Below are 72089 nucleotides of genomic sequence, written 5' to 3'. Positions count from 1 at the left end.
CGAGGAACCTAAGGGATCTTCGGCTGGGGACACCCAGAGCCGATAAGGCCTTGTCAGATCCTATAGAGACGAAAGACCATGTAAGATCTGGTCGTGTAAGAGTTCTCGCCGTGCGTATTAACCAAGCCGTGAAATCGGAAATCAACTTTCCAACCTCACGGCTGGGGGCTAGGATCAGAGCTTATTTAACCAAGGCAGGTCAATCGTCCAAGAGCCTTATCATCCGAGAAAATTCCTCCGATGACAAGGCTGGGGGCTAGGGAGAGTGTACAACTCAAACGGCTGAAGTCGTTAACTGCGAACACACTCTTACACACAACATCCAGAGTAAGATACATTTTTTTAAGGAATATTTGTTTATTCACAAAATAATTCTTACAGTTTTTACATAGACCTCCCACTACATTACACTTTTTCCTAAGATATCTGTGGCAGGGCACGAGTACTACCAAGAGGGCCAATGCCAGTCCATAGACTGGAACACTTTCTCGGCCAACGGCGACATCGACCTCGTGAGGTGGTCTATCTCCGCCGGAGTCCTCCGAGAACGAGCAAAACCCTCATGGAGGAATTCGAGGTCCAGATGCGGGCTGTGATCTCGTAGCAAGCCAGCACATGTCCTCCGGCATATTGGCTTGCTCGACGACACTCTTGCTTCAAGGCCTCGTTGATACGCTTGCTGATGCCATCGAGTTGAGCACAGGCCCCGTTGAGCCACGAGATGTACCCAGCCGCCGATTCCTTAGGTTCGCCGCGGACTACTCGAAGATCCCTGCATACCCTGGCCATCGAGGTACAGCAACTTTTCAAGTACGACGCAAACCACACCTCGCGGCCTCGTAGTGTTTCCACGGCTTGCTCTTTCTTCACGACTAGCATGGTTCTCTCGAGTTCCGCCACTTCAAATTTCGTCTTCCAGTATTGGATACGACGATCTTGGGTTGCAAGGGCATCCTCGAGATCTGCTAAACGTAACGACCACTAAGACAAGCTGGAGACCCCCTAACACAACACAGGGGTAAAAAGGCTACTCACTTGAGGTAGTTGTTGCCATCTCGACCTCCGCATCAAGAGTTCGGTCCTCGACGTCATGTGAGACGTGTGGTTCAAACTCGAGTACCGGAATTATCGCCAGTGACTCGGGCTGCCTGCGCTGCTGGACATCCTCGTCATCAGCATCTCTACAATCGACAAGAAAAACTTCTGAGATCAACATTGAACAAGGATGGTAATCATACGCACGAAGGCAACTGGAGTTCAAGATTTACAAGTCATGAAACAAATACAAGAAGTCCTACTCTTCAAAGAGTGGGAGGACAGACTCCCCCAGGTCACCGACTTCTTCCATCACCTCCTTGCGCGTGTTGCTTGCCGCCCCCTGATCCAAGATCTCACGCAGATCGAGTTCAGGACGCGACAACCTTACACACGCGAGGACGTGACATGCCCCGGTGTAGATACCGTTCGATGTCTCCTCCGCGATCCTGGCTACATGCTTGGAGGGGATTTCCCCCATCGCCGTCGCCAGCTCCGCAAGAGAGGAAGTCAACGAGAACTCGTCGGGGTTCGCCGGGATTGTGGACTTGATGCCGCACTCCTCGGCGAGCTGGTGGAGGCCAGTGTAGGTGACCCGCAGCGAACCACGGATCTCGGAGAGGTTGTTCCCGAGTTCCGACATGCGGTCCTCGAGTCCCTTGCATTGGCACTCGTTGCCGGCCACCAGCTCCCTCATCTTCGTGAGGTCCTCGCGGGCCTCAGCCAGTTCCCGCACCAACCGCTCGGCACGCGTGTTTGCCGCCGCCGTCTCCGCCCTCGCCTCCGAGATCTCGCGGCCGATGCCGCGAGCACCAGCTTCGAGAAGGCGCCCCATCTCGACTTGGAGCTCCTCGCAGGTGAGGACGGCCTCTGGCAGACTACGACCCCCAGCGGGATCACTGACGGGGCCGCTGGGCGTCGCCTCCCGGCTCCCAACCACGGGCACGACATCTGTCGATGCCGAGGCAGGAGATGCGCTAGAAGTTCCCCCGGACTTGGCCCGAGCAGCCTTCGCCCGCGCCTCCCTATGAACGACCACGAATCAAAACACCATTTGAACAGAAGACACGGGAATCCAAAAATCTATTTACTTACTTCTCGCTGATCGTCACAATGCGCTGTCGTCGTGGAGGTGGAGGGGACGCGTCTGAAGCCTGCAAGACAATCAATGTGGAGTGAGAAGAAATCTTCCTTGCTACATAACCTAACGACAAGGTGAAATTACCGAGGGAGTCGCTGCCTTGCAGCGATGTCCGAGCACAGACGAGAATTTCCTTGCCTTGGTCTAGTGGTGGCAGCGCCAGACGCCTCCTTGACGACCTTCTCCTTTAGAGATGTCGCCACCTGATGATCCGCGAGCGGTCCGACGACATCAGTCAAAGGAAGGGCCTACGCTAAATCAAGTCATAAGCTGATTTCGAACAGAGAAGGCAGGACACTTATCGAGTAAACTCACATTTATCGCTTCATCGCGTTCCGTCGCTCTCCTTTCACAAAGGGGCGCGGGGATGTCGCTCGCCGTGGTCGGACCGCTGATCATCACCTGACCAACATGCCGCTCCACGGCTTGAATGCGTGTACAAGCACGTCAAAATGAATGCGAGAAAGATACCCCGAGGAGAAACCCGGGTTGTGTCGTCTGGCCCGGAATAATTATATGCCGGATGGGCCCGAGCTTGGAGCGGCTGGATTTGCCTACCGACGAAGTCTGCAACGACTTCATACCCCGATAAGCCCCGTTCTCGGAGATCATCGATGATGTCGATAAATGATTGAAGAGAGGGGGTCAAGGGAGGCTTGGCGGTCCAGACCGGAATCTTGTTCGGTTGTTCCTCAGGAACAACAAGGACCGGATTTGAGTCCTTGATTTCAAGGTAAAACCACCTGTTCCGCCATTTGCTACGAGAAGAGGGACACTGGAAGGGGACATAACGCGACTTCATGCCATCACGAAGTCGGAACCCAACGCAACCAGACACCCTATTGGGTTCCATTCAGCGCAACTCGTAATAGAAGCGGAACAGATCAAGAAAGGGCTCTACCCCAATGTAGGCCTCGCAAAGATGCACAAAGACGCTAAGGAAAGCGCGCTAAGGAAAGCGATGGAATTGGGGTTCAAATGAAGAAGAGAAAGACCATAGAAATTCAAAACCAGCAGAAGGAATTCGGAAGGTGGAGGGAGAAACCCGCAGAGAACATAATCTTCAATCGCAACCATGCGACCTAAGATGGGCTGAGGATTAGTACCTCCTGCTTCCATCTCCGTGTTTTCACGGCCAGGAAGGGCACCGTCCTCCTGGAGCTTCTTTAGGGTCGTGCTGGTGGAAGCTGACTTGCCGACATCCATCGCTGCTGGAAGATCGCCGAAAAACGGACCTAAGTTGGCGAAGCTAGGGTTCTTTACGGCAGCGGAGAAGGCGAGGAGCGCTAACAGGCGGTGTGCGTTCGACGGGGTTGGCGGACTTCAAAATGCGCACCCAAAATCCCTTTAAATAGACGCACCACCGACGGTGCGAATTCCAAGGAACAGAGAGAAATCCCCGCCGGAAATTTCTAGGTCCGTTACGCGCGGCAGTTTTTTTGGACTTCAGTTCAAAATTCACTCGTGACCGTTAGGCTTCAAACGGTGTGCTCGACTACACTTCATCTCCACGGTCCTCGCACCTGGAATGACAATGTTCTCGACACCTGAAGTCGTGAACGGTCACACGAGTTCATCTTGAGCAGAAGTCGGGGGCTACTGTCAGGGTTACGGGTCAGGCATACCCTCTACCCTTCGATATACGTTACGTATCGACATGGCATACCCACGCGTACGCGGATATTTCCTGTATATTCTAAGGAAACCTTTACGAAATCAACAGATGGGAAGAGTCCTTCTCGGACAGAACTGGGTTATCTACGTATCGTATTGGGTCTGGTATGTTCGAGTCCTACTCGGAGAGCTCCAGACTTGCGATATAAAAGGGACCCCCCGGGGAGGGCATAGATCATCGAATCTCAGAGCCAACACAACCCACACAGCCTACGAAGCCGGAGTCTGCGTGGAGCCAAGTCATCGAGAGCTAGTCGAATCCGCTCGACTACAATCTCGCCGGATCCGACAAGTTCCATCGCTCCCTTTGTAACCTGTGTTTTCCACCATATAATCCCATATCAACTGGATTAGGGCTATTACCTATCAAGGGGCCTGAACCAGTATAACTCTTGTCTTTTGATTGCTCGATGTCGTACTACGTAGATCCTTGTACCAATGTACCCCAATATCCTCTATATCCGGTCTACGGGTATCACTCGTCGACAGGTTGAACCGTTGGTTCAAACGGTTCAATAAGGTTAAATATATAACTGATTCACTCAAACACAAGCAACATCATAACTTGGTGGTTGGTGCGCCATGGCTCTATTCAACCCATCCTGGGTTCGACTCTACCGGCTTTTAAGCAGTTTTCAAAAAAAACAGGTGAGGAGGACATCCTCCACTATTACCCGTTGGCAAAGACACAAAAGTCGGGCAGCGACCGTGTGAGCCTCGGGGTCCGGACAACCTTAATTTATTGGACCTCGACCAACCCCACCTGGGCCGGTGATGAGGACATCCTCCACTATTATCCGTTGGCAAAGACGGAAAAGTCAGGCAGTGACCGTGTGAGCCTCTGAATATTTCCACCTTGCTTAGCTTGGCAGGAGGAAGCTCTTTTAGGGAGATTGGGCCTTTCACCCAGCCACCCTTCCCCTGTTGGACTAGTCTTTTAGGGAGATTGGGCCTTTCCCCGAGTGGGTGTGACTAAGAACTGTTGGGGTCCGGACAACCTTAATTTGTTGGGCCTCGGCCAACCCCACCTGGGCCGGATTATCATCAGTTGGTATCAGAGCATTGGTTACCTGGTGAGGATTTCCACCTGGGCCGAATTATCATCAGTTGGTATCAGAGCGTTGGTTACCTGGTGAGGATTTTAGTTTTACAGATTTTAATTCATCTACTCATCGTCTACTATACAGCCGCACCACTTTTATTTTTCCCATCTCCGAACCTTAGTTTTGAGCTTCAGTTTTACTTTATTGAGTTTTGGTCCACTGTCGTGTCAAAGTGCTGGTTTTAGTTCTAGTTTCCTCTTGGCTTGAGAAGAAAACATTAGATCTGATCATTTTTTTTATCATCTTGTGTTACTGCATGCATGCCGTGGAATTCTGGTACGTTACCAAGTAAAAAACACGTCAAATCAGGGACCTAATCTTGGTTATCTCGTAGTTAGTTCTTGTGTCTCTATCCGAAGTGCAAGTGCCAAAAAATAGCAATTCCCAGTATTTCTTTCTTTTGAGCTGCCACGCACAAATAGAAAGTATATAAATTATCGGTTCCCATATTCCTTGTGCCACAAAAATAGGAGGTATACATCCTTTTCTCCTCTGACCGAGGCATGCATGCAACACAATCATGTATATGTGCTTTGAGTTAATTACTTTAAAAAAAGAAGAAGAAAAGAAATAGAGAAAAGGCAGAAGGTGCAAAAAAAAAAAAAGTGCCGCACCAAAAAAAAATCATAAAAAGAAAAAAATCAGGAAAATAAAGTGTGGATTTTTTTTGGAATCTTGGAGAAAGTTGCTTGATATAGCGAGTTGTGTTTTGTCTATGTATGATCATTTGCTTGCTTAAGCTAGGATTGAGTCTAGGATAGGCCAGCAATTTTGACTTTCGTAAATCTGTTTGATTTTTGTTATTCCTTATGATATAGTTAAGCCTATCAAGATCCACATACTTCTAACCTTTACAGATCCGGCTTTGCAATCACTCAACTCATCAAGCGTGTCATTGTGCCACGAACCAGCCACGGTGATTGACCTATTTTTGCATTAGTTGGGAACATTATAATAACTTGGTATATGCTATAGTATTGAGCGACTTGCAGCCCCCACAAGCAAAAAAAAAAATGTTGTTAATTAGAAGTTACTTGCATATGTATGTTTTTCTTGTTTGCTACTGACAATTAACAAAGAGAACGGGATTGAACAAATAAAAAATTGGCTTTCACACCGAGAAGAGGTATATGACGAGGTTTGTGAAAGTAATATATCGTTGCCTTCATTTGTTGGGAGTATGACGAGGTATATGACGAGGTATATGACGAGTTATATGACGAGGTATATGACGAGTTTAATCCTAGAGACTATATTGATTGGGAGTTAGCAGTGAAAGATGAACTTGAATATTATGAATGGCCTGAGGAACAAAAGATTAGAGCAGCCACAAGTTCTTTTATTTCTTTTGCATCTCTTTGGTGGAGTGATATTTGTCTTGTCGGTAATAAACCTAATTCTTGGAATGGCTTAAAAATAATTATGAGAGCTAGATTTGTACCCGATTATTATATTCGTGATTTAAAACAGAAAATGCAAAATTTGAAACAAGGGAATAGAACCGTGAGAGAGTACCACCGGGAGTTTAAAATTTGTATGTTGTACGGTGGTATAGGGGAGTCTAGAGAAGATGCAATTACAAGATTTGTACATGGGCTTGATTTAAAAATTCAGCATGGCTTGAAGGTAAAACACATAGCCATCTTTTTCAATTACTTTTGCATGCTTGCGATATTGAAAGTCAGATTGAGAAAGAAACAAAAATCCCTATGATACATGAGAATATTCTTGTGCCTTCTATTGTATCTAACATCATGCCGGAAGGTCAAAACAGTTTTTAAGAAAAGAAGAATAAAGCACCTAAATTAGGTCAAGAGAGTGTTTCAGGTAATTTAACTGATGGTCAACTGGACCAAGGTAAGAAAGATTGCGATATGCAACAATTGTCCACTAATTATGCTATGTTAGAGCAACCTCTAGTGGAACAAATTTCTAATTTGCCTTTATCACAAGCTAAAAATTCAGATTGTGTTGATATTGATAGTGCTTGTAATGAGGAAGAGTTGTGCAATGCTTTACTTATATACATGCCACAACTAGTGAAAAAACACGTTACTTTTATTTCTGAATATTTGATTTCCACTCAAAATAAACATGTCTTTGTTATTGCTGATGACCAAGAAGAGCTGAAATTATTGTCTTCTTTATGTACTTTAGGTTATATCGAATTTGATGCTCCTTGTGATCTAAATACCTTAGAGAATAAATTTTATGATTTTCCATGTTTTTCATGGAATAATTATCATGTCATTGGTAAATATAATAATAGAGGAGATTATATGGTGCATCATGTTTATATATACTTAGATGTGAATACTCCTTTAAATATGGAAAAATGTGAGAAACTAAATGGATCGTACAATGTTGATGCTATTCGAATAAATTTACCTAACCCTGTTTTGAATATCGATGACAATATTCAAGAAGTGGAGTGTTGTGCACCATTAGATTCTATGGTCAAGTCACGCTACCATTTTAAGAAATGTTCATTAAGTGAGGTGAGTTGGTTTTCTCTTTATGTAAATTGTATTTATGAGGAACAAATGATGCTACACAATAATTTCTTGTTTGCAATTTCTTCATGTGATCTCTCCTACGACGACAATTGCAAGAAGAAACCGAGGATGGTTTCCAGACAAGAAGGGGAGGATGATGTGACCATCAAGTATATGCATACAACCAAGCATGAGAAATATAAAACATTGCCAAAGAATACATCGGATGAATGGAGGATCTACAAGATATTAAAGTCCAATGAGTTTTGGAATCCAGTTTGGCCTCCGGAGACAACACTGACTTCAAATGGACCTAGCGCCTCCATGCCAACTCTGATTTGGGTGATCTTGGACTTCGTGGAAAGCTTATTTCGCTACCTTTCAAACGCATCCGGTCTCATGTCCAAATTCATCTCGAGTCAACAGGAATCGCCAAAACAATACAGTGCTGTTGCTGAAACCGAACTTGGGCCTTGAGCCTTGTAATAGACTAGGTCCATCTCGGAAGTGCCTCGCTCCACCTCCACGAATTAGCACTTAACCCTAGCTTTATTTTCCTCTATAAATAGCCTTGTATATCCTCAAAAACGATTGGATTTTGTTTAGTTGAATTTTGCCAAGTGCCATTCACCTTGTCTCTAGTCCTCGTTCGATTAGTCAGCGATTTTAGATTCAAAGCCCGCAATAGTTGGTGTGTTGATTTGCCAGGTCGATTAGATCTACCACTTCAATCGCAACTAGTCCTTGTGCTCAATCACCTATTCACAATATTTAGATTGCATCTTATCTCGTTCTTTGCAGTGTTCTCTTATTTGCATTGCAGAGATCATCAACCGCGCATCACGGTTGGTACGACATCGTTTGTGGTGTAGCGATTGCACGGCATCCTGGACTTGTTCTGGTTGGTAGCCACGTCGCAAACGTCGCACTCGATCAAAGCAAGAGTTATCCCCTCACCAGAAGATCGGGCCACGAGAGATAGCGTTATCATTTGGTATCAGAGCTGGGCCCTTGTTTATGGGGGTGGGAATGATGAGGACATCCTCCACTATTACCTGTTGGCAAAGACGTAAAAGTCGGGCGGCGACCATGTGAGCCTCTGAATAATCCCACCTTGCTTAGCTTGGTAGGAGGAAGCCACCTTAAAAGGGAGAGCCACCCTTCCCCTATTGGACTAGTCTTTTAGGGAGATTGGGCCTTTCCCCGAGTGGGTGTGCCCAAGAACTGTTGGGGTCCGGACAACCTTAATTTGTTGGGCCTCGGCCAACCCCACTTGGGCCGGATTGTTATCAACTGGGCGGCCCAACCGATTTATACCGGGTCATTTGCACAGACGGTCTTTTTTCGGTTTTTCCCGGTCCAACCACCGGTCCGGTCCAGCCCTAATAACTATGGTTGTAGATTCTTATTATTTGATGATGCCACGTGAATCGCTAGAAATATGTGATGTATATGGCTAACCTAATAACGAAAGTTTCGTAAGGGGAGTACTGGAGCAGGCTACCATGAGACAAAATATCTTCTTTCTAAAGAGATTCGATTCGAAACTCTTATATGTCCAAGGTCAATATGGAAATTCTTTCAAGGGTTTTCCTTACTTTTTCGTGTCAAACAAAGTAAGCACACAACACACCTAAGGAACGAGTCTACTAAACGATGCATCCAAGGAGGAAACGACGCCAAAAGCACCGATGCCACCCACCCTATAGAACTAGGATGTGCTTTTCGCCTAAAGACCCCATTAGGAGAGGAGAGAAAACACAACAACGCCCCAAAGGGGAGAAACGACGCCCACAAGCGTTGTCGTTGCCGGCTCGAAGGCTAGGCCTTCGCCTGTAGTTCCTACTCTCCCGCGGCAAATAGTGCATGTCAGATTCAGAAGAACCACCAGCTAATCTCCTTCCACGTGCAGCCACCACGCCGACGCCTCGCGGCCAGTCGGCCATCAAAGAAGAGTCTCGTCCTCCGGCGCGCTTCAGCTCCATCCACGTGGTTAGGTTGGAGAGGGAGAGGTTGAGAGATAAGATTGGATCCTCTCTCCCCCGTAGTAGCCCGTCTAGCATGGCCATCTTACAGCGGCAAGCCGCCACCGCAAGAGGACAAATGTCTAGAAAGAAGCTCACCATAGGTTTCAACACCCCCCTCATGGCATTGTTGTCGTCGCCGCCTTTACCAAGCTGCTCGTGTGAATGGGCTGCCTGGTCGCATCATCGTCGCCTCGACTCGCGCCGTCAGCCGGGTCGGCCTCCCACAGCTCCTAGCGCCACCTGCGCCGATCTCACGCTACCTCCTGCACTAGCCTCCCGTTGCCACTGACGGGCACCACCTGTGTCGGCCTCTCATTGCTACCGTCGCCTGCTTCCCGCAACTGCGGTGGGACGTAGCCAACGGTCACCGCTGTGCCCGCGCCGGCGAGGACACACACTCAGCCCCCGCCTCCACCGCCATCCTCCTGTAACTGTCAGTGGCCGTCGCCGTTCCCGTGCCGGCGGCTCCCTCCTTCGTCGTCGGCCTCCCGCAACCACTGCTATCCCCCCGCTAGTGAGGGCACACCGGCCCCTTCCTCGCCCGGCAGTCTTCGCCATTGTCGTGTCCGGTCGAGAGGGCAGCGGATCTGCCCAAGGGGTGCCGGATCCAGCCACCCCCTTCACCAGACCGAGGGCCACCATCGTCTCACCTCTCTCGGGCCCTCCAACCTGTCACAGGTGAGGTCACCTATGACGGCGCCAAACCACCCGCCCGTCACATGTGACTTTCACCTAGTTGACTAGGGTTGGACCGGCGTCCAAGTCTTTCTCACCCATTGATGCAGATCCAGTTTCTCTCTCACTCTCTCTCTTTCTCTCACTCTCGTCGCCGTCAACTACCGCCTCCCCACAGTCGACACCAGCCGCCTCCTCGCGTACCCACCGTCAACAACCGTCGCCTCCCCATTGTCGACAACCATGGCCTCCCTGCGTCGACGATGCCTCCCCGCCGTCGACAGTCGCCGCCTCGCCTCATTCTCAATGCCGGCCACCGCCTTCTCCCCCTACACGGCAGCCGCCACTTCCCCGCGTCCACGATGCCTGTCGCTGTCGACAGCCAACTCCCCTCCATCCTCTACACCGGCCGCCGCCTCCATCCTCAACTTAATTTTTTTTATTTAAGTTGTTTAGAAATTTTGTGATTTAGGTTGTTTAGAATTATTTTGATTTGGACATGTTTAGAAATATTTTGAGATTTAGGTTGTTTAGAAATTTTGTGATTTAGGTTGTTTAGAAATATTTTGCTTTAGGTTGTTTACATATTTTGATTTATAACTGTTCAGAATTATTTTGATTTACAGATGTAAAGAAATATTTTGATTTTAGGATTTTAGGAATTTTAGGATCTTTTAGGAGATGGTTAGGAAATGGTATAGAAAATATTTTCATAAAGTGTTGGTGTAGGAGAAAAAAGAATGGGGAGGGAAGTGGGATGGAGGAAGAAGACGATGGGCAATTTGGTCCAAAAATACATTTTAGTGCATGGAAGGGGTATGTAGTGGCATTTCTTAAATTTCTACTAAATTGCAATGGCATGATTCCAAATAAGTAAATAGTAATGGTATATTTCGAAACCATAAAATTTCCAATGGCATGAATCCAATTAAAATATTTTTCATAAAGTGTTGGTGTAGGAATATTTTTTTGACAAGATTGGTGATGGAATATGCTTTAGAAAATATTTTTATTTAGGATTTTTGAGGAATTTTAGGATCTTTTAGGACATGATACAAGAAACATAAGGAAATTTTAATAGTTTCTTCGCTATAGAAATGTCCGAGCAACGAGAAACATCTGTGTCGGCCAGGACAAGTGGAGCTGCATCTGAGCGTAACCCTCGAGCGCAAAATCGCCTACCGACCACCCGACAAGTTATAACTAAGGTGGATGCAAGTAGTAGGCCTATGGCACCGAGGAATGTCGTAAGCAGATGGTCGAACTGTTGTGAGCCGGTGGCACGTGACCAATTTGGAATCTTACATAAAGATATCATTAAGGTCACAGAGGACGAGAAAGAGCGAGCGTGGACGGCATTAGTTGCATGGTTCGGCTATCCCGCTGAAGAAGCCAGGCTGAAGCAGAAAGCATTGCAGAAGAAGGGCAAAACCTGGAAGAATTTCAAGTGGAAGTTTGTCTCAGAATATATCATCCCGCCCGGTAATCGGACCCCCTTCAAAGACTACCCGCAGATTACAGAGAATGTGTGGGAGGAGTTCTGCGAACTCAAAAACACTCAAGACTTCACGGATTCAAGTGAGGCCCATCACTTACTACAACAACGGAACGAGCACCCACATCAGCTCGGTTGTTTTCTTCCTTTTTTTGAATTGTCAGGTCATCGTTATCTATCTATTATTATATACTAAAAGTCCATCAAACTTTCTACAAACACTCTCAAGCCGCCACACAGACATCCTACAAACGTTCTCAAATCGCCACTTGGCATTCTAAACATCTGACCTTTAATTTTCACTTAAACCGGTGGACCCATTATTTTAGGCCATTAGATTCATAGATAACTCAAATTGGTGGGCCCACTAATTTATCTTTGAACAACAAACTCTGCTATTGTCTTATGTACACATATACATCTATACTGTGTACGTACAAACGTTCCTTTTAACTGCCTCTCCTTACTCTTCTATTCTCTTCAATTTTGTTACTGATAACAAATTGATGGAAAAACAATAAGTTATATAGAAAAAAAATCATAATTATAATTATAAAGTTGTGTCCGATTGTCAGATTGTTATGCCTGTCGTTTTATAATTAGATTGCTAAATAAATTAAAGATTATATTACACTTATTTGAACTATTATTTCATTTATAATTATTATTTTCTTTATAATTAAATAAGTAAGTCAAGATCTACATTACTCATATTTTATTATATAGAAATTAAAATACTTCATTTGAACATAGACCGGAAACCAAACAACAATAAGACTTTCAAAAAATGATTATATGCATTAAGTTATCTTTAAACATTACCCGTTAAACGTCCTCTAAAGCGTTGTTAAGTCGACCACATGACACATTTGAATCTTCTAAGATTCAAAGAAAAAAAATAAAATATGTGACCATCGGTTTTCATTTAAATTGATAATTATTATTTTTAACCATAAAATCTAATTTTAAAAAAATCTTGAGGCACAACATGTCATGTCTTAAAAGTTAGAAAAAATGTTAGAAATATGAGAGAAAAATCATATGCTTATTAGCTTTCTCTTAAGTCATTTACGTAATATAGAAAATTAAGACCCCTCCACATCTCCCTCACATGCGCACAACACTACATGGCCGCCTACCCTCCTCCTCCCCTCTATGGCTCAAGCTCTGTGTTTTTAATTCATCTCCCCCTCCCTATTTTTTATAGCTATGAAACTAAAAGAAAATAATTACTAATACACCTGTAATTTCTGATCAAATTGTTGCTCTATTTATAATCAAGCCAACAATATAAGATCCATACACCTCTATTTTGCTATATAAGAAATATGGCATTTGGAGTTGACTCTTTACCATTGCATGTCATCCAAATAGGAATAAAATGCTATAAAAAATGTCAACATTTATTATGCCATTATACATTAATAGAAAACAATATTTTTATTGGAAAATACCACTACCCTTTTACATGCCATCCAAATGAATTAATTTAACAACATAGGTTGCACCATCACATATTGTTTTGCAAACATGCAAAACTAAATTAGATATACAATACCTAAGAAAAAATAGCTCAAATATAAATAGTCCAAGCTACCGCATAAAAAAATCGTAGGGATACAGACCGTTGGCCTTTTACATCTCATCCAAATTACCATAAAATATTATAAAGTAATTCAACAACACAGATTGCACCATCATACATTGTTTTGCAAACATGCATAAACAAATTTAAAAAAGAAGAGTCTAAGCCACTACACAAAATATTCGGTGGCTTTAGTTAGAGAAAACAATCCAATTACTTTATTATTTTTTAAAAAAAACAAATGTGCTCAAATAATCCGTGCTAGCCAAATGATCATCCGTGTAAATGGTCTAAACTATATTATGTTACCATCTAATCAGTGTTTGATGCACTTTTAATATGTCATCGGTAGTTTTCATGCGTGTATTCATAATACATCTCATTCTAAAAATAATGTTGCCTGCGCAATATAACTATATATCTAGCCTCTGGTAGTATTCGCACAGTCGCACTAGGTTGCATGAAGCTCGCACACATGACATGAAATGTTTACAGATGGTGTCATCGCACACATGAGATGAAATGTTTACAGATGATTTGTGTCAGGGTTATGGATACCATATACCTAATAATAGTTGACTAAATTTCGGCAAGACCCACCACATACCATGTCTTATACGGAAACAACCTTCGGATATAGGAGGAGCTCCGCATAAGGAAGGATGACTAGAGTTCTACATGGAAACGACAAGGACTACTCGGATTGTATCCATGTTGGTTTCCCTAGTTCTACTTGAACAAAGTGACACCTATGGGTATAAATACAAGGCCCCCTAGGAGGAGAGGGGACACAATCAACATACACGGAACAATAGATCAAGACACAAGATCAACATACAAGCCAACATATGCCAAGACAAAACGTCGGATATCGACTTCAGAGATAGGCATGGCTAGTCCCCTAGGTGCCTACGGATACTAGCTATCAGGAGAGATATAGCGCTGTCTCTGATCTCGCTGGATGCGGATTCGAGGAGGAAGACTACCCTGTTGTCGACTACGAGTCAGACCTTCAGATCGCCATGTCGACAACAGTTAGATAGGCTACCCCAAATACTGTACTGGTGTGATTATGATGAATAAGAGCAACGACCAGCTTCGGCCAACAGGATGTAGGGTTATTACCTGACAATTCAAGGGCCCGAACCTGTATAAAAATCCGCGTCTTCATCTCTTTACTATAATCTCGCATATATCCTAGTATCAACGATCCCCATAGTCTATGCAAAAACCGGAATCGCGACATCAAACGTCGATAATTTGTCTCTCACAGTATGCAATCACATTGGACCCTACAAATCCATGCATTTAGCGTAGTCTCATTTGCTACCGAATCCATTCGTTAATAAACAATGATAATCTATATCGGTCTTACTTGCTAATACAAAGGGTGATTGATTTTTTATAAAAAAATTATGACAAAAAAGTATAACGCTCTTAGAAAAAGTTAATAGGTACTAAGTTGAATCAACCGGAGAAAATCTTATAATATATATCTTGAAATGTTAATGACTTTTCTCTATCCTACACCATGGCATTATGAATTATGCATATACAAGCCAATTATATTTCTTAGTATTAAATTAAAATTTTAAGAATATATATATATATATATATATATATATATATGACACTCATATGGGGCACCATGGTATCTAATGCACAAAATCACTCAATTTTTTTAAAATTTTCAAATTGTGAGTATATACCTAGTTATAATAATTCGATTCATACCTATACCTATCAACAAAACAACTCAAATTTAACTTTATTTCACAATCCATGATTACATACCTAACTAATTATATGTATGGATGCTATATACCTAGAATCAAAATCTAACAAAAACAAGTTCAAGTTCAGTTCAAACTTGCTTTGAACTAGTTAGTAAAGAGTTAATGTTAATACCTAAGTAATTGAAAAAGTTTCATACTCATTTGAATTGGGTATATACTCAATTTCAACAATGGTGCCAGGGCACCATGGAGCACCAAACAAATTTACTATATATATATATATGCCCCATATGAGTGTCATATATACATATATATATATAGTAGCTCTATTATACACCTCTCCCTTAGAATAACTATTCTACACCCCCTCCCACCTCTCAGGCCCAGCCCATCCCTCCCTCCCTCCCGGGCGCACCCTCCTCTCCCTCCGATCCCCCTCCCCCCTCGCGCGCCCTCCTCTCCCTTCTCTCTTCCCTCCCTCCCCTCCCGTATTGCCTCCGATCCCTCTCTGCCCCTTCTCTCTTCCCTCCCTCCGATCCCTCTCTGCCCCTTCTCTCTGCCGACCCTTTTCTCTCTCTCCCATCCATCTCTCATTTTTCCTCCTATTCTTTCTTTTTTAGAAAAATTAAAAATAAATTGGTGAAACCAAGACTTGAACTCATGATCTCATAGTTCATGGCAAGCTCTCTTAACCAATTCACTGCATGATGTTATATGAATAGAAAACATTATTTGCATGTTTTATATGTCTGTTTAAATTGTGTGAGAACAAATCAGTTAGGTATCTGTAACAATCATACCTTGTTACTATGATTCGGTAGTAACATTATCTCAGAAGGGTAGTAACATCATATGTTACTGCAAAAATGTATAGGTTGTTACTGTAAACTTTATAGGTTGTTACTGCACTTTTGGCAGTAACAATATGACAAAATTGGCAGTAACAGAGAACATGCATAGTAACAGTGGCCCTATAGAAGTAATGTTTTTTTAGATCTAGAGTATTTTAAATCCCAATCTTTAGAGAGTACTAACGTACACGTCATGTCTTATTTTTCTAATCCATTTGCATTATGGCGTTCGTAAAAATAAAAGTGCTTAACAAAACTAGAACCATCATAACTATTTTTTAACGTTGTTACTGCGAAAAGCAGACATGTTACTGCATATTGGCCATCATGTTACTACGCTGTTCCAGTGATACGAGGACTAAAAAAGAGGTAAATCTCAATCTTTAGAGAGCAATATCTCTCACATCATATCTTGTATTTCCAATCCGTTTGCACTATGATGTTCATAAAAAAACGCTTAACGAAACTAGATCCATCATGGCTACTTTTTGACGTTGTTACCACGATAATGTTGTCTTGTTACTGCACGATCACCGTCCTGTTACTGCACGATTCCTGCAAGACGAGAGCAGCAAAGTGGTGGGCGGGTTTGACCGGCGGGAGGACGCATTGACCGAGGTGGGGGGGTTTTGGGCCCTGGGGGGGTGGGGGAAGTGGGTTTGACCCATGGGAGGGGGTGTAGAATAGTTATTCTAGGACGCCCATATGGGTACCATTGCTATTTGCCGTCGGATGAGGTGCTGTTCGAAAGGATCGTTGTTTGTGTAGTTGATTAACGGGTACACCCATTAAGAGTACGTGGTTTGGAAAGTAAACAAAGTTGCATGCAAGCTCCCTGAGTAACGAACAGAAATTGTGCGCATTTACTATTTGTCCATGCATGCTGTTTGGGTGGCAGTTAATTTCTATATATTTATGTCACAACGGAAAGCATGGATGCACAGACTATTTGGTAATAATGCCGCGACTGGGTATATGGTAATATACATCTCAAATTTAGAATCTAAGTTTTTGAAAATATGGAAAGAAAGTATTAAATAATTGGAAATATGGAAAAGTAATTATTTGGAAATTTGGGAACCAAGTAATCAGTAGTATGGTATGTCGCAGAAATTAATTTTGACTGACAGATATTCAAGTAATCATGTACCTATGTACGTGTGTTTTTTGAAAAAAAAAATATTTATTAAAATTCTTTACCATACATCATTTCTTTGGTTATATATGCACGTAAGGTATGTGGGACCCTCTCTATAGCGTTATACTGGGCATAGACATATATATCTATATCTATACTAATATAAAAAGGAGTTGCCTTCTTGCAATCCTACGGGTGAAATCAACTTACTTAATCCCACCGTCCATCCGACATCTCATCTAATCTGATCCGTCGTCTCATCTCATCATCATCGCTGTGCCAACCCACCGATTACTCCGCCCCGGCGCGCGCTGACTCCGCCCCCGAGCGCGCGACTCCGCCGCTCCAATCGCCGTCCCATCCTCGCTCCTCTTCACATCCTCCCTCCTCTTCTCATCTCAGCCGCGCGAATCCCCGCCGCCTCGATCACTCGCTCCGTCCGATTCCCCGCTGCCGCCGTTGGACCAGCCACCTCCTCCTCTCTCTATGTGCATCCTCCCTCTCTCAGCAGCACGAGGAATCCCCGCCGCCTCACCTTCTCCGCCTGATTCCCCGCCGCCGACACAGTCCACCGCCGGACCAACCGCCCCCTCCTCGCTCCTCCTCGATCTGTGCGCATCCTCCCTCCTCTCAGCCGTACGAATTCCCGCCGCAATCCACTGCCGGACCACCTCACTCGCTGGTGCGCCTCCTCGCGACTCCCCGCCGCACGCCACCGCATCATGCCCCTGCAGGCGTCGTGGTGGTTCCCCCTTCCACCAGAGCCCCATCCGAGACTGCCGCATGCAGTCGGCGTCAATCCAGGGCCTTCCATCGCCGAGCTCGATCTGCAGCCCTTGGTCGCTGGCGTTCGAAGCTGGCCTCGGTGTGGAGCACGCCGTTCCGCCTCTGTTCAAAGCCCACCAACTCCTCCAACCGTAATCCCCAACCAGACTTGCTCCATCTATCGCCAACACTCGATCTGTATCTGACTTTCTGTTGGCTACTGCCCTGGAAGGACAAGGGGCATTTGATGTTGGCAGTAGTTCGTCACCATCATCTCCTTTCCCGGCGTGCACTCCTGCATCCCCAGCCATGCCAAGCCTGGCGCTGACCTCCGGCATGGACGACCTCAACTTTGTGTTGGTCAGCGTCCAATCCCCATTCAAAATATTCAAGTTGGTCAGGTAATTAGTTACTACCTTGGCTAATTGATCTTCTTTTGTCTATTTTCTCCTGTACTTAAATTGAACCATTGAACTTTGCTCTTTGTTAACTCTTTCATCTTGTGTAAGTTGGAATTCCAGTAATTAAAAATGTTGATTAGGTTTCTTATTTGTCAAAATTTTAATCATATTCGATTTGGTGTATTTACCTTCTCATTTCTAGATAGCACAAATTTTGATTAAAAATTGGCTGCAATAGTGTTCTCTGAATTGAAGAGGCAGCTATTAAAACCAATTGAGCCTTAGATGTTAATCAGGTTGTTGATGTTGCTCGCGGTCACTGTCGTTCCTAGGTCTGTAACACCTCCATTACTATGCTACCAACATACACAACTTTTTAGCCTATATATGTTTTCTTTTGTTGTTCCTTTAATTTATTTAGACCCTTTCAATAAATTAAACCCTTTCAGGATGGATAGGGAATTCAGGATGGTAGTTGGTAATCTCCTGCAGGTAGAATCCATTACTTTTTACCGTCTTTTTCTCAATCATCGCAAGCATTTTCTTTGCTTAGGGTCTGATTTATGACCTAACTTCCATGAATCTGGTTATGGCAGTCTTCTTGGTAGATGTGGTGTTAGGATTGTGCTCCCACTCACACTCACACTCACATAGGCATATTGCCTAGGTCTACAGTCTACTCCAAACCACATAGTTCAATTCCTCCGCGTTTTAGGTAAATCACTGATCTATCTCTGTATTTGTGAGAAAATTTTTGATTTGGTATATATGACGACCTTGAGAAGTAATGATATGCTTTCTTTTGGGTTCTGTATCTACTTTTGTGCAGAACTGGAGTCAAATGTTTCCGTTTGTTTTGTGGCTTGATTAGTCCTGTGCCCATGCATCTCTTGCTCCCTCACTAATTTCTCTGGTGTGTAGAATTGCAGATCAATGATGCATGGCAAGGTCAGAGCGCCAATGAAGTACTAAAATGGTAAAAGAAGTCTGCCATGTTTGTTACAATTCTGAATAGAAAACTTTGCCCATGCCGGTCATGTGTTTGACAAAATGCTCCAGACACTTGATCAAATGAATGTATTTGTATTTTCTCACTTCCTCAGTATAGCAACAAAAATATTACTGGTTTGCTTTTTCAGTCTGAATCACTAGGTGTTGTTAGGTTTGGAGAAGTTTGGACTGAATCAATGCAATGGACAATTCATAGAAGATTTCAAGCAGTGGAAAAAGGAGACTTCTACAACTGCCACAGGTACCAATACTCTGACATTGAAATAGAAGCTGAGCAATGCGCTCACATTGAAATAGATATATGTTTAAGTACAGCCTGAATTTTCCTTAATAAGGAAGTCCATTTAACCATTTGTGCAGGATTAAAATTTGGTCTAAGATACAGATCTCGATGGCATGGTGGTGCTGAGTGTATGCCATAATTCTGGTGAGAGTTGGATGTAATTTGCTTGCCTTCAGGATAAATTGGATGTATTTTTTGCTGACCAACTGGATGTATGCTTTTTTAACCGGTTTTATTTATATATAACTTTAGTCAGCTTGTGAAATTATGTAAAATTCAGTTCCTGAAGTGCTGGTACTTACTGTTGATTTATTTGTGCATGCGCTTACTGATATAAGATCATTTGTTATTCTCTTTACTTACAATTTCACTTCCAGCTGGTAATGATTTATACTTGAATCATAACTGTTTGCTTAGGAAGTACTCTCTCCGCTTCATATTAGATGTTTGATTTTTTTTTCTTAATAAAACTTCTTTTAAGTTTGATCAAATTTATAGAAAAATATATTATTATTTTCAACAGAAAACAAACATATTATGAAAATATATTCAATGTTATATTTAATTATACTAATTTTATATTTTAGATGTTAAATTTTTCTATAAACTTGGTCAAACTTAATAAAGTTTGACTGAAAAAAAAATTAAACATCTTATAATATGAAACGGAGGGAGTAGCAACATTGCAATGTATAAATCATGCCGGGCTACCTTGTACGTTATGGATATATTCACCAAAAAGGATTTTATAGAAATAATCCAAATAGAGTTTTTACTATGATGTATGAAACTTTATTTTTACCTCAACAATTTTTATGGTCCGCACTGCCTTAAAAAAAGTCACTATTGTTCTACTCCCTCCACTCCCTCCGTTTCACAATGCAAGTCATTTTAGCATTTCCTACATTCATATTGATGTATGTCTAGATTCATTAACATTAATATAAATGTGGAAAATGCTAGAATGACTTACATTGTTAAACGGAGGAAGTACCTACGTACATACATTGTCAAAACGTGCCTTGCACGTGCACAATTACTAGTATAGCATAGTGACGCACACTATATAGCCCATTTAAAGACACATGTTGAGTATATATCCATCATCAGGTTTTTTGGGTATTTACCGATTATTTATAGACGCATGTTTAGTATAGTATATTCAGGTATAATATACATAACAAAATTAAACAAATATTAGCATACCCGCCGGTATACACCCAAATTAAATTGTGTATATACCCAAGTTTTCGATAACGGTTAAGTTGGGTATATAGCTGATTAATTTTTCATAGTCGTTTAAATTGTGTATATATCTGATTTTATATATACTCATCATGTGATTTCTTTTGGCTATTTACAGATCGTTTAAAGACGCATGTTGAGTATAGTATATTTAGGTATAATATACCTAATAAAATTTAACATATATTAGCATACTCAGGTATATACCCAAATTAAGTTGTGTATATACATGAATTTTCGATAACATTTAAGCTAGGTATATAGCCGTTTAATTTTTTCATGCTTGCTTAAATTGTGTATATACCTGATTTTATATACTCAATGTGATCGGGTATATACCAAGTTGATTTTTCATACTAATTTAAATTGGGAATATATAACCAATTAATTTTTTATACTCATTTATATTAGGTATAACATCCCATTTAATTAAGTTGGGTATATATATCTATATATATAGCCGTTTATTTTTTTATACTTGTTTATTTTTCATACTCATTTAAATTGGGTATATATAACCAATTAAACTTTTTATACTCATTTATATTAGTTATATAGCTTGCGATGTGAGTATAACTCAACTGGTTAGATTTCTTCTAGTGGAATAAGACATAACATGGATCCTCGTATTTATAGGAAATTATTTTTTAGTGGTAGGCGATGTGAAAGTTGACACTAATACGCCTGTGGTGACTTTGTTAATTTGAAATTTAAAGAAATCTAACTATCTCATTCCTCATGATTTTCTAATTATATGTTTTTATTGCACATATCTAGTAGAATAAAAGGTGAACAAAGAAAACACATGCATATATGTTCAAAGTCAGTTCAAACTATTCTGAACTAGTTAGTTACTCCCTCCGTTCCGAACGGAGGGACCGAGGGAATAACAAGTTAATTTTTCATATACCTAAAAAGTTTGATCTTTTTACCTGCTTTAAATTGGGTATATACCTAATTCGGATAGTTACGTGGAAAATATACCTACTTATATGCTGCACCATGAAATTTTTTTATGTGTCCAGATTCATAATAATTCTATGCCCGGTGTAGTTAATGTATTGACATGTATCTATATAGCATCTTACACATGTAAAATTAGTGCTTTTCCTAGTTTGAATATCCTTTGGTTATATCACCCGATGGAACTTAAAATCTTCCACTAAATTTTTTTGTGGTGTATAAAACCATGGAACCATACAAAATTGACTGAAGTAGAAGACCAGAAAAAACATACGGAATAAGCATTGTATCTTCTTTGTTTATTGTGGTGTAAAACACGTTTACACACATTCTGAAACCACAGATTCATGTTAATACACCATGAACATCAGTTCAAAAATCTAATCCTATATCTCAAACACAGTAATTTGAACATCCAATCTGCTCCTAGCGTAAGCATGCATGCACATGTTTCTTTTTCTGCACACAACTATCTTCTACTTAATTATGATCCCGTGGCGACGACACGCATACGGTTGGATGTAGTAGCGTGGCAGCGACGAAGCTCGCAGACGACCAGCCACGTAACGGCCTGGTGACGAAGATTGTGGAGGACTGCCTGCGACAAAAAATCTCGCGAACGACCGCCATCGATCGGTGACGAAGCTCGTGGACGACCAGTGGCGGTGGCGAAGAAGCTCGCGGACGAACACCGTCAGCAGCGTCGACGAAGAAGCTCGAGGACGTCCGCCGGCATAACGGTGTGGCGACGAAGGTTGCAGTCTTGCTGAGGACTGGCTGACGAAGCTCGAGGACAACTAGTGGCAGCCACGAAGAAACTTGTGGACATCCGGCGACGTAGCAGTGTGGACGAAACTCAAGTACATAAAAACAAAATACCATTGTTGGGCATATATATATATATATATATACTTTGAAAATGGAAAGTATAAATCGGTATGGATAGAAATATGCCAATCACACCGAAATTAGGGGGCGAAATTAGGGGGCTTAATTTTTGTACGATCACAAAATTGGAAACTCAATCACGTTCACACTCTTTTGGAAAGTACATGCATACAAAATTATATGGAAATGGATACATGCAAATCATGCAGGGATAAATAAATGGAAAAAGGCACAAACCAGCTATTGAATATCTTTTATCGGGTTAAACCCGCTTACAGATTCAAACGTTGTGTTTTGAGTGCACATATCCTAAAGCAGCTGAATGGTGGATATCATTGGAGCATGGGCACCATGGAGCATCAAACAAATTTACTTCACTCTCTCTATATATATATATACAGGGAAAAGAAGATACGAACCTAGGTTCATTTGCACCTCCAATCTGTACCGTTTGAATGCTCTACGATGTGTGCTAGCAAATGTCTCTTTCTCCTCTCAAATCATACTTATTAAAGGAAGGAAGGGACATGAATAGTACACAATGGTACTGTGTTTCCTGCCACCACTTTTTAGCCTTCCAAGTTTGCCCTTGACATGGTTCCATTCCATTTTTTTTCTAATGCATATAAATTAAGGATGCCAAATTTTGTGCCCCTATATAACTATATGTATGTTTAGACCTTCCCCTAGTACAACGATTTTTGTTAAAAGAACTTGTCATACATTGATATATCTCCAAATGAGCTACAAACAACGATATTCCAAAACAATTAAGCCACCAATCAAGTTTAGATAACACTGTAGAAAAGAGCGAAATATGAAATAGCCAATTATCTTCCCATAAGAAGAACAACTGAATATGAAATATATTGTGTCATTATACAATAGAATCATGTTACATATCCATTGTTTAGAAAAATTATTTATTCTCATTTTATCGGTATAAAATGACGTTCACAAATCATATCTTAATACCTATATATATCCATACTGACACTTGCAAAAAAAAAAAAACCTCAATCCTCCAAGAGGACATTTATAAATGATTATCCATCATCAAAATGACATTTACAAAATGGTGCATCTACTATATCTCCATTTTGACATTTGAATTAATGGAACTATCTCCATTCACAAAGGGCATGTTGACGAAAAAAATATAACTTGCAAAAATGGCACTACATCTACAGACAACATATATTTAAATAACATTTGAGAGCTTGATGAATCTTCAAATGATACTAGCAAATTAATGATGTACCTGTAAACGAAATTTGCTAATGATATATTGTTAAATGATATGTGTAACCGATATCTATGTTAACGAACCTTTGTTAGCGACTCAACCTTTAACTGATATTCACAACAAATATATCGGTAAAGTATATGTCATCTGCAAAAGACATATGTCAATGAAGTAGGTTTACAAATAATATTTCTCTAATTGACATTCGGAGCCAACAAATTAACTAGTTGATCAAGAGAATTTATTAAAAATTGTAATGCACATACATGCATAATTTTTCACATGGAGAGAGGGGAGTACTAGTTGGAGGGCATCTTGGGAAAGCTACAGTAGAAAACGTACACAACATGTACCTATTGAACCCACCAATGCACAGCTCTATATAGCAACTCCATCAGATTGGTACATTTTGATGGTGGTTAGCAAACATGATGGATCACAACTGCATTGGAGTCATATGCACACGTGTCGACCAGGGGATTGAGGTGCATGTGAACCTTGGTTCATATTATCCAGCTCCTATATATATATATACATATATACATACATATATATACATATATATATATACATATACATATATATACATACATATATATATATATATACACATACATACGTATACATATACACACATATATATATATATATATATAACCATTGTACTCGGGCACCATGGTATCAAATACACAAATTCACTCAAATTTTTTAAAATTTTTAAGTTGTGAGTATATATCTAGTTATAAGAATTTGATTCATACCTATACCTATCAACAAAACAACTCAAATTTAACTTTATTTCACAATCCATGATTGCATACCTAACTCATTATATGTTTGGATGCTATATATCTAGAATTAAAATCTAACAAAAACAAGTTCAAATTTAATTCAAACTTGCTTTGAATTAGTTAGTAAAGTAGTTAATGTTAATTCCTAATATTTAAAAAAATTTCATACTCATTTGAATTGGGCATATACTCAATTTCAACAATGGTGCCCAGGCACCAGGAAGCACCAAACAAATTTAATATATATATATATATATATATATATATATATATATATATATATATATATATATATATATATATATATATATATATATATATATATATATATATATATATACACTCTTTCGTACTCCCAGGTGTATGTACTCCCTCTCCTTATTGGATAGTCCAATAGCAAACCCATGAGCTGGTTTGAAAAATACAAAAATCACGTATGCATGTCCAACGGATGGAGGAAAATCAGCCGGTGAAAAAAAAATGTTTTATTCAATAATTGATCCATGCATGTCGGTATGAAAGCATTTAAAATGCTAGTTGTGTACTGCTGCAGTATACTATTATTTGGGAGTAAGTATATACTGTACACTCCTTATTAGATTCGTCAGCCGCATTCATACTCTTTTTTTCCTTGACAGTATATACTGCATTTTTTTTGATGGAACAGTATATACTGCTTTTTTTTTGTTTTTTTATTTTTTACAAAGAAGCAGTATATGCATTTTTTTTACTTAGCATACAGTTAGTACTACTGGTAGTATATACTACTTATTAAATACTCCCTCCATTTCGTTTTATTTGACACCGTTGACTTTTTAGCACATGTTTGACCGTTTGTCTTATTCAAAAACTTTTGTGAAATATGTAAAACTATACATATGCATAAAAGTATATTTAACAATGAATCAAATGATAGGAAAAGAATTAATAATTATTTAAATTTTTTGAATAAGACGAGCGGTCAAACATGTGCTAAAAATTCAACGGTGTCAAATAAAACGAAACGGAGGGAGTAGCAGTAGTATATACTTGTTTTTACGTTGTACTAGTATCAATATATGCTACATTCCTCGATAAAGCAGTATATACAAATTTTATTTGTTCGGTCAGTATATGTATGCTACATTCCTTAATCACTTAATTGAGCAGTATGTACTATTTTTTCGGTCAGTATATACTACCAACGCTAGCAGTGGTATAATTAAGCAGTATGTACTATTTTTTTCGGTCAGTATATGCTACCAACGCTAGCAGTGGTATATACTTTTTTTAGTTAGTAATGGTATATACTGTTTTTTAATATAGTAATGGTATATACTGTTTTTTAATATAGTAGTGGTATATACTGTTTTTGTTTTGTTACTAGTAGGTATGGGGTTGCTTACATTATGAATCTCAGAGCACACTACATCTCAAGAAAAATCAGAATACATTAGGACTTACTAGTGGCACCATGAAAGAGAAGTATATATATCTACAATGCCAAATTCACAAACAAAATTACTGGAAAAATACATTTGATGCTCTAGCAGCACACTGAATTTTGACTAGGGTATATTTGTACATGTTTGCCCCAGATTAAAACAAGCAATGCATTCAGCGCATAGCAGTGTGGCTGGCCGCTGGATTGAGAGCAAATTAAGCTATTGAAACGTTGGAGTCGACATGATCTGCCGGTGGCCGGCCGGTCATCATCTGCATGCCCAAAGAAATTAGGAGGTTAATTAGATCAAGTAAATAAGAATAATTTGGATTACCGTGGAAGAAGATGCATCCAAACCATAAAAAAAAAAGATATCCTCGGATCTCGATCGGCAATAAAAGGTAAGGAAAATAAGATGTACATATATGTGCAAGCATCAATCACCTGCGGACTGCGGTATATGTGAGGTGCAGAAAATGCCCGCCCATGCCTGGATGAATGATTTTGCACCGTTGCCGCTGATGGATCAAGCCGGCCACGCCGCGCTGGCAGCGAGCTGCATGCTGGCTGTGGGTGGACGAAGAGGGCGCCGTGGTGGCGGGCCGGCATACGACGTCGTCTGTATCGCCTCGTGCGGACGGGCTTGGATCGATGCCATCACCCATCGCAACGGCCGTGCCGAAGGATCACCGTCGTCGCTGGCCGTCTGGGAGTCGATCGCCGCAGCCTGGCCGGCCTACCGTCACAATTTCTGAACAAGGTAGTTTCCTTTCCTCATTGCTCTGCGTGGGAGAGAAGCAGGATGCAGAAGACATTACCTGGGAATCAAGGGCTTAACTGTTGCACTGGCTTGCCGATGGGGTCGATACCGCCGCAGCCCACAGGTGTGCGCAGGCAGCCGATAGGACGATAGATCGACGTACGGGTTTGACGCTGTTGCCGCAGGCTCATCCCTTCTGTGATTCCGTCAGGGGAATCGGACAGAGCACGTCGTCGCCGGTCTGCCAGGGATGAATCCGTCACCTCACAGATATACACCTAGCGTCGTCAGAGCGTGTCGTCGACCCGCCGTGGTGCCGTCGCCGCTGCAGCATGATACTAATTACGCGAATACTCGATCTGGTGCGAAATAAGCGGTGGTGGTTAGTTAATTATCCATCGCTAATTGAACAATAATTTTTATTTAGAATATTTAGCGGATCCTATACAGCCATACCCAATAGGCGCGGATGGAGTATTCGATCGCTGCTGATTGGGATGGACGGTGGATTCTACCGGGAGTACATACACCTAGGTGTATAGAATCATTTTTCTATTTATTATATTATATATATTATAATATAAAAACATAGTTAAAAATATATTTTAGACATCGTGATATTATCCAAAGCATCGTACATTTGCATCTCACACTGGTTTCCGCCGCTTGGTTTCAACTTTCCCCACCAACATTCTGTAACATATTTTATTCAACTATCAAAAATATAAAATATAACTATATGAAAATATTTATATTAAATCTGTCAATTTCTTCTTTATACATTAAATTAAAATATGATCTAATAATTAAGGCATATATTATCTATGTTATAGAATATAAGAATTTTTTGAGTAAGATATGTTTATTAAGGAAGTAGCTACAATTAAATGGAAGAAGGTTATGATTAGATGAGAAGTGAAGGTAGATAAGAAAATTGAATGTAACTTCTTCATTTCTGATAATGGAAATGGGGGCTTCCCAGCCCTAGTTAAGAAAAAGATAAGAGAGTTGAATGGTGAAGGGTTGTGATTAGTTGGAAAAAATATGGATGAAAAAATTGTTATTTTTTAGATAAATTCTAAAGGCTACAAGTTATTATATTTTGAAATAGATACGTATTAACGATGTAAGACAACGAGGTTTGGCCGCAAGCTAGAAATGCCCGGCTCAAAATTCCCTTCACTCTTTCTTGGTTTATTTTTAAAAATAGGGAATAGGATTGCGAATAGAAAAGAGTCTAGTATCCTTCAATAAATAAATGATGGATGGAGTAAAAGGTAGATGCGGGTAAGATGTAAAAAATTTTAAATGGGAGATGATGGATGTGATAAATAATATTATGAACAGTATTAAAAATATTTGTATTTTAGTATAAGATTTAAATGCTACAAGCCTTTATATTATATTTTGGAATACAGCGGAAGTAGCAAACATAATTTTAAGAGTAAAGTGCATTTCCGGTTGATCTAATCCTCAAACTTGTTAAAATGATGTGTCATTCCGGTTCTAAGTTGCCACGATCCCTTTAGAATCATACGTTGTACTTATAAGGCATGCTACATAGATATTGCGGTCCTAAAAATTTATTTTTCTTTTGTCCTTCCCTTAAACGTTTCCCTTCTCTTTTTTTTTCCACACGAACGGAAAGAAAGAAGATAAGGAGGAGGAGAGAAAAAAAAAGAAGAAGTAATTCAATGTTCATGTAGTATAGCACATGAGCGTCACGTAGGATTTCGGAGAGGTTTCGAAAATTTGAAATTGAAATGATAAATTTTGATAAATTCAGAGTTCGAGAATCTGGATGACACGGACTTACAAAATTTAGGGACTAACGATATAATTTACTCCACTCGTAATCCCAAAAATACCATTCTCATCGCTAGTAACCCATCTAATGCAAACGTGAGCCGTCGGATCTAAAAATAGGCTGTGGCGAGATGCGGCCGCCGCCGCCCCGCCGCGGTGGCCGGAGGCTCGCCTATTTCCTCTTCTCCTCGTCGACGAATCGCCTCCCGTGCGCCATCACTAACCCGGCCACCTTGTGTTCATCCAGGTAATAATCAATTCATTGTCCTGTTCCTTCCATCCTTTGCTTGCTGCCGTGAGATTTTTTTTTTCTTTTTCATCTTCTTCGTATGCGAATCAGTTAGCTTCCAGTAAGTACTCAACTCTACTTCATCCAAAATCCAGAACCTGTGACCAGTTAAGCGAGCGTAGGGCTAGTTTGTGATGCTGATTCATCTCGCCCACCAACTGTTCGACGAAATGGCTAAGCCGAAAGGCTGGAATTGTCATACATTTGTAACACTGTAGATGAATGTATAGTTGGTTCGTTACCTCAGAAGATCAATATGATGATTGCGTCGTGCGTCGCGGTGTGATCTGATGGGTTTGGTATACTATGAACTGAGACAGTAGCCTGTATGGCAAGGAAATGGATCGAGCCTTCTGCACCAAACATTTGAGCACATGCACAATATCTGAGCCTAGATCTTCCACCAAAATGACATCAGATATTGACACCACACCGCATATGGATTGTTTGGATGGGGTACAACATAATTTTGTAGACGTTCATAAGCTTCACTGTAGAAAATGAGCTTATAGAGGTCTTGGCTGGTATTTTTTACAAATCCCGGTAGAATATCACTGTAGTATTTGATCTTTTAGAATAATAAAGGAAAATTTTGTTTACTGATATACAAATATCCCATGTTTACAAAAAAAATACCATCTAAAATTCTAACATTCAGAAATTTACAATTCCAATCTCCTCCTGCTGCTAGTTTTCATGGTTTTTCTTTTTCACTTTACTGGAAAAAGCGGTTGATGGGTAAAATTGGATTTGCCCTTGTTGTGGTGCACATCCTCCCAAGACGCAATGCGCATGTCTGTCACCTCTTCCACACACCACCAGATGACGTGCACAGAGGATGCCATGAAAGTTTGCCAAGATGCTTGTTCATGTTTTTATCCAAGTTGTTCTGCTGCTACGACATCCCTCTCCAGAACTGTAAATCTTTTCCCCTTTCTTTTTTCAACTTTTCATCTTACAACACCCAGAAGCTAGCAGAAAAGTAACATTTTAGGCATCACTTATATACATGTAAATCTAAAATTGCAACAGCAAAGCAAAATAAGGGACCTCGGCACTTACAGCTTGTTGATGTTCTCTGCTTCGAGCTTACAAAGCAGAGAACACTGCAGCATGTTCTGTTACAGATCGATTCTTCTGCAACAGATAAATCAGGTGTGGGACATGCTGCATGACAGTTTCAGGGGATCAGGGAGGCATGGGGCGCTAGCTAGCCACATAAATCATTGTGAATCAGGACAGACAGTGGGAATAGCCTGCAGTGGTGGAAGCTAGCATTCACTGCATGTGTGCGGGGGGAAATTGCCTGGGAGCGAGATGCAGTATAGTCAGTCCACAGAGGTGTAGACTGGTGTAAGATAGCATCTGGCCCTCTACTTGACAGAAATAGTTGATACTAGACGTTGAATTCTTTGAATTATGCTAAACTATAGTTGAGATGTTGGCTGGTATATTTCAAGTTACCATCTTTGGATGTCACTAAATCAAATTTCTCAACAATAATCAACTATACATGTGAGAATATAAAGGGCACATGTCACTTAACTTCCATGCCAGTATCGCATAGTTTTTTGAACAAACATTACATATTTACATGCTTAGTTTTGAAACTCAAATGGATATAATTTAAGGTTTATCAAATCTTTTTACTTGGCCTATTAAATGTTTTATTCGTTGTAGTACTCTCTTCATTAAAAAAATGTGGGGCATATTAGTTTTGGGAGGTCACAACGAATAAGGAGAACATGAAACTAAGAAAAAAGAGTTAAAAACTTAAAATGACCATGTCACCCATACTTAATACCTTCGAAACGGGAAAATGGATGGTCATGGTGATGTTTCTGATAAATGCAGGAGAGCGGCTAGTTAAGAAACTATGCAAACAAGGAAACGAATTAATAACTTCACTTGCATGCCTTATTTTGATACAAGTTGGGGAAAACTATATTCCTTATAAAAATACGTGGCAGAAATTTTCAGCACATGTAACAGTAAGACAACAAGACCAGATAGCTCTCAAACATAAATATATCTTTTCATGCATATGGTGTTGTCTGCTTTGTTGCCTAAATTACAATGCCCACAGCCCTCATACTATATTCCCTGATATCGTAGTCCTTTATTTCATTCATACATGCATCACTATTAATATTGAGATAATCCATAAAATGTCATTGACAAGCGTCCAAGTCTCAGAAATGCCATCGACAAGTGTGAGTTCCAAGAAATGCCATTGTACAAATGATTTTGTCCCAAAAATGCCATCGCCGTTAGGGTTCTGTCCACCGTTAAGTTCTATAGGATGAACAGTGTATTTAACGGCGCGGAATGGATGGAACCCTAACGGCGATGGCATTTTTGGGACAAAATCGCTTGTACGATGGCATTTCTTGGAACTCACACTTGTCAATGGCATTTCTGGGACCTAGATGCTTGTCAATGGCATTTTATGGATTATCTCATTAATATTTGTCCTTCTGAGTGTTACTGGAGTGATCAAGACTCAAAGAGTCACTAACAAAATATTCTGCCATTCTATAACATGGTTCCCTCTCAAGTTTGCTGCTTGCTGTTGTTGCTTCCCCATATGACTAAAATTGTAATTCCAAAGCAGACACCAAATCCCAACCCAGCGAAGAGAAAAAGTAGAACATCTATGGGTTCCTTCTCGGAAGCATGTGTCATGATGTTTGGTTCAGTTGGATAACTACATTGTTTAGACAATGGAGGTCCGCAGAGCCCAATATTTCCCTCAAAAGAGGCATTGGAAAATGTCAAGAAGTGTGACGATTGTGGTATTCTTCCAGCCAACATATTATAGGACAAATTCAACGTTGCTAGGAAGTTCAATGATGGTAGCTCCTGTGGGATCTCACCAGAAAGCTTATTTGAGGAGAGGTCCAACGACTCAAGGTTGTTCAAGTTGCCAAACTGAGTTGGAATTGGCCCTGTAAGCATGTTATGAGACATGTTGAGTCCGTGAAGCAATGTAAGTTCCCCAATGTTTGAAGGGATGCTACCGTGGAATTCATTATTTGAGACATCAATGAGCACAAGTGATGTTAAGATCTTGGAAATTGTCATGTCATTGCCTTTGTATGTGACTGCAGCAGTAAACTGGTATGTCTGTCCATGGTAATACTGATTTTCCATGACAGAAGTTCCGTTATCAGAACTGTTCATCATGGACTTCAGCATCTTAAACCACTCTGCTGGCAACATGCCACTGAAGTTGTTTGATGCTATATCTGCAATCCTCAACTTTGTAAATTGACAGTTGTTAGTATCACCACTATAAGAAGGATCCAATATCTGCCCAATGAACCTGTTAGCCTTGAGGACCAGGACTTGAAGTTGAGGAAGTTTACTCATCCAACATGGGAAAGAGTCACTAATTTTATTGTTGCCAATGTCAAGGATCTCCAGATTCCTGCAAGCAACCAAAGATCTTGGTAGCTGTCCTTGAATCGAATTGCCGCTGAAAACTAATGCACTTAATGCACAACCTTCCTTGATATTACCAGGTAACTCGCCGGTAAGATGATTATCCTTTAGACTTAGCACCTGCAGTGCATCTGCATCCTCCATCAGACACGATGGTATTAAGCCAGTCAAATTGTTGTTAGAGAGATCAATGAGTTGTAAACTCTTAATCCCGTCACAGATCGATGGTGGAATGTTTCCAGATATGCTATTATTGGAGGCCTTGAAAAAGACAGTTTTTGTTAGGTAAGTAGAGAAATTGAGAGGCAGAGATGAGAACCGGTTGTTGGAGTAATCAAGGGTGACACTTCCTTCTTTTGGTATAGGTATTGCCCCTTCAATATTGTTGAAACTGAGATCGAAGAATTCAATGTAAACAGGAAGTAAAGGGTGAGATCCAATACTCGTAAACTTATTATGTGATAGGTTGAACAAGGCAAAGCCTTGGGTCGAGGTCTTCCATGCCCACTGAGGTATTGCTCCTTGGATTTGGTTATATGAAAGATCAAGAAAAGCAATCTCATGGAGATGCCGCAAGATGTTAGGGAAGCTAGATATACTGCATGATGCTAGTCGTAAAAAGCTAATACTGGGGTAGGGCACTACTGAAGAACTATTTTCACCATCCATCACAACTAGTTTATTATTTGAGAGATTCAGCACAGAAAGATTTTGCATTTTCGAGTATGAGGCTAGTTCCACTGTGCCGACAAAATTGTTTGAATGGAGCAGGAGGGATTGCAAATGAGTCAAATTTAAGATCTGTGGAGGTATCTCCCCTGAAAAGTGGCAATTGTACAGTGCCAATTTTGTCAGTTTTGTTAAGTTCCCTATGGAAGCTGGTATGGGTCCGGACAAGCCACAACTGAAGAACTTGAGAATAGTAAGAGAAGTCAGGTTTGAGATCCATGACGGCATGGATCCTACTAGCTCTAACCCAGAAACCTCTAGTAAAGATAAGGATTTCAGCTTACCAATGGAGGATGGCAGCACTCCAGAGAGACCACTAACTCCAAGATCCAGCTCCTTCAGAGATTTGAGGTTGCTGATAGAACTTGGAATTGTGCCTGAGAAGTTGGTTTTGCTGACAGATAAACTCTGTAAGTTACTGTCAGCAGAGAAATTAGGGAAATTTCCGGAGATCCCAAGATTTTTGGTGAGGTTAATAGTCGTTAGTTTCTCATGCTGCAAGATGATTGGAGGGAACACCCCTTCAAACATGTTATTTGAAAGCTGAAGAACAGTAAGGTTAGAGAGTGCAGCCAAGAACTCAGGAACTGGACCAGACAACTGATTGAAGTGGAGTTCTATCACTGAAAGTGATCGCAAGGACGAGAGTGACCGGCAAATGGGACCGGACAGTGAGCAGTATGGCATGCTAATGACCTGAAGATTTGGAGAGAACCTGGCCATGGCGTCGCACCACCGTTCGCCATTGCTGGACAAGTTCACCATGCCCAGCCGAAGCACTTCTAGCCGGGTGAGATTGGTGAGCAAGGTCTCCAAGCTTGGCACCCAGAGTTGTGAAATTTCGTCCGAGGAATAGTACATGACACTGTTCTCTTCGTCGTCGTCCATCTCGTCTTCACCGAATGCCGTCGACAGGTCAAGGTAGGAGAGTCTGGTGAGGCGGCCGATGCCGGCGGGTACCCGGCCGGCGAAGTTGGTGTCGGAGAGGTCAAGGTGGGTGAGCTCGGTGAGCTTCTCGAACCCGGTGGATGGGAGCTGGGACATGCTGAAATTGTTCCTGGAGATGTCAAGGTACTCCAGCGAGGTGAGGCCGAACAGCGCGGCGTCAAGGCTCTCGGCTTGCAGCTCCCGGCCGCGCAAGTCGAGGGAGGTGACACGGCCGTCGCCGCCGCCGCCGCAGCGGACGCCCTCCCAGCTGCAACAGTCTGTGCCGGCCGCCGCCCATGACCGGAACGCGGCGGAGTAGTCACCGACCGTGGCGTCAAAGGATCGCTTCAGCTGGAGCAGCGCCGAGGCCTGGCCTGGAAGGCACGGAACCGGCGCCGCCATGGGCTGGATATCAACGAGGAGGATTGGTAGCATGGCTAGCATAGCCGTGAGACGGTAAGCAGCTCTCATGGCTGGAGATTTGCTGGGTTTGTTTTCGATTACGTGCATACAAAACACAGGTATCTCTCATGTTTTTATTTACTATGTCTAGTTTAAAATATAGTTGTTTCGAATACATCCGCTTTAGTCTAACTTTTGAAACCTCATCATTATTTTAAGAAAAAAAAAGTCCATTTTACGCCCTTCAAACTTTTTTGCCGGAGCACTTAACCCCTGAACAGTTTCTCGGCTCATTTTACATCCCGAATTATTGAAAATGATTTACCTTAATCCTTAACGGTGCTTGTCTTTTACGTTTCTCTCTATATATAGGTTACATTTTGCAATGAAATTTGGTGGGACTGATATATGCATTATAACTTATCTCTCAACATTTTTTTTGGTATTTTTTAATAACTCTTTACATAGGTTGGAAGCAGTTGTTAGACAAATTTAAACAGAGAGGTTTAAAATCTCAAGCAAATAGCCATGAAATTTTTTGAAAATGTTTTAGAACTTTGATAATAGTATCATCTATGGGTCTACAAAATTTAAACTTAAAATATGACTCGCATAAAGAGAAACAACAAAGAGAAATGTAAGTAACATTACAACCATTTTAAATACTCTAGAGGGTAATAAGAGAAAAAAATAGTTTAGGGGTTAAGTGATATAATGAAATAGTTCGGAGAGTAAATTGGACCTTTTTCTTTTTTGAAAGACTTGAAACAAATACGAAAATATGTCTATATTTGTGTTGACAATGAACTTGTAAAATATCGTATTTTTATTGGGCTCTTGTTTTGTTAATGTAATTCTTAAAAATTAGTGGTGGCAGCTTGGAGATCGAAATGTCCATCTATTTGTCTACCCTATCTTAACTTTAGGGGATGCATAGGATACTGTGGGAGATATATATGGCACGAGTTGTGTCTTACGGTCTCAGTCGGTCGTCGGTATCAATAGTTGTTGATTGGGCTCGGTTAAATTATTGTTACTTGAAATTTTATATTTTATTTAAAGTAGAAGTAAAATGATGCATGCAAACATTATTTGTGGAGCTAGGAATATCAATTTTTTAAAATTTTGGATTCGAAGCTGGGTTAAACAGGGTTTTATATTATATCAGTGTTTGACTTGACTTGAAAAGGGTACAAAGAACAATTTGAGTGGTAGAGTGCCTACCCGTATCTGGTATCCATGTGGGCCGTGACTGCAGACTATTCCTTTCTGAAAGGATGTTACGCGGAAATGCCTGGATTTCTCTTTTCCTTGGTTTTGCGGGAATTATTCTTAAGACAATCATAGGGCATCCTAGCCGCGCATTATGTTTATAAGATACGGGAGAAAGTACATTTTACATCTTGAACTTCAGGCCAAACTGGCCATCCTAGTTTTTACTGTACATCCCTTAGCATACGTAAGATGGTTTTGCCTATAGTTAGTGCAATCAAATGAATTAATGTCCCATTGAAGGTGCAGGCAACAGAGGAAGACTGACTGACTGGGAAATAGGTTGAGGCGGCCAGGAAGTATTTTTTTAATAGGTATCGGAATAAAAAAACTAGATAAAAATGAAATCGAATATTCCGAATACAGATACGGAGCGAGTACGCAAGGAATATTTCCCAAAAATAAAAACCCCTTAAATTGGGCTTCCTAAATCAATCAAGAGATATCACTTGTTATTTTTCTAAAATAATAGGTCAACATTTTGGAAATTTTTAGGTGATTAGACAACCGTTTGTGAAAATCAATTTTCATAGTCCCATAAGAGACCACCCATAACCCTTTTCTTACTTAACATATCACCTATGAAGCTCTTGTTTTCTAAATTGGAGATGTTATTCATTTTATTTCACCTCTACGAAAAATTCTAATGTTTATTTTGCACTTCAAATAATTTGAAATAAAAAGGTCATATGTTATAAAACAGGCATCGAAATCATAACGGAAACCAAAAGCGAAAGAAATGCCATACGAGAACCAAACACGATGACGATATTGAGGCATGATATTAGTTAATGACGTTCAACCGAAACCTACATCCCGGGGTATTGATTATGGGCGTTCCTCCCCGATCCAGCATATTAGAGTGTATCAGAGTTACAACAATCCTTGGTCGGACGCTGCTGCAGCCGCTCTCCCTCGCTATGCTAAGTCGCCATGCGCGGTTACAATAGTTCCGCCCCTCTATTTAAGAGAGATCCTTAGATAGAATATGACTCTTACTCTATTCATGTACCTAGTACAACTCTAAATCCTAAACTGTAATCGACTTTATACATATATTAGACACAAACTCTAACATCATAAATACAAAGTAGGTCCTATATTAAAGTTGCAGAGCTCAGCTTACTGTACATCCCTTAGCGTATATCGGATGAAAAACAAGCTATATATCAAAGTTAATGATCTTGACGATATATATGATATCTTAGTTGACAACGGTTTCATTTTATATCGTATGCTGTCCGAATATGCTACAGAAGTTCTATGATATTTAAATATTTTGAACTTTCCAAATGACCTAAAACTAGCTCTATATCAAAATTATATATCTTGATGGGATTTTGGTTGATAACATTTTTTATTTGGAACCATTTACATTCCCACATATGTGTTAGAAGTTTACATGCAAAATTTTTAAAAATTTTGAAACGACTTTTGTGGGAGATAAACTCTATATCAAAGTTTTGGAGCCTAATGAAAATATGTATATTAGTGTTGACAATAAACTTGTAAAATATCGTAATTTAATTGGGCTTGTTAATGTAATTCTTAAAAATTAATGGTGGCAGCTTGGAGATCGAAATGTACATATATTTGTCTACCCTATCTAAGGGGATTCATAGGATATTGTGGGACATACGTACGAGCCGTGTCTTACGGTCTCAGTCGGTCATCGGTATCAATTGTTATTGATTGCTTGAAATTTTATATCTCATTTAAAATAAAAGCAAAACGATGCAATTAAATATTATTTGTGAAAGCTAGGAGTATCAAATTTTAAGATATCCTGGATTTGAAGCTGTGCTAAACAGGGTCTTTGTATTATATCAGTGTTTGACTTTGACTTGAAAAGGATACAAAGAACAATTTGAGTGGTAGAGTACCCATCCGTATCTGGTATCCTTGTGGACCGTGATTTCAGTCTATGCCTAACGCCTGGATTTTTCTTTCGATTTTGCTATATATTTGTCGCCCCAAAAATTTGACAGATGTAATTACAGTACAATCATAGTGTAATTACACTGTAACTTATATGTAATTGCACTGTAACTATAGTGTAACTTGTATGTAACTTTCAAAAATCTCTCCGTAACATGTTATTTCGGTAAAATGGAGGTCATGGAAATAAATTCTTTCACATATGTGTGTGCTATGATTTGTTTTCTTCCTCACCAAAACAAATCGTGTAATAGATCTAACGATTCAAAATTATGTGAAACTTACATATAAGTTACACTGTAGTTACATGCAAATTACAGTGTAATTACATATAAGTTACAGTGTAATTACACTACGATTGTACTATAATTACATCTGTCAAATTTTTAGGCAAAAATTTGTTGACAAATGTATAGGTAGTCCCTTTTTCTTTTCATTGGTTTCGAGGGAATAGTTCTTAAGATAATCTTAGGGCATCCTAGCCGCACATTTTATTTATAAGATATACGCGGAGAAAGTACATTTTACATCCTGAACTTCACGCCAAATTAACCATCCTAGTTTTGACTGTACATCCTATTAGTATTTTGTACATTCTATTGGTATTTGTTATGCACACAGATAAATTCACAAGCGCATGGATACTGCTGTAGCACTTTCCCTCATAGTATTCTAATGTTATCAGACACAAAAAAACACGTGTGTACTATCTACGAACGGGATTCTATCTAATAACAACAACTGATGATAAGTTTTACTAGAGAGGATTCTAATGATTCTAATTAGCTAGCTTACATTAGGAGTAAAACTTTGTCGTATGCTTTGGGCACCGGCTTTCCCGTAATATGTTAGGCTGAGTCCGGCCTTGAGTTCTATAATGTACCCGAATGTGGAGAGATGTAAAGGACAAACATGATTGTCAACACCTACCACCTACCTTACTTTTGTTAGAGCACACAACAAACGAAGGTAGCCGCTAACCTACACCACGCCTAAGCTATTGATTATTACTCACCTTACACAGGAACATTCTTCTTTATCCAGATCTAGTACTAGAGTACTTAATTATAAACTAAGCGACGAACACACACCGATGAGAATATAGCTCACTTAAGTAATTAAACTAATTAAATAACATAAAAGAATCTCGAACAATTACTTTATAAAAGAAAGCATCCATCGAGGTATAAGCGAGAAGAAATCCGATAATCCTGACGTTTCTCCGAAACTCCGTTGGAAGAACGTCGACACGCCCCGCACTCCTTTGTAAAATTCTCAAAGAAAACTATGATATTCAGAGCACTCCTTCTGGAGATTTCCCCTGCTCTCTTCACAATCCCATATACTAAAGTAAAGTCTAAATTTTAAATGTTAGTTGCACTCTACTTCGTTGTGCATTTTGCGAGTGAAGACCTCGTTTTATAGTGTGCTATGACGGTTGAGAAGAATGGGGCTCACTCCTCCACAACTATCATTGGGAGAGCTTCGGGAGCCTACACGTGTAAGGTGCAGACGAGGGGGGCCAGTGGCGGTTCGGTTGAACCCCTAGTTCGGTCAAACCGTGGGCCCCACCTCTCTCCACCGTCTTTCTCCAGTGGCTTATAGGTAAGTCCATATGGTGGTTGAGGATGGTTTAGCCCCACTTTAAGTCAGTTTTTACTATCGGGTGGCCCTCCAATCCTTGTGCTTAGGTGTATTTGGCTGGAGGTTCATTTTTGTCACATGACGGGTGTATTTTCTTCTTAAATTATCTATGTACGTATATTTACCGAAGCTAGTGAGAATGGTTAGTAATAAACCTCTACCACTAAGTTTTAATATTATATTTTATTTCTTTTTTCAGGAGTTAACGGTTAAAGTTTGTACTTAACAACTGCCAACACATCCCTTAGTGTTAACGACCAAATTTGGAATCTACATTGGATATATAGCCGATTGCTCAAAACCCTATCGATATCGGCTAGTATCGGCATCGGCTGAAACTACTCCATCGGCTTGTCAGCCAATCGGCTTATTGAACTACTATTTGCATATCTTGTCAGTTACAGAATCAAACTGACTGGCACGCCCGCACCTCACCAACCTTTGGATCTGCACTGGAGCTAAGCAGATATCCCATGCCTGTGTGTGTTTTTCACGTCAACACTTAGCATACGTAAGATGGTTTTGCCTATGCGACTCTTACGTGGCATTCTAGTTATAGTGAAATAAAGTGGATATCCCATTGGAGGTGCAGGCAACAGGGGAAGACTGACTGGGAAATAGGGTGAGGCGGCCTGGATGCATTTTTTTAACAGGTCTCAGAATAAAAAATCCTGGATAAAAAAATAGAATCGAATATTACCGAATACAAATACGGAGCGAATACACAGTACGCTAAGGGATGATATCTTAGTTGACAACCGTTTGATTTTATATCGTATATGTGACATAAGTTCTCTGATATTTGAATATTTTAAATTTTTCAAATGACCAAAAACTAGCTCTATATCAAAACTATAGATCTTAATGGGATATTGGTTGATAATATTTTTTATTTGAAACTATTTACAGTCCCCAAATATGTGTTAGACCTTTAAATGCAGAATTTTTAAAATTTTCAAAAGGCTTAGGTGGGAGATAATAAACTCTATATCAAAGTTTTGGAGCCTAACGAATTCTACAACTTAATTTGTAGTTTTTAGTTCTTGTTTTCCTCATTCAACTTTATTTAGAACTAGGAAGGTAGCCCGCGCACATGCGCGTGCACCTAATGAACATGGTCTTTAATTCCCATATGGAATTGACTACCTCATGGTTGTTTCACCGCTAAAATTCCTTGGTGCAACCCACATATTTGGTACGATCAGTATGATCTTCAACTGAGCACGTTTATATTTTCAAAATGTTGTCTATAAAAATTAACGCTAGAGTGGGTACACATTATGACATAAAAATTGATATCATTTAAAGAATTTTCTCTAATTTATTAGTGACTTCATATATCATGTATATAATTTTATCTCCTAAAAAGATCATTTATTGATGAAAGTACCAAAATCAAATTGTATAGGTAAATATCCCCATATACATGTTGAGAGAAATTAATTAAGTTGATACAAAGTTGTTAGGTGTCTAATGGAATATAAGTAATGGGTCTATCGGCTTTATTAAAAATTAAGATGGGATATTTTGATTAATAATGATGAATTTATTTTTTTATTTAGTGGAGGCCTCAAGATGGATGTGGGTCCGGAATATAATTTTTATGTTTGCATTTAAATATAGTCAATATGGATTATAAAGTATTGATTTCAATAAAAAATATAATAGTTCAAACAGATCATAAGTTGAATATATGATTTAAAGGTTATAATTATTTTATTTATAGTGTTACTATAGTGTTAGCAAGAGGGGAAAGAGAAGAAAAAGGACAGTGGGAGAGCTGGCTAGACTTGATATGTTGTGGTTTTTTTCCCCATGAGGATAATTTTAATTTCAGTTATCATAAAGATAACAATAAGAGAAAAGAAACAACGCACACCGCATGGGGATAGAGAGTGAGGGATGGTTTTCTTTAAAAAAAAGATTGATATAATGACGTAAAATAATGTGTTGGATGTTTAAGTCAAAACCGATAGTCACTTGTTTTGTTTTTTGCCATAATTATATATATATATTTTTTAACTTAATAGAGACCCATAGTGGCTTAGAAATATTTATAGGATGTTTGATTTATTTAAGTTTTTACCATTGCATAGGCGGGGAGGGAGGAAAAGGAGGTTTGGTATTTTTTTTAAATAAAAATCTAATAACAATCTAAATTGTATATCCATCGATTTAAGTCAAAACCAATGGTTAGATGTTTTGTTCTTAAAAATTTATAATTTTCACTAGTTTAAAAGTGTCACAGAGTGGTTTAGAAAGATTTATAAGGATGGTTAATGGGTTTTAACGCCGCATGGGAGCGCATAGGGAGTTTGGGATGTTTTTCCGTAAGAAAAAGATACATATAATAATCTAAAATAATATAAATCGATGGTAAAATTTTTTAGTATTTCTAGATTTTCTCTAATTTAAGACTGCTAGATTTAGATGTTTTGAAATATTTATACGATGTTTAATAGACTTATTAGGAGACACTAGATAAAGAGCGGAAGAGCTAGCTAGTAGGTTGATGGGCTTTCAGGCCCGTAATATTTTTAATCTTAATTATTATTATGGAGATAAAAAAAAAAAGAAACAGTGGGATCGTACGTACGTTGCTAGTACGTAAGCTGAGGAGGCATACGTGGACGGAGGGTGAGGGAGATTTTGTTAACGTGGGGATAAATCTATGGATAAAAATTAATGGGTCTATCAATTTAAATAAAAATCGATGGTCAAATTTTTCTATTTTATTAGAGTGGCATGTGGTAACTCGAGAGCGTTTATAGGATACCACATAGTGGCTTAGGAGTGTTTATAGGTAGTTTAATGGACTTTTAGTATATAATAGATGTCAAAAAGTGGTTTGTAGTGATGTTAATGTAAAAAAATAGTAGTGATGTTGATGTAAGAAGTGGTTTGTAGGTGAGATGATAAGGATGCAATGTGTGGAGAGTAAGGTTCGCTATGGCCGTAGGATCTCCACTTCTCTCTCACTGACAATGAACTTCACCTTAAGCCCAAAGGGAATAAATAATAACTTGGTGTATTCTCTTTTTTCCAATTCTAGTAAATCGTTTTTCATTTAAAAAATTCTTTTAAAGTTCATAAACTACATCTTCCAAGCCCTAATAACTTAGGTTGATCCCGTTTGATTTTCATATATATTTTAAAATTAAGATGCAGGCATATAGCCATGGTCCTTAAAATTGTATGTGGTTTCACCTAGATTCATAAACTTGAAAAATTGCACCTTTGGACCTCTAACGTGACATCATCATCATCTATGAACTTGCTAAATGTACCATTCGATCCCAATCCAAAATCCAGTGGAATGCTATGTGGACACTGACGTGGCATCACCATCAATCCCGCACCGACTGAAGAGTGGGGCCCACACACAAAATTTCTTTTTTTTCTTTCCTTTCCTTTTTCCTACTCATTTTTGTTTTTTCTCTTCTATCAACGAAAAATTGCACCTTTGGACCTCTAACGTGACATCATCATCATCTATGAACTTGCTAAATGTACCATTCGATCCCAATCCAAAATCCAGTGGAATGCTATGTGGACACTGACGTGGCATCACCATCAATCCTCCACCGACTGAAGAGTGGGGCCCACACACAAAATTTCTTTTTTTTTCTTTCCTTTTCTTTTTCCTACTCATTTTTATTTTTCTCTTCTATCAACGAGCTAGGGAAAATGTCCATGTCGACGGTGGTTGGCTCTAGCGAGCTCTACGAGATATAGCATCCGCGGCCAGAGGTTGGGTCCAGCGGACGAGTCGCTAATTCCACCTCGTCCATCACCTCCTCAAACCTGCCCTAGAGTACTCCCTCTTATTGTTCGTCGCTATCGGAGGCAACACTACTAGAAAAATTTGAGACGTTGGCCTTTTATTTTTCTAGACGACTATGACCATCGGAGCCAAATCTCCGCCTACGAAAATATAAATCGGATGGATTTTCGTCATCCGTATGCAAAAATCAATTTTTTCAGGGAGACCACTTAAGGGGTCCGCCTGCAAAAATAAGCCAGGCGGACCCCTTAAGTGGTTCGCCTGGAAAAAATGATTTTCGCAAGCGTTACCTTAAGAGCTCCGCCTGCCAAAACATCGAACCCATTAAAAGCGACAGCTAATCCACGAAAATGCTAAGTCCTCACCCATTCTCCCCACACTCTCAGCCTCTCCTCTCTCCCTCCCTCCCCTCTCCTCTCCCTTCCCCTCCGGTGCCTTATCTCTCCCTCTCCTCTCCCGGCGCGGCTACAGGTGGCGGCGGCGGCGGCTCCAGGTGGAGGAGCGCGGCGGTGCGGAGGGTGGAGGCGGCAGCCGGCTCCCCTCCCTCCCAAATCTAGCCGGAGGGGGGAGGGGGCAGCGCGGCGGTGCGGAGGGTCGAGTCGGCGGCGGAGGGCGGCGTTGGTGCGGAGGGTCGAAGCGGTGGCGGTGGCGGCTCCCCTCCCTCCAAGATTTGGCCGGAGGGGGGAGGGGGCAAGGAGGTGATGCGGAGTGTGAAGGCGGCGGCGACGCGGGCGAGGGCTGTGCGGACGAGGGGGCAACGGCAGCATCACGGACGTGTGGGCAACGGCGGTGGGGCTAACACGCATCCGTCGAGGGCGGGCGGCTTCCTTCCCCTCCCTCTCCCAGATCCGGCCCCTACAAGGAGAGGGGAGGGTGGTGGCGGCGGCAGAGACCTCTCTCCCTCCTAGATCCAGCCGGAGGGGGGAGCAGGGCTACGGCGGCGGCATGGAGGAGTTCGCCGGCGACGACAACATTATTTTTTTTAGTTTACATGTTGATGGATGTTAATTTGTAAGTTGGTGCTGTGGATTTGAATCCAATACTCTTGTATTGATTTATGAATGTTTTGTTAGTGATATGCCCCAGAGGCAATCATAGAGATGATTGTATCACATACTATGTTTACATATTTATCCGACATTGTTCCTTGAAATAGATAACTCATTATTGGTTAATGAATATGTGATTCTTTCATGAGACTCTTTATGTTATGTGTTACTATTTTTAAAGGATCCCTGATCAAATATCATATGTGGAACAAATATGTTTAGATGATCAGCACATGTATTAATTGATGATCATGTCTCATGGATCATGGTATAGAGATACTAAATTAATAATGTGGACACATGTTGTTGGATAGACCCAACATGAGACACTGCAAGAGCCATATGTGTTGTGTCATCAGTGATCTCATTGAGTGTTGGTGTAGAATCCTTCGACCTGAAATTATCATGGTTCTCAACATGTGTAGTAGCTTACTTAGGGACTGCTAAACGCTACTCCGTAATTGGGTAGTTATAAAAGTAGTTTTCGGGTATGCTATGAAACATGTAGTGGGATATAAATAATCAAGATGGGATTTGCCCCTCCTATGGAGAGATATCTCTGGGCCCCTCGACGTTGTAGATTATGGAAGTGCATGGCCATGCCAAAGGTGATGGAGGAGTCAATCACAACTTATATAATCTATCAACAGGTTCGAGTGAATGATTGAGCTATTAGAGGATGGCACATATCTAGCCTTGAGCTTAATCGATATCATGAGGCAAAGGGGTTCATACAAGTATACACTAGAGGTTCAGCCGATATGATCTTTATGTATGCCCGGTGGGTCAATACGTTCTGCTAGGGGCCGCTGTTGACGCATGGACTGAAAAGGAGTTTTTGAGTTACAGCCGAGTATATATGAACCTACAGGGTCGCACGCTTAATAGGCAGGAATAAGGGGATTGGATAGAGATCCAATATGAGATTAATTCGGATATGGATCCGAATAGGAGTCCTATGGGCCTTGGAGGCCCGAGTGATGGATCCTATATATTCGTAAGAGGTGTGACCAGCGGAGGTATTGCATCATGTGAGAAACCCTAGCCGTCACTTCCCTCCCCGAGCAAAACCCTAGCCGCGCGCGGGTGCTAGCACATCTGCGTGTGGCGTTCCGTCCCTGTACCTGTGGATACCGGTAGAGGCGCCGCTGGTTTGCGGTGCTAATCGGCGTGGGAGTACGGCGAGGAGAACGCACGAGGAGGAGAAGGACGAGCCGGTGCGATCGACTACTTCCTCTACATCGACGCGCGCTACTTCGCGAGAGTTTCTTCGACTTCTTAGCATCTTCTTCCGCTGCGCAGCACGTCGAGTGGTAACGATCTATGATCTAATACTTGCATGGTTCCTGGTTTACGCGATAGAAAATTTTGACTTATGCTATCGGAGCCTACGCGTATCCCAACATGTTTGTGATTTGAATCCATCTTGGGATGATTTATGGATGTTTGTGATTTGGGATTTGAAACCCTAGGGAGGGGGCGGGCTGGCAGTAATTTTTTTTTAGCGCAGGAGGTATTTTCGCAGGCGGGGCTATGTAGCGTCCGGGAAGATTGGAAGTTCCACCTGTGAAAATGATTTTCATAGGCGGTGCTTTGGTCCGTCTGTAAAAGTTAAGGATTTTTACAGGCGATTAGGTACAGGCGGAATGTTTGGCCGTCTGTGAAAACGTGTTTTGATCGCCTGCAAAACCCTTTTTCCTAGTAGTGCAAGAAGGGCAAAATTCTATTTTCTCCACTAGTTTCCATCTCCAATATTTGTCACCACCGTTGCTCATCTTGTAAAATTCGTCTGCATGCTAAACTTCACAAATGCCCTTTCTCCCTTCCATTACGTTCCGCTGCCAGAGCTCGCCGATGCCCCCATGCTGCTCCCGACTGATGACACAATGGCTCCTGCTGGCCAGCTTGGCTCTCACGCCACACTATCCTTCCTGTCCACCGTTCCCGTCAACCTGTGCAGCCCTGGGCCCTCTACTGGTTGGCTATCATGACCTCGTTGGCAGGAGCGGATCTACGCATTAGGCAGGTGGATCAACAGACTCTGCTACGATTCTGTCGTCCCACACCCTTTTGATCTCCTTACACTACTGGAGAAACCATCTTTGGTCGTGATGAGGGATGTTAGGTCTCGATCTTCCGATAGGTACTGATAAACAGTCGATTTGGGCGGAGTTGCGACACAACTCGATCCGGCTTCTGAACGAACACGCTACTGAGCCCTGCAACCGCAGCACCACGTCTCCTCAGGTTATCAACTGTGCCGAAATCCGGTTGACCTCGCCAAGAAGGCTAATCCCTGCATGCGAATCGAAGAACACAAGCAAGAACAAGATAGATTGCAACCAAATTGCATATAAATAATTAAGCACACGAATTTGGGGTTACACAAACCGATCTAGCGGCGAAACTGTTCTTGACAGAATAATCTAAACAAAACCCAACTCTAAACAATGACAGCTACTGAATTAATATGATTAGGGACGTCCTAGGGTTGCCCTACGGTGCACACCCCCTTGGGCTAAGCCCACGACACAATTACAAGGCCCAAAACTCAAAATCAGATTCGGACTGAATGAGATATGTTGCTTGTTTTGCAGATTCCCGACAGCTCGGTAAGAATTTTCACGTGGGACCAAAACCATCTGAAATTAGACTCCATAAGCTTTCCAACAAGTACTCATGGGCCCCGAAATTCCTTCTAAATCAGCGGCTAGGTCCGTTTGAAGTTGATGCTGTCAAGATACCCGAATCCGAATCCAAAACATGTAGAAATTTATCTCTTGTCTTCTATGGACCAAAAGTGACGTGGTGATAGGAAAGAAGACTTGGAGAAGACACACGAAAACACACGAAACTCATTGTATAGCAACGTTTGTTCAAATATATAATAAGTAAATCTAACATAGAATATATGCACCTTTGGTTGATGAATATATAAAGTAGTCATGGTCATATCCGAGCTAGTTATGTCCTCATCAGGTCGGTCGACCAAATTCCATAATAGTCCCGGTTGCAACAAAAACCGAGACTAAGGATTATCTTTAGTCCCGGTTAAAAGGTTAGAGCTACTTTTTGATCTTTAATCCCGGTTGGTAACTTTTTAGTCCCGGTTCAAAAAAAGGCAGGTGGTGCCAGACCCCTCTATTATCTTTAGTCTCACTAAAGATCTATTTCTAGGGAAAAAAGATCGGCATGCGCGGAGAGGACGAGGCGTGCGTGAAATTGAGGAGGAGGAGGCGCACGGGATAAGTTATATCTCATGTTCCCTCACCTTTATCTCTTCCTCCTCTCCTCACTCACCCCATCTTCCTCTGCCTCCTCCGGATCCGCCCCCTCCCCTCTCCTCCCCATTCTCAGGCGGACGGGTGGCGGCGGCGGAGGCAGCGGCCTCGCCCGGCGGCGGCAGGCGGCGGCCGGCGCGGAGGCCGTTGCGGCGGCAAGCGGTGGAGGCCAGGTATTTGAGCCGGGACTAAAGATAGTGATCTTTAGTCCCGGATTCTTACTCCCGGTTGGAAAACCAGGACTACAGGGGGTTACCAACCGGGAGTAAAAAGCATTTTCTCCACCAGTGTTGCCTCCTTATAGTAGTCTTGGGCCATTAAAATTAGGTATCACAAAGTGTGAACACCAAACATATTGAAGCCGTTATGCAAATGAACTATTAATTAATACGATATTTGTTGTGTTCAATTGCTCTTATCGAGTGAACATCTCTGTTCTCCGCCTCATCTATATTTTAAATCTTCGTTCTCCGTCTCATCTATACTTTAACCCTGCTATGCCGACAGGAAGAAGAGACATTTAACAAGTTTAGGTTCTAATTTAGAGGTTTATGGACCGTAATGAAACCCATGTACAAATTTAGCGAGCTTTAACAAATTTTGAAGTTTATGGGCACAGCTGCCCAGTGCCCCTCCTCATTGTGGCCAAGCTGCAGCCTTCTAAGGCTTGTCGCGCACTTGCGCGGCCGCACGACTAGCCGCTGATCAGCGCGCCCCCCATCGCGTAGCCCAAACAGGAAGTATGGAGAGGACTATGGAGCACCTGGAGAGAGGCTAGGAGATGGACAAAGTCATCATGAGCGTTCAAGTCAAGATGGAGATCCAACTCATATCAAGTTTAAGTCCACTTCAGGCTCCAGGAGTATTACACACTAAATTCATCGCCCAGGTTGTATTCTGACTCCGATTTCGATGTTCTACATATGCATGGAAAGCTAACGAGACCACCTTTCCAATGGATTTGGTCCTACATCAAAATTCCTTCCGAATCAACTGGAATCTTCGAATCAATATGGCATTCAGAATCTGTCCCGGTGTTGCGTCACCGTCTTTGGGCCCGTTGGGCCGTGTATCGTGTTGGAGTCTAATAGGGCCGCGTCCTTATCTTCTTTGATTCACACGCAGGGATTAGCCTTCTCGGTGAGATCAATCAGGTTTGGGCACAGTTGATAACCAAAAAAGACGTAGTGCTGCGATTGAAGGGTTCGGATTTTGCAGATCGTGTGTGTCAAGTTTTCTCCAGATCGATAATTATCTTCACCTGACGGAAAATCGGACACCCCATTGCCATCAATATAATACCTGGATCTTTGGAAAAATCATATTTGTAGTAGTGAGCCCTGGGAGTGCAACCATTATGTCTGTTAGCAGATACCTCTGTTAATTTGGTGCAACTTACAAATTCCCCGTACCAAAATTTGGACCAAATTGAAATTAAATCCTTTTCAATGGAAAAAAACGACATAAAAATTATGTGTGGATTACCCTTGAAGGAGGATTTTTTTTTAAAAAAAGACAAGATATTTTTAAAAAAGTTAAAGGAACTTGAAATTAGCATATTGGTACACCAAATTGGCTATACCATGTGTGTCGGTGATATGGGCCCTAGGGTATCGTGTCTAGAGGGAGGAGGCCGCCCCCAAACCCACGTGGCACTTTCCTGAGGGGGGTTGGGTCCGGGGTGGAGCGGTGGCTGCCCCCTCCCAGTTGGAGGTCGGGCCACCCCGACCCCCTCCATACACCTGCCAACGTGCGCGGTAGGTAGGCACGCCCAACGCCCACCTAACAGCATTTAAGGCGGGTGCTGCAGCCGCGCCATGCCGTATTTAATGCGGCTTGCAGGTGTGGCTGATAGGCTGAGCGACGCTCGAATGACCGGCGTGGTAGGGTAAGTGCGCCTGTGCGCTGACCGCCTGCGCACTGATCGCCTATCAGGCAGCGTGCGGCCGGTGCTGTCGGGTCACATCACCATGATAGGAAACCCCTTGCCTCGTATATAGACCGGGAACGATCTCCTACTCTGGCTCAAATTAGGGTACACGTTCCCTAGTCAGAATGGGTGCCTATAAGTCTTCAATTAATTAATGCAGAGTGATGCAGGCGTCCCCTGTGTCACCCGGTGTGATTTGATGGGGGTCGTGCTGAAGTGCTGTGATCATGATCTTCTATGTCAAAGGAATAAGACATATAATAAATGTAAAGGATGTTTTCTCTCTTTCCTAGGTGGATTTTTGGCTGTGGTAACCCCTTGAGGTATAAAAGGAGGTCCTGGCCTAGTGAGGGGAGAGAGCTCTGAAAATTTCCAACTAACTGATACACTGTGTTCCTCACAGAATCAACCACACACAGGAGTAGGGTGTTATGCTTTCCAGCGGCCCGTACTTGCGTAAACCCCTTTTGTCTTATCGCTCATGAGGGGCCTGACCCCCTCCGCATCACTCCTTCGACCAAACCTTGATTCTTACCCGCTGCCCCCGTTCGAACTAAAAGGGGCTCCTTAGTCTCCCGCTCCAGGAGTTCACCCTCTAACAATGTGTCTTTTTTTTTTCTTTAAGTTATACATTTTCTATCATGTTTTGCAGTCTCACAGGATTTCTTCTCTCGCATCTCAATAATTTTGAAACAAATTCCATACCACTTATAAGTTTCTTTTGTTAATTTGGTCCATTAACCGGCTTTGTTGTTCAATTGACAGTATAAATATGAATTCATCTGTTGCATGGATCAAGAGATCACAGTGCCCTGTATCGACATTAAATCTAGAGCCTCTGATGAGATATTGTTAACCATTGAACGCCCGGAGATATCTGCTGAATTAATTAATGAATCGGGCATCTGGTCTTTCGAAAAATCCCATGCATGTTTTTGTTTTAGATTTACTAGAAAAGATGCCCGTTCGTTGCAACGGGTAGAGTCAATTTAATTTGTATATATGTGTCGGTGGATAAATAATCACAGTCAATTGTTTCGTTTATTCATGTGCTTATCCGAATCACTTATTACCAAATAAAAGACTATTTGTGTGCAAATTTTTTATATTCATGTTCTTAGCGACTTAAATGCAAATGCTGTAAAATAAGTCCAATTTAAAATTAAGTTGTAAAATTTAAAATTTGGCTCATAGGAATAAGCATAATCCAAATAATGAGGCTTTCAAACATGAGCTTGATTTGTCGTCCAGCTTTATCGTAAGTCGGGTAGGAATTGATGATAGATGAAATCAACAACTTCGATCATCCTTTATTTCAGTTGGCATGTTCTTTTCAAAAGTAAAACATATTCTTATGGATTGTTGTAATGATATCCGTGTTAATACATATGAGAATGTGTGGAGACTGACTTGAAATCATGCTAACTTGTCTCAGGAATCGTGACGTGTAATACGAATAGAATTGGATGATCTGGGCAACGACGTATATAATATCTACATGGACTCTGCGAGTTTCATTCGCTTGGTATCCACATCACACACATTCTCTAGCTTTCACAGTTCGCTCGCGAGTCATGACTTCGCAGTGAATGTTACGCGTAACGGGAATCAGGTACGGACAATGTACATAGTTTTAACAAAAAACATCTTCAATTTTTCAAATTGTGGGCAAGGATGACACAGTCCCAATCGAATATGCGGCAAGAGCAAATCGCGTGCGTGAGGGTGTCGCAAGCCCAATCGGGCATGCGGAAAATCGCGCACACGAGAACGTTGCAGGCCCAATCACGACGGCACGCAAAGGTTCGCGTGGAAAACGGACTCAAGCGCAGGCCCAATTGCTGCGTGCGGCAAGGGGTGCATGGAAAGATGCAGGCCTAATTAATTCGCACGCGTCTCAGATAAGATAAAAGAGGCACTCTGGCATAAGGAAAAATGAGAGGATTTGACAGAAATAAAAAAATTAGAACCGATTGAAAAACATATCTAAACTCTAGCAGAAACATTTTCAATTTTTGTAATAGTAGAGATGTAACATGAATGACATGTCTTTCGTGCATGGTGTATTATTAAACATAAGATATTATTTATGACATAAGGGAGAGTAATGGATTTGTTCATATATGTAACTTATTCAAGAAATTTAATTGACGGGGAAATATGTATGAGGTTTTCTCCCATTCTTGAAGTTATCAAAACTAACTGTAAAGGTTGAAATATGGTTGAAAACTAATCTTTATAAATATTCTTGAATTTTTATTTCATATTTTAGGTATAAGTACATGTGTTAGTCGGAAAGTATATACGTCATAATTTATAATATGAGGTATATATACCTCTATATACTTCGCATGAATCCAAAAAAAAATTAGTCATTACCAATCATAAATTCATGTTCTAATCAGTTTAATCAATTTACTTTTTTTAATCACTCACTAAGACAATAGAGAGGTATATATACCTCTCCAAGGATGAAAGAATACGTAAAATATGCATATATTCTCCAGTCTCATCGAGTAGAGAAAGGGAGAAGTACAGGTAAATTACAAGCTGGTCGTTATTGAATTCCAACAAGGCAACAAGGCGACACATGCAAGGACACAAGGAATTCCAACAAGGCGACACATCGCTTATTATTACGGGTCGTGACAGGGTGTAGGGTTGGGGCACCACGATGCCACTGCCTCCGACCGATGGCCGCTGCAGCACCCGGACGGCTCGACAACTGGCGATGGCCTGACTTGTAAGGCACGCCGGTTTTGACTTGGAGGCGTTGTCACGGCATGTACGTAGACGGCGTCCTTCTTCCGCGCCGCGCCACAGGCGATCATCGTGATCATGAGCACCGCCGCCAGAACAAGCGCTGCCGCCCGCGGCGCCATCGGCCTCTTCGACACCGTTCTGATCGATCCCTTGGCAATTCTCTCCGGTAGTCCGGTGGTCATTGTTTTGCTATTTATAGACTCGCCGGCGTCGCCGCCGGACGTATAAAATGCTGGATATCAGCGCTGGCATGGAAAGTGACTTTTCTAGCTTAACACGACGACGAAACATAGCGCATTCGCGCTTGCTTCGTTCCTCCCATATGTGATATATATGTACAACCGAGTGATCAAGATCCAACAACCGGTAGAATTTTCTAGTTGCGTGTGTGACAAGGTTGGGTCCAACTATATTTCACAGTAACCTCGTGTGTTTTGTTTTCGATGTTCATGCGAACACCCCTGGTATATGCTGGTCACAACATATATTAAATTATTAAGTTCCACAATCAACGACCATATATATATATATACTCTCTCCGTTTCACAAAGTAAGTCATTCTAGCATTTCTCATATTCATATTGATGCTAATGAATCTAGACATATATGTGGAAAATGCTAGAATGACTTATATTGTAAAACGGAGGAAGTACAATACACAAGCTTGCTATCTTCATCGATGATCTCCAACGAGCTAGTACCTTTTACTTTATTTTCCTTTTCTTAGGTTTGTCAATATACATATATTCTAATGTTTTTCTATTTAGCTTTGAGAATACTACCAATTTTTACGGATGGTATTGAGGTTACTGCATTGAAAAGTTTGGTGAGAACAATAAAATAGACATCAGAACGGATCAGGTGTACGTAGTAGTTTGTGTGAGTACGAAGAAACTGGTCTATAGTAACTACATATTTTTCATTTTTTAATGTGTGTACTAGAGAAAATACCCGTGCATTGCAACGGGTGAAGATTATTTTAATTTTATTATTGTTACTAGAAAAAAATGCCCATACATTACAACGGGTGAAGTCTATATATTAAATTACTGTGGGAGTTCACTTGGATATATATATATATATATTAAATTTGTTTGGTGCTCTATGGTGCCCGGGCACCATTGTTAAAATTGAGTATATACCCAATTCAAATGAGTATGAAACTTTTTCAATTACTTAGATATTAACATTACCTACTTTACTAACTAGTTTAAAGCAAGTTTGAACTGAATTTGAACTTGTTTTTGTTAGATTTTGATTCTAGGTATGTAGCATCCATACATATAATTAGTTAGGTATGTAATCATGGATTGTGAAATAAAGTTAAATTTGAGTTGTTTTGTTGATAAGTATAGGTATGAATCAAATTATTATAACTAGGTATATACTCACAATTTGAAAATTTTGAAAAATTTGAGTGATTTTGTGCATTAGATACCATGGTGCCCGGGCACCATGGTGCCCCATATGAGTGTCCTATATATATATATATATATATATATATATATATATATATATATATATATATATATACAGACACACACACACACACACACTAGCAAAATGCCCGTGCTTCGCTACGGTGTTTTAAAACTAAAAATATTTGTCCAATAAAAAAATAAAAAATAGTGTGTTTTTAACCGAATTCTCAAAATATTATCCAATAGTGCGTTGCAACAGAAAAAAACTAATGTTAAGATAATGATTATAGTTATTTTATAGATCCATGGGAGTTATAGGAGATAGTTCTGTACATAAACAATGCCCCTTCTCTCCCACCGACAGCAACTGCGCATTTCCCCACCGCAGGCCGTGAAATAATATGATATGGTTGGATTTAATTTTTATTGAATCAATAATGATTAATAACACTCTTTGAATTTTAATTGGAATTTTTGAAGCTTAATTTGACAACACAAACATCATTTTAGCATTTATTTAAATAAAAATGTAAATAAAAACCACAATTTCTCGGCCATTTTCAGTCCTTTTCGTAAATAAAATCTAATTTACGTCCCACAACTCCTTCTCTGATTACGCAAACTTGTGGGCCTATTTGGAGGCCCAATAGTCCGACGGCCCGAGCGGGGTAAGCCGGAGCCGTCCGATCGAATGGACGGTCCAGATTAATCCTAACCTATATAAATATCTACAGCCAAACCTTAACCCTAACCCAAGATTTCATTTCCCTCCCCCAATGTTTTTATAATAAACTGGTACCTATAAAAAGAGATAGGAAAATCAGCTCCACTTATGATGGAGCGGAACCAAACCGAGCAAGCCGGGCTTGACCATGGTGCAACATGGATGGAGCTCACGCAATGTCTGAGCTTGAGCCACTCAGCACCAATAGCGTGTGCGTCCCCTCTAGTTCCCAGCTAGCCGGGTTTTGGGTGGGGATGAAAGAGATGAACAGCGAAGGTGGTTCAAGATGCAAACAAAGAAAATGTTATCCGGTCCAAAGTAAAAGCATAGCTTAACATGTGATCCAAATTAAAGCTTTTGTAGGAAAATGCACGTGCATTGCACTGGGTAAAATTGTTTGCGATAAATTTTACACATTCCTTGGTTTTAATTCGAAAGCCCATTACATCATTTCTTTTCAGCCCCGTCTAGTCCATCACCTTCCTCCGCTCGGCCTGCAGCCCACACGTGGAACTGCAGGCTCAACTCGCATAAATTGTCGTCTTCAACCTCCTGAAAACAGTCTTGTCCATGTACCATAAGGGAGCTGATACTCCCAATCCTATCCGAGGCTGCCATCTTCAACCTAGATCGACGCGCATACACTCTAGGGTTGCGTACACCGTTCCACATGCAAAAATAAAATAATTGACTTAAGCGACAAAAAACGGTGGAAAAAATCGTAAAAAAAGGACGGTAAAAAAAATACCTGGAAGCCTTATGTATTTTTTTTATTGGTATATAGATGTAGATATACAAAATTTGTTAATCACAAAATATATAACACACATATATTTTTTGAGGTTAATGACTTCTATGGTCAGCTCAATACGCAGAGCTATAAAAGGTAGTTTGTACATCAGTCCAGTCTTGTAAAATTAAAACTGCCAAGGTCCTGGATATCAATGTGTGAGTACTAATCTGGGGATATTTTTAGAAATATTTTGTATTTACTGAAGTATAGGATAAAATATACTATTAGGGGTAAATATGAAAAACTGCTGGGAGTCAGATGCCGCGTGCAGGTTTCTTGAGGCGAGAATTGTGTGGTGGGCGGTGGCCTGGATGGAGATCATTATCCTCTCACCCTGTGTCACTCTCTCGTTCTTTCTCTCCTAGCCATCGTTTCTGTTCTCCCTCTCCCTCTCTGTAAGACTGCAACGCAGCGGTGTGGCAGCCGGCGGGAGAGCCACGGTTGGAGCAAAGCGAGGCGGCAGACGGGCGACCGAGGCAGGTGGGCGGGGAGCGAACCGACGACTTCTTCCCCTCCCACACGCATCCCATCATCTCCCTTGCTCCCCTCTTGCGCGGATCCTCCACCGGTGACTGGATCTCGTCCTCTCTCTGGCCGCTAGCGGCGGCCGCGGCCTTCCCCACCGTGAGCGGCCACGGCGGCTCCCTCCACTACTTCCGATGGGTGGATCCGGCGGTGGCGGTGGCAGTGGCGACGGCGGTGGCAGCGGCCGAGGGCGGATCCGGCGGCAGTCGGTGGTGGTGGTGTCGGTGACAGCCGCCGCCTCTCTTCTGCCTTCGGTGGAGGTGGTGGCGTCGGGTGGATCCGGTGGCAGTGGCGGTGGCCGAGGGCGATCCGGCGGCAGTCGGCGGTGGTGGCGTCAGCGACGGCCGCGGGTGGATCCAGCGGCAATGGCAGCGGCCGAGGGCGGATCCGGTCGCCTTTTTTTTCGCCCGAGTTTGTTTCTTTTTCGTGGAATCGGACATTGGGATCAAGTTCATGAGCTCTACTCGGATTAAAATTGCTCTTTTATATTGTTTTTGGTTGTCTCATTGTTTGATTCATTTGGGGATCAAGATGGGGGATTTTTTTTAAGGAATCGGACTCGAATCCTATGAGTGTTTTTGGTTGTCTCGTTGTTTGATTTATTTGGGGATCAAGATGAGGGATTTTTTTTTGATGGAATCGGACTCGACTCCTATGAAGGACGACGGACGAAACGGATGGTTTTTTTGACGAAAAATCGCTGGTGAAAAGGAGGTGACGATTGGAAAAATACGAATCTTTTAATTGGTTTATATATATATATATATATATATTTAATCATGAGCTGCAGTTAGGAGTTCGATCGTCTCAAGTTAGCATGCGAGTTTTTTTTAAAATATATTTCTTATATGATTCCTTCTGTATTACCAAAAGTGTACGATCTTACAAACCGACTCAAATACGAATATGTATTTCCAAAAGCAAATGAACTTAAAAACCGACTCATACACGGATGACGTACCAAAATACCGGTAAAAACATCTTTGATTTTTATAATAGTAGAGATATAGTTTAGTTAAGGTGAAATTTACTGTAGAAATTCGGTTGGATATATATATTTTTAGAAAATTATGAGCTGCAGTTAGGAGTCTGTTCGTATTAAGTAATCATGTGAGTTTTCAGAAGCGAAGAACTTAAAAACTGACTCAAATACGGATATATATTTCTAAAAGTGAACAACCTTAAAAACGGGCTGATACACGGATGACGTACCAAAGTACTGGCAAAAAATAATATTTTCAATTTTTATAATAGTTGAGATATGGTGGGAAGATTTCTATCGCCGCCACATCCTTCGTGAACTAGATATGGAATTGCATGAGAGAGATGATGAGTTACATGGAGGGAACTATAAACGGACGTCTGATTTCCTTAAAAAAAAAATTGGACGGTACCATGTTTCAGTTGACCCACTACTGAGAAAATGATTTTCACAGACAAGGTGCTTCTAAATTTCTATGCGGAGATAATTGTTGCCACCAACGGTCCCGCCTGCAACATGTGGGAGGGGCGACATGGCTGTCCATCTGCAAATGTCAATCTTCCCTAGCGGACGACACAAGGAGCTGTGCTTGGAAGATCCATCTTCGCGACGGACCTTATGTGGTCCACATGAAAGATTGATGATTTTCTCAGACGGACACCTTAAAGAGTGAGACATTAAGTTATACTAGTCGCCAACCCATGCATTGCACGGGCTATTTTAATTTATTTGTTAGATATTAAAAATACAACATCATATGTTGAAAATGTCCGTTATTAACTTTTGAAAGTTTTATGCGAAATTTGTTTTAAAGTTCAAATGTGGAATGATTCTGTTTATTTATAGTCACAAAAATATTAGTTAAAAATTAGCATGTAATGCTTACTAATATTTCTGATCTTAATTCTTTTTTCTTCAATTAATAGTTTTAAAATTGAAAATTAGAGAGTATCAACATGAGTTCATTTTGGAATACCAACTTAGTATATGACAAATTTTAATTTATAATTTTGGTTTAATAAGTACCAAATTGCTCTAGCTTTTGGACTCTCAATTATAATTTTTATGATTCAATAATACTAAAATTTGATTTAGTAATCATTCGAGTTGTTCTCTGTTAGGAGTCTCAATTATAGTTTCTCCATATTATTCCAAAATTACGAATTATATAGAGTGGCAATTAATTAATATAGAATCATACTTAGTGTGGAGTTATGGACTAACAATTAATAATATTGAGATGCAGTTGGTGTATCGAGCGCAACGGTGAATCAAGTCTGGCAGGTACGTACGGCTTGAAGCTGGCATGAAAACTCGCCGGAGCCATGCGGCATGCCCTTGCGGCCGATCGTGAATGCAACCTTCTCTGGTGTGTGAATCGGAGTCACGGCCATCTGTAAGTCGATACGATATATATACAGCTATGACGAACTAACGAAAGAAGACCTTAATTTTTTTTGTTCGGATTGCTGGCCAGCTATCGAGATTGATACGCGATATCTACGGCAGCTGCCAAGATTAAAACGTGCTTATAGCATAGTCCATTAGATTACGGTCCAGACTCAAGATGCAAGATTAGTTGGGCTTTTGCACGCAAGATCAGTTGGGCTTCTAAGAGTCCACGTGCTGTTATGATATTAATCTACTACGGTCACGATATTACCAGATCTTTCTAATTAACATGAGAGTTCCGTTAAAGTGTCTAATTAGTATAGCTATAGGTAGTTAGATAGATACGTGGTGAGAAAAAAAGTTAGCAAATGAAACATTTAAAAAAAAAGAAAACACATGTTGAAACATATTGCTTTCGCGTATGAAACAATAAATTTTAATAGTTTGAAATGTATATATTTTTTCTATTTGAATATAATCACATGATATCTTATTATAAAGATTTAATTACAACAAATATAATGGTGTGATCGAAACATAGATTGAATAATTAGTTTAGAAGAAAATGGACGCAACTCCGCGTCGGTCGCCCGACGGAGAGCGAGGAAGATCGGGCGCTGACGTCAGCATGACGTCAGCGTCCGATTTACGTGCAAAACTACTTTAAACTGATTTTTCTCTTAAATTACTTATCCAAATCATGATCCGATTGCACCATTAAATTTATTACAATTAAATCTTCAAAACAAGACCACACATGGATATATTCTGACGAAAATTTTTTTAGCTTATTATTAAATTATTTTTAAATGTTGCATGATGTTCTACCAAGTATATCGGAATTGTTTCACTAAGTATATCGAAAATGTTTCACTCGTTTAAATCGGGTGTTGTTTCACCTTATATAAAAACAATGTTCAGCAAATAGCGAAATAATGTTTCAGTTCACTGCAACATTAGATCTATATATAATAAAACATTGTGAATACACTAGGTGAAACATTTTTCGGTGGAATAAAAAAATAAACAAAATTCCCTTAATAGGGGGGTTCTAAAATATGTGGGTTTTTTTTGTTGCAATGGAATGTTTCGTTCATTGCAACATTAGATCTATACATAGTGAATCATTGTGAGTACACTAGGTGAAACATTTTTGGTGGAATAAAAAATAAACCAAATTCCTTTAATAGATGGTTTCCAAAATATGTGGTTAATTTGTTGCAGGTGGGGGCAAGTATTGTGGTGGGGCCGAACAGTATCACCGCGCGCGGGGGCGGGGCCGCGGGGGGAGCGCCTGATTTTTTGCTCCCCCGTCGGTCGACTGACGAAGAGCATTATCGGAAGAAAATTTATTTCTATTTCAAAGACGGCTGCATGCATGGAGTGAAGAAAGAATGAGAGAATAGAGGCAGGTAGTTGCATAAGTTATTTGAAACAAAGTAAAAACACATGCTGAAATATTTCCAACTCGATCAACTACTATTCTAAATACATGGTGAAAAAATAAATGAAATATCTAAACTAATCCCACTACTATTCTTTGGGATATGCATGGGCACGAAGTCGTCCAATGGGATATACCTAACACGGATGGATACCTCTCAAATTGTTCATCGTATCTTTCTTTCTAGCCAGTCAAGCACTGGTGAATACATGAGTGTACCTAACTACCTGTCTAGCCCATGCCTTTTTTAGTGCTGGAAATCAAATGAAGTGAAAATTTCCATCCGATCGATGAACTGAACAAATTAAGCTTTTCGAAAATCAAATGCTCTGAAAAACTCATCCGATCAATGGACTGAACAAATTAAACTTTCCGAAATATATAAATACAGAAATAAATGCAAATCATGTATTCACCCATGCTTGACTGACTTGTAAGAAAGATACGATGAACAATTTGAGAGGTATCCATCCGTGTTAGGTATTCCAGCCATTAACCCGTCGTTACACGGCACCTATATTGTTATTGCTATTTTATATATATATATATATATATATATACATATACATATACATATATATATATATACATATACATATATATATATATATGAGTTGGATTATTTGCACTCGAGCACACATGCACCCACAATCTACACTTTACATATAGGTTGCACGAATCTTAGAGCAGGTACATTAGGTACTAACAAAATGTACCATACATGATGTTTACTTTATACAATATTTTTTACAAGTATAAAATACCTTGTTAATGTAATTTTTTTTTTCATATATGTGAAACATTGAGGTTATCAAATTATCAGATCAAATTTACCTTGTTTATATAATTATCTCGTTTATATAGTTTTGGATGATAGGATATATCATTTTTGCAACATGATAATTTGGAGATATAATAGATGTAACATTTTCTCATGTTGACTAAATATCATGTTATAAAAAAATAAGGGTTAGAGAAATACCATGAACAAATTTCATATATGATTGTTATTGAAAAAAAATATTTGGTAAAAAAAATGCAACATACTTATTATATGTGTTGTGTACCAACCTAATTTTTTCTTTCTATAGTAAGAATTCATTTGGTCAAGGTTAGATACATTTTGCAACATGAATCTTGGAACACCTCAATGGTTTAGATTGTGGATGCATGTGAGCTCGAGTGCAAATCTGCATTTTCATATATATATATATATATATATATATATATATATATATATATATATATATATATATATATATATATATATATACAACACCATATTTATTAATCCTAGACTTATTGCTAAATTAGGAAGTATTTTAAAGTATACTGAAATAAAATTATTCATTTTGAATAATTGATTAAATTAATGAAGTGCTACATTAACAGTCCAAGACGGGCGCAAACATACATTTAATACGAACTCATATGGCATAATTTATTCAACCCAGACTCTTAATTTGAGTTATGGTCAAGATGATATGATATATTTAATTATGGCTGAATCTTTCTGGTTAATATGGAATCTCCGTCAAAAAGTCGTTAACCGATATGTTACACCATCATTACACGCATCACCATTCATACAAACTACACTGACACACCTGTGGGTATGCCTTCTTATCCAATTAATTTGAAGGCTCAACTTTAAACTATAAACTCGTTAAATTCTTGTTATAAATATTAGTCATCCATTGATCCATGTGGATGAAAACAGTGGTTAATTTTCCAGTAGAAATCTATTTAGCATCAACTTAACTTGTTCTTAAAAACCAATTAATTGAAGTGTGTATTTAAATACTAAATCACCTTAGGCAATGCTAATATGATTATTTAAATATAATTAGAAGCCCATTTTGTGAAGTTGTCGTTATAAAAAGACCACAATCATCATTTATTTTTTACACTCACCTTAACGGTTCAGTTTTGTACGAAATCTTTCTAGCCTAAATAAGAAATAGATTTTTGGATGTTGCGTAGCAATTTTGAAAGTATAAAGTACACACCAACATATAGCAATGGAAGGGACAAAATAGCGCTGATTACAGGCAGACCGAAAACAATGTGCAAACAAATTAAGGACTCGATGAAATAGCTAGCTCTGATTGTGTGCATGGAAACTATACAGAGAACAACTAACAGTTACCAGGTTCTACCTTATGGCAAAGTAAAAGACCTATTTAAATAAAAAAATGAAAGAAAATCCATTGGGCCTGGTTTGCTTCCTAATTTGATAAATTAAGCTCAGCTCTTGCTTTTGTATATACTTGCACCCTTCACCCTTCCATCACCACATGACGCCCACACTTGATTTTGTACTTGTGGTGCTTCAAAGATACGAAGACAAGTGAAAGCAAATAGACTCAACCGTTAAAAACCGGACGTGTCTTTTATTTTATTCAATTGAAATGAAACTTACCTTGAGTCCACATGGGACTATGTGCGCGAAGGCTGAGACATCGCGTCGCCACCTATAGGTCATTTTATTCATAAAATCAAAGAAAGAGTAAAATTAGAAGAGATTCTAACATTTCTTACCTGTTTGTAGTGACATGTTGTACCATATGAAAAAAAGTCTCATACGGTGCTGCATCATATTTCTGGACGCCTTCAGCTGTGTACGCCTCTTATTAGTAGACCGTTGGTGTAGGCTAAGGGTTGTAGTTTGTCACCTTTAACAGCATGTCGTCCTGTAGGAGGTCATTTATCAGCAGTTCTTGCATGCACGATAAATAATCTGCTGCAAGATTTTCTATTCCTTTTAATTTCACAATCAAATCCTTGGAGTAGAAGTACCAATTTTGATTAGCCAAGGTTTTGCATCTTTCTTAGTGAGCAAGAATATTGATGTGGCACGATAAATGATTACCTTTGCTCTACTAAGTAAATGAACTAATCAGCAGCAAAAAAAACAACGGCAAAGCGCTTTTTTTTTTAATCGACACAATTTTAACTGAGCTCCAGTCAATGTTTTACTAGCATGTGCTGTAGCATAGTGTTTCTTACTTTAAGAATGATCCTAAAAGCATGATCACTAGTATTGCACATGTTATCAAACGATAGCATCTAATCAGGTGTTGTCACACCCTGAAAATTCAAAATATATAAATTGTTGTTTAATTGGAATTTTTAGAAATAATTTTAAAAGTCTTGAAAAGAAAATCTAATTTTAATTAATAAATTCCAATATAAAATGGGGCCAGATAAAATTTCATTAAATACTTTGCTTAATTCTATAATTCCTAGATGTTTCTGGGATTTATTTGAGCTAAGGAAGTATTTTTAATAAATGGAATTGCATTTAAGAAATAATTTTAATTGAAAAAGGTTTTAAAAAGTCTTCTTTTGGCTTTGGGCCGAAAGTCGGCCCAAAACCTCTCTTCTCTCTCCTCGGCCCAGCCGGCCCAGTCAGCCGCGCGCGCGCCCTCGCTGTCGCTGACAGGTGGGTCCCGCCTGTCGGAGCCGTCGTCTTCCTCGGGCCGAAACCCTAGCGCGCCGCCGCCGAGCCGCCGCCGCTGTTTCCTTCCAATCCGGCCGTTCCTTTCCTTCTCCGGCCGATTTGTTAGAGGGGAAACAATCTCCGGGATCTCCTCTACCTTTTCTCCTTTGGAATCTTTGGCTCAATCGGTTTGGAATGAGTTTGATTCGAGTTCGAATCGGATCGGCTTTCCTCTCTCCAAGCCGCGAGTTTCCTTCGCCGTTGCCGTCGCCGTGGGCCTTCGCTGCCGCCTCCGAGCCCCTTTAAAAGGACCCCCGGAGTCTCCTCTACCCGTCGCCACCCTCGCCTTCGCTTCTCGTCGCCGGAAGAGCTCTAGCGCCGTGTGCCCTAGCTTTGCCGTCGCCGCCGCCGCTCCAGCCGTGTGCCGCCGTCGTTTCAGCCGTCGCCGTCGCTCGGGAAGGACGTCATCGTGGTCGCCAAGTCGTCACCGTCCTCGTCCGCCGCTTCGCCATCGTCGGAGACCGCCGGAGCATCATCGCCGTCGTCAAGCCGAAGAACTCCGCCGTTTCCTCCTCGTCGCCGGCGCCGTCTGTTGCTTCTCCGCCGTCGTTTTGGTCGTCGGTGAGTTCGCCGTGCCGTTCGCTACCCGTTGGTGCCCTTTGTTAGCGTCCTCGCGCCGCCGTTCGCCGGCAAGCGTGCGCCGCCCGAGCCATCCCAGCCGCCGAGCCGCCGCCGCTGTCGGTGACGTCATTGCTGACGTCATCGGGGTCGTCCGCCGTGAGCCGCTGTGGACCCGATCGATCTCGGCCGTCCATCTTGGATCGGTTAGATCTCGGCCGTCCGTTCGCGTGAACCGCCGCCCGTGCGCCCGGTCCACCCAAACCCTAGCCGCTGACGCAATAATTCTTCTTTTCCTTTTAAAAAATAATTCATTATTGCGTCATAATTCAATTTTAACCGATTTAAGTGTTTTAATCCGGTTTAATCTTTAAAAATTCATAACTAATTCATCTTAGCTCCGATTTAGTTGGTTCAAGTCTCTAAATTTTTCTAAAATTGAGATCTACACATTAAAAATATCCACATGTACTGTTCATGCTTGTTTATGTGCTGGTTTGGTGATTTTGCTCTTTTCTGCTTAGATTCCGTCGTTTCCGGAGAGTCCGTTTTCGCAGAAGAAGAGTTTGAAGAGTTCCAAGGCCAGCAAGGCAAGTCACACAGATCCCAAACAACCCTTTGAGCATGTTGATCCTATTTAAAGCTATTGTTTCTATTCAACTATTGCATCTATTTTCGAATGTCATTGGGTGGAATTGACCTATTCTTTGTTATGGCCCTTTCGTACTTGATTACCTTATTCCTTGATACCTTGGGTTATATTAATTTGACTAGTTGAGCTTTATTTATATTGGTTCAACTAGATATTAGATATAATTGCTTAGCCTTGCTTAGAAACATTAGTACACTATTGGGATAACTAATGACTCACTGTTATTTCATGATGGCTTAATAATAGTTCACGATGGTTGATCGTGATTAGTTAATTAATTAATGTGCCAACTAAAACCTGGTAATGGTGGGTTGTGAGCACATGGTTTTGATGGTCGTGCTCATGGCAATTAAGGACCGGTTCACGAGTTTCGGTTGTGAAACATTTATCGTGCCAACCACAAGCCAGCATGGGCAACGGCTTTATCTTTTGTATAGCATGGTTCATTGCGGGGCACCAGACTGAGAAGTGGCGGAGATAAGCCCACGGGGGTCGCTGGGGAGTCCATGCCTTGTTTATAAGGGGGTGATTATGATCCAGGAAGGTGCGCTGCAGTGGATTGTGTTATGCGAGGGGTATTGTCACAACTCCTTTCCGAGATACCGTGGTGGTATTGAGGCACATGGTGACATGATGTGGGGTTGTGTCTTGTGGGTACAGTGGTACACCTCTGATCAGAGTAAAACTATTCGAATAGCCGTGCCCGCGGTTATGGGCGGGTCTAACAATGTCTTTCGTGATTAGTCTCACACCTCTCATCATTGTAAAAGATGCTTAAACTGATAATAATTTGATTAGCTCCTGGTTTGGAATGGTACATTCCTGGTTTGGAGATAGAACTGTGCAGCCGGGGTGGTTGTTCAGAATGGTTGGGCCTATACAACAGGGTATGTTGTATAGCGTTGGATTAATATTGTTTAATTACTTAACTATTTTATTAAATTCTCAAATGTTTGCTAAATGCTGCTTTTGCAAATGCAACCCTATTATGCCATCCTTTGTTATCCTGTGCACTTGCATATTTGCTGCGTGGCTTGCTGAGTATGTCATATACTCACCTTGCAATCATTCATCAGAGGAAGAGTTCTACAATGAGGCTGATGGTGTGGAGGATTAGGTGTAGCCTTGGTCAAGCTGCCTGTGGAGTGGAGCCGTCTGCGCCGTTTATTTTATTTTTCCGCTGCTTAGATTTTTATTGATTGAGAGGAACTATCTACCTCTGTAATGACATTTTATTCGCTTATTAATTAGAGTAATATTTGTACTCTATTATCAATTTGTTATTGTGTGCCTCGGCTGATTCCTGGACGAGGGTTCACACACATGTAAGCGTTTGGAATTTTGGATAGAAATTCCGGGCGTGACAAGTTGGTATCAGAGCCTCTTTGACCCTAGGTTATGCCAAATGGTTATCCATAGAAGCCCTCTAAAAATATTGGAAAAGTAGAACTGTTCTTCTCCCTTTCTCTTTTAATTAAACCAAACTAATGGCACATGCACTTCATAATTTTTTTTTAATGGTTCTCATTAAAAATTTATTCCAGTGTTATTAGTACTGTACATCTATTACTGTACTAATGGCTCATTTACCAGCAAAAGTTTTACAATGTTGTTTTATTTAATCTTGCTGCAATAAAATAAATTTAGTATGTCGATTTTATAACTTCCTTTTATTTCTTTTGAAACCTATTGTTCAAAAGTACTAAAATTGTAACCTTGTTTCCAACTATTTCAACTTATCTTGCAAGCTTGGTTTACTTTATTTACTTACCTTTTACTTTGATTTTCTAACTTTATTCAAATTAATCCAAAAACTTGTGCTATTAATTGGATAAAGGTCTTAACTCCCTCCTTTCACTTGTCTTTAGATGCCGCGTTACAAGCCTGAATACCTGTTTGGTGTTGAGGGTTTTGTCCAGGAGTTGCGTACGATGTCCTTTGTCATTGGATTTGGGACTGCCCCTTTTTATGCCCAGATTCCTCATGATCGTCATGAAGAGAAGTGCCGAGTCAAAGTCACTTTGAATAGTAATAGTGAAGATATCCCCTCAGTGATGTTTGAAGCTGGAGGAAGAAACTACATCCATGCATGTCAGGAGGTGGCAAGGATCGCCATAGGAGAGCTCCGTGATCGCTACAGTGATCAGTTGGTTGACACTGAGTATCGTTACCATCCTCGTCAACCCCAGGGAAGTGACCGTGGCAGTTATCTTGAGACTGAAGGAATTGAGAATGATGCTACCACAAGGCATTTGGTTGAGATGCTGTGGGCTATGGATGAAAGTCGTGCGGAGACTGTATTAGCAGCTCAAGATCGTGAAGACCGGAATCGTGGTAAGATTTGCAAGTTAGCAGACAAGGTGGATCGTATGGAGAAGGAATTAGCCGCATTGAAGGGAGAAGCACCGCCGCAGAAGGCCAGGATTCGTCTTACCGCAAGGAAGAGAGCTCTATTTGTCCCTCGCTATCAACTGGCGCCAAAGGTTCGTGTGGTGGAGAAAGAAGTTGCCCCAGCTCAAGCGGATCCTCCGGTCATCATCATAAGTAGTGATGAAGAAGAAGAATCCAAGCGCATCAATTCCAAGATTGAGTGGGTAGCAACTCAAGATGATAAAGATGAGCCTTCAATTGACCTCCGATGCTTGGAAGAACTAGAGTGACTTGTTAAGTCGTTGTCTTAGATCGTTGTGTTAGTTTGCTTGCTTTAAGTTTGCTTGTGTGTGTCTCGCATGTGATTTACATCAGTGGTGGGATGTAATTGCATGTGTTTGTTTGCTTTTGAGTGTTAGGAAGTTGGTGAGTTTAGTGGTGTGAGAGTCTTCAGTTTGTAATAATGAAACTCAGTTAAGATCAATAAAAGTTAAAGTAATTCTCTATCCTAAGTAGTTTCCCCCTTTCTCTTCTTGTGCCCTGCCCATGCCAGATGGTGAACACTCGCAGCAACGGGAATGGTCCCAACAACCCCAATAACAACAACAATGGAGAGAATCCCACTCTTGCCCAAGTTCTTGCTCAACAGACACAGCTTATGAACATGATGATGCAGCAATTTCAGAATCAGCAAAACCAAGGAAATAATCATGCACCTCCCCAGAACAAGTTAGCAGAATTTCTTCGTGTGAGGCCGCCTGTTTTCTCTAGTACCACTAATCCTGTTGAAGCTGGTGATTGACTGCATGCCATAGAGAAGAAGTTGGATTTACTTCAGTGCACTGATCAGGAGAAGGTCTCATTTGCATCACATCAGTTGCATGGCCCTGCCTCTGAATGGTGGGATCATTTCCGCCTTAACAGGACTACTGCTGAACCTATCACTTGGCTTGAATTCACCGCTGCTTTCCGGAAGACGCATATACCATCAGGAGTAGTGTCTCTCAAGAAGAAGGAGTTCAGGTCGCTTACTCAGGGATCTCGCTCTGTTACGGAGTATCTGCACGAGTTCAATCGTCTTGCTCGTTATGCTCTGGAAGATGTGCGCAATGATGAAGAGCGCCAGGAGAAGTTTTTGGGAGGACTTAATGATGAGCTTTCTTACCCACTCATGGTTGGAGATTATCCTGATTTCCAGAAATTAGTGGATAAGACTATTCGTCAGGAGGACAAGTACAATCGCATGGAGCAGAAGAAACGTCGGATTGCTCAATTCAAGACACAACAGGGAAATAATCAGAAGCCGCGTCTTACTTTAGGACCCCAGTCTATGCCACAGGGAGGTTCTTCGTCTGTTGTTCGTCCGCAGCGTCAGTTCTTCAACAACAATGCTGGCAACAACATCCGTAATCAAGCTCCACGTCCTGTTGCAGCTCTAGCACAGCAACAACCTGCCAAGAGGGAGCAAGGCAACAAGCCCGTGGTGTGTTTCAACTGTGGAGATCCAGGACATTATGCTGACAAGTGTCCGAAGCCCCGACGCATGAAGGTTGTCCCTGCCCAGAATAACTCTGCTGTACCAGCATCCAAGGCCCGTGTCAATCATGTCGCTGCTGCAGAAGCTCAAGATGCTCCAGATGTGATTTTGGGTATGTTCCTTGTTAACTCAGTTCCTGCAACAGTGCTTTTCGATTCTGGTGCTACACATTCATTCTTATCTATGAGTTTTGCGGGAAATCATGGGATGGAAGTAGAAGATCTTAGACGTCCTTTGATGGTTAGTACCCCAAGTAATCAAGCACTCTCTTTGCAACGTAGCCCCTCTGTCAGAATAGAAATTCAAGGAGTACCATTTCTGGCCAATCTTATCTTGTTAGAATCCAAAGACCTTGATGTCATCCTAGGGATGGACTGGTTAGCCAGACATAAAGGTGTGATAGACTGTGCCAACAAAAAAGTAACTCTCACCAGCTATGATGGTCGAGTTGTAACTGTTCATGCATTGTCATCTGAGTCTTTAAGGTCAAGACTGAACCAGATAACTTTGGAAGAGATTCCTATAGTCCGGGAGTATCCTGATGTGTTCCCAGATGATTTACCTGGTATGCCGCCTAAAAGGGATATAGAGTTCAGAATAGATTTGGTACCTGGAACAACTCCGATCCATAAGAGACCTTATCGAATGGCAGCCAATGAGTTGGCAGAAGTTAAGAGGCAAGTAGATGATTTGCTACAGAAAGGATACATCAGACCGAGTTCATCACCATGGGGAGCTCCGGTTATTTTTGTGGAAAAGAAAGACCATACTCAGAGAATGTGTGTGGACTATCGTGCACTAAACGATGTGACTATCAAGAATAAGTATCCACTACCCAGGATTGATGATTTGTTTGATCAACTTAAAGGTGCCACTGTTTTCTTCAAGATAGATCTTCGATCAGGGTATCATCAGTTGAGAATCAAAGAGGAAGATATACCTAAGACAGCTTTTACCACTAGGTATGGGTTGTTCGAATGTACTGTTATGTCTTTTGGACTTACCAATGCCCCTGCTTTCTTCAGGAACTTGATGAATAAGGTGTTTATGGAATACCTAGACAAGTTCGTGGTGGTCTTTATTGATGATATTCTTATCTACTCTCGAACCAAAGAAGAGCATGAGGAACATCTTCGCCTTGCATTGGAGAAGCTACGAGAACATCAACTGTATGCTAAGTTTAGCAAGTGTGAATTTTGGTTGTCTGAAGTGAAATTCCTTGGTCACGTCATCTCAGCCGGAGGAGTTGCCGTCGATCCTAGTAACGTGGAATCCGTAACCAATTGGAAGCAACCAAAGACAGTTTCAGAGATTCGCAGTTTCCTAGGCCTCGCAGGATATTACCGGAGGTTTATAGAGAATTTTTCCAAGATTGCTAAGCCCATGACACGACTGCTTCAGAAAGATGTAAAGTACAAGTGGTCGGAAGAATGTGAGCGGAGTTTTCAAGAGTTGAAAAGTCGCTTAATATCAGCTCCTATTTTGATTTTGCCTGATCCAAAGAAGGGTTTTCAAGTGTATTGCGATGCGTCCAAACTTGGGTTAGGTTGTGTTCTGATGCAAGATGGGAAGGTGGTTGCCTATGCCTCTCGACAGTTACGTCCGCATGAGAAGAACTACCCTACTCATGATCTTGAGTTAGCTGCAGTAGTTCATGCATTGAAGATTTGGCGTCATTATCTTTTCGGTACTCGTACAGAAGTGTACACCGATCACAAGAGTTTAAAGTATATCTTTACTCAGCCAGATCTGAACATGAGACAACGGAGATGGTTGGAATTAATTAAGGATTATGACATGGGAATTCATTATCATCCGGGAAAGGCTAATGTTGTAGCAGACGCTCTTAGCAGAAAAGGCTATTGCAATGCTACAGAAGGACGACAGTTGCCATTGGAATTATGCAAGGAATTTGAAAGATTAAATTTGGGAATTGTCAGTAGAGGTTTCGTTGCAGCCTTAGAAGCGAAGCCCACTCTAATTGATCAAGTTAGAGAAGCCCAAATTAATGATCCTGATATTCAAGAGATCAAGAAGAATATGAGAAGAGGAAAAGCTATTGGTTTCTTGGAGGATGAGCAAGGAACTGTATGGTTGGGTGAAAGAATTTGTGTCCCTGACAACAAAGATTTGAAAGATGCAATTTTGAAAGAAGCTCATGATACTTTATACTCCATTCACCCTGGTAGTACTAAGATGTACCAGGATCTCAAGGAAAGATTTTGGTGGGCAAGTATGAAGCGTGAAATCGCAGAATATGTAGCAGTATGTGATGTTTGTCAGCGAGTCAAGGCAGAACATCAGAAACCCGCCGGTTTGTTGCAGCCTTTGAAGATTCCTGAATGGAAATGGGAAGAAATAGGTATGGATTTTATTACTGGTTTACCCAGAACGTCATCAGGCCATGATTCTATTTGGGTGATAGTCGACAGACTTACCAAAGTGGCTCATTTCATTCCGGTAAAGACAACCTATTCCGGAAGTCGCTTGGCGGAATTGTATATGGCAAGGATTGTGTGTTTGCATGGCGTCCCTAAGAAGATAGTGTCTGATCGAGGCAGTCAGTTTACTTCAAATTTTTGGAAGAAACTTCAGGAAGAGATGGGTTCTAAGCTGAACTTTAGCACTGCTTATCATCCGCAGACAGACGGACAAACCGAAAGGGTGAATCAGATTTTGGAAGACATGTTGAGAGCTTGTGCTTTAGATTTCGGTGGAAGTTGGGATAAGAATCTACCTTATGCAGAATTTTCATACAACAACAGTTATCAAGCTAGTTTACAGATGGCTCCTTACGAAGCACTGTATGGTCGGAAGTGTCGCACTCCGCTTTTGTGGGATCAAACGGGAGAACGTCAGGTTTTTGGGACGGATCTCCTAAGGGAAGCAGAAGAAAAGGTAAAGATCATTCAAGAAAGATTGCGAGTGGCTCAGTCTCGACATAAGAGTTATGCCGACAATCGCCGCAGAGATTTGAGTTTTGAAGAAGGAGACTATGTGTATCTTCGTGTCACGCCTTTTCGAGGAGTTCATCGTTTTCACACCAAGGGAAAATTGGCACCGCGTTTTGTGGGACCTTATAAGATTGTCAGTAGAAGAGGAGAGGTCGCTTATCAGTTGGAGTTACCTCAATCTTTGGCAGGAGTCCATAATGTGTTCCATGTGTCGCAATTGAAGAAGTGTTTAAGAGTACCTACTGAAGAAGCTAATCTTGACCAGATAGAAGTCCAAGAGGATCTGACCTATGTTGAAAAACCAATCCGTATTTTGGAAATAAGTGAGAGAAGAACCAGGAATCGAGTTATCCGTTTTTGCAAAGTCCAGTGGAGTAATCACTCGGAAGAAGAGTCAACTTGGGAACGAGAAGATGAATTGAAGTCAGCTCATCCGCACCTGTTCGCCAGTTCTTCCGAATCTCGAGGACGAGATTCTGTTTAAGGGGGGTAGGTTTGTCACACCCTGAAAATTCAAAATATATAAATTGTTGTTTAATTGGAATTTTTAGAAATAATTTTAAAAGTCTTGAAAAGAAAATCTAATTTTAATTAATAAATTCCAATATAAAATGGGGCCAGATAAAATTTCATTAAATACTTTGCTTAATTCTATAATTCCTAGATGTTTCTGGGATTTATTTGAGCTAAGGAAGTATTTTTAATAAATGGAATTGCATTTAAGAAATAATTTTAATTGAAAAAGGTTTTAAAAAGTCTTCTTTTGGCTTTGGGCCGAAAGTCGGCCCAAAACCTCTCTTCTCTCTCCTCGGCCCAGCCGGCCCAGTCAGCCGCGCGCGCGCCCTCGCTGTCGCTGACAGGTGGGTCCCGCCTGTCGGAGCCGTCGTCTTCCTCGGGCCGAAACCCTAGCGCGCCGCCGCCGAGCCGCCGCCGCTGTCTCCTTCCAATCCGGCCGTTCCTTTCCTTCTCCTGCCGATTTGTTAGAGGGGAAACAATCTCCGGGATCTCCTCTACCTTTTCTCCTTTGGAATCTTTGGCTCAATCGGTTTGGAATGAGTTTGATTCGAGTTCGAATCGGATCGGCTTTCCTCTCTCCAAGCCGCGAGTTTCCTTCGCCGTTGCCGTCGCCGTGGGCCTTCGCCGCCGCCTCCGAGCCCCTTTAAAAGGACCCCCGGAGTCTCCTCTACCCGTCGCCACCCTCGCCTTCGCTTCTCGTCGCCGGAAGAGCTCTAGCGCCGTGTGCCCT

At 41.0% G+C, this 72089-nt stretch overlaps 1 protein-coding gene and 3 long non-coding RNA genes across 6 annotated transcripts; 2 read left to right on the top strand and 2 right to left on the bottom strand.

Annotated features, from left to right (window-relative positions):
* Positions 1–17253: 17253 nt before the first annotated feature.
* LOC107279579 (uncharacterized) lies at positions 17254–19727 on the top strand. 2 transcript variants are annotated; one of them, XR_010738716.1, is made up of 7 exons: positions 17254–17872; positions 17953–18121; positions 18571–18613; positions 18718–18836; positions 19043–19097; positions 19284–19373; positions 19493–19727. It is a non-coding gene; the product is annotated as an uncharacterized lncRNA (long non-coding RNA). The 2 variants fall into 2 exon arrangements; XR_010738717.1 differs by having other exon boundaries at positions 19261–19373.
* A 6267-nt stretch (positions 19728–25994) lies between these two features.
* Positions 25995–27086, bottom strand: LOC136354832 (uncharacterized). Its single transcript, XR_010738674.1, has 3 exons — positions 26790–27086; positions 26416–26722; positions 25995–26243 (listed from the first exon to the last, which is right to left on the bottom strand). It is a non-coding gene; the product is annotated as an uncharacterized lncRNA (long non-coding RNA).
* Positions 27087–30836: 3750 nt separating this feature from the next.
* On the bottom strand, positions 30837–34454 carry LOC107276166 (receptor-like protein 7). Its single transcript, XM_015763566.3, has one exon. It carries the CDS (start codon positions 34434–34436, stop codon positions 31380–31382), a length of 3057 nt encoding a protein of 1018 aa, XP_015619052.1. The 5' UTR covers positions 34437–34454; the 3' UTR covers positions 30837–31379.
* A 20777-nt stretch (positions 34455–55231) lies between these two features.
* On the top strand, positions 55232–59555 carry LOC107279731 (uncharacterized). Of its 2 annotated transcripts, none has more exons than XR_001542038.3 (3): positions 55232–57103; positions 57681–57830; positions 59051–59555. It is a non-coding gene; the product is annotated as an uncharacterized lncRNA (long non-coding RNA). The 2 variants fall into 2 exon arrangements; XR_010738639.1 differs by lacking the exon at positions 59051–59555 and adding an exon at positions 57912–58604.
* Positions 59556–72089: the final 12534 nt, after the last annotated feature.

This window comes from Oryza sativa, chromosome 12 (assembly GCF_034140825.1).
Source record: "Oryza sativa Japonica Group chromosome 12, ASM3414082v1".
Lineage (NCBI taxonomy): Eukaryota > Viridiplantae > Streptophyta > Magnoliopsida > Poales > Poaceae > Oryza > Oryza sativa.
The sequence above is the reverse complement of the archived record's forward strand: the minus strand, read 5'-3'. Positions and strand labels throughout refer to the sequence as shown.

Coding starts and splice junctions, on each gene's coding strand:
- LOC107276166 (XM_015763566.3), bottom strand. CDS start 34,436: ATGCACGTAATCGAAAACAAACCCAGCAAATCTCCAGCCATGAGAGCT.